Source organism: Anguilla rostrata, chromosome 1, assembly GCF_018555375.3.
Source record: "Anguilla rostrata isolate EN2019 chromosome 1, ASM1855537v3, whole genome shotgun sequence".
Taxonomy (NCBI): domain Eukaryota; kingdom Metazoa; phylum Chordata; class Actinopteri; order Anguilliformes; family Anguillidae; genus Anguilla; species Anguilla rostrata.
Window position 1 is genome coordinate 31,937,229 of NC_057933.1, and position 57,455 is coordinate 31,994,683.

The 57,455-nt window shown below is 38.3% G+C and overlaps 3 protein-coding genes across 5 annotated transcripts; all 3 read left to right on the forward strand.

Annotated features, from left to right (window-relative positions):
• The first annotated feature begins 2,226 nt into the window (after positions 1–2,226).
• Positions 2,227–21,615, forward strand: LOC135254645 (actin-binding protein WASF1-like). Its single transcript, XM_064334983.1, has 9 exons — positions 2,227–2,567; positions 12,931–13,132; positions 14,014–14,148; positions 15,030–15,183; positions 15,743–15,860; positions 16,576–16,754; positions 19,352–19,552; positions 20,100–20,680; positions 21,006–21,615. The coding sequence occupies exons 2-9, from the start codon at positions 13,000–13,002 to the stop codon at positions 21,158–21,160; spliced, it is 1,656 nt and encodes a 551-aa protein (XP_064191053.1). The 5' UTR covers positions 2,227–2,567; positions 12,931–12,999; the 3' UTR covers positions 21,161–21,615.
• A 936-nt stretch (positions 21,616–22,551) lies between these two features.
• Positions 22,552–43,893, forward strand: zbtb24 (zinc finger and BTB domain containing 24). Of its 2 annotated transcripts, none has more exons than XM_064335004.1 (7): positions 22,552–22,655; positions 33,658–34,505; positions 35,804–35,971; positions 36,715–36,798; positions 36,890–36,973; positions 38,936–39,017; positions 39,663–43,893. In XM_064335004.1, the coding sequence occupies exons 2-7, from the start codon at positions 33,659–33,661 to the stop codon at positions 40,486–40,488; spliced, it is 2,091 nt and encodes a 696-aa protein (XP_064191074.1). In that variant the 5' UTR covers positions 22,552–22,655; position 33,658; the 3' UTR covers positions 40,489–43,893. The 2 variants fall into 2 exon arrangements, with proteins under 2 accessions (XP_064191074.1, XP_064191065.1); XM_064334995.1 differs by having other exon boundaries at positions 22,583–22,655; positions 33,621–34,505.
• A 1,806-nt stretch (positions 43,894–45,699) lies between these two features.
• On the forward strand, positions 45,700–55,615 carry LOC135254681 (sialomucin core protein 24-like). 2 transcript variants are annotated; one of them, XM_064335092.1, is made up of 6 exons: positions 45,700–45,807; positions 46,991–47,104; positions 49,052–49,123; positions 51,177–51,260; positions 52,027–52,095; positions 54,287–55,615. In XM_064335092.1, the coding sequence occupies exons 2-6, from the start codon at positions 47,008–47,010 to the stop codon at positions 54,448–54,450; spliced, it is 486 nt and encodes a 161-aa protein (XP_064191162.1). In that variant the 5' UTR covers positions 45,700–45,807; positions 46,991–47,007; the 3' UTR covers positions 54,451–55,615. The 2 variants fall into 2 exon arrangements, with proteins under 2 accessions (XP_064191162.1, XP_064191152.1); XM_064335082.1 differs by lacking the exon at positions 45,700–45,807 and having other exon boundaries at positions 46,900–47,104.
• The last annotated feature ends 1,840 nt before the right edge of the window (positions 55,616–57,455 follow it).

Sequence of the window (57,455 nt, forward strand, 5' to 3'; positions counted from 1 at the left end):
CTGAGGTAATGCTGCATTACCTTACCTACTTGAACTTCTTCTACTCACTGTAGAGCTGTTAAAAGTGCCATCATCTCAACTGAGTACACTAGTAGATGATCTGATGTTCTTCTTTTAATGGAAACCTTCAACTCTGAAACTATGAAAGCAAGTCCTTCAAGCCCTTAGGGTCTTTAGATCCAGCTGTAAATATAGTAACAAATTCAGGATACAATGTTTCCATTCTATTTTTCACTAGCTGAATAATTCTTATCTCGCTTCCATACTTTGCAATTCTCCCATTTCAGATATCTACAATCCAATTGTTACTAGTCATAACTGAAGTGAGCCATTTTAGCATTTATTATTATCTTTTTGGATATCCAGAATTGCATTCTTACAATTAATTTGTGAATATCTGCAATTGCATTGTTTCTGGTCATAATTCTAATTGTAGATATCTGAAATTGCATTTTTACTAGTCATAATGGATTTTGGATATTCAAAATTACATTATGGATATCTGGAATGGTTTTTCATTTTGGATATCTGAAATTAAAATTATGACTAGTAACAATTGAATTGTAGATGTCTGAAACGAGAGTGTTTCCCAGTAAGAATTCTATTGCAGATATCCAGAATGTTCATTCTGGATATTAAGAATGACGTTGTGGATATCTGAAATTGAAAGCCCAATACATATGAATGGCAAAAGTGACGTCATTTGTCCTAGGAAGAATGAAGTTGTGGATATAAGAAATGACAATTGTAGATAGGAAGAATGTCATTGTGTATATCTGAAATGTTCTTTTTGACTAGGAAAAATTGAATTATGAATATCTGCAATATATATCCAGTCTAGCTATTAAATGTTAAATCGGCCACTTATACTTTTTAAGGATTTTTAGATATCTTAAATTTAGTTTTGACTAGTACAATCAAAGTTGTAGATATCTTGAAATACAATTTCTACTAGTAAGAATGTTATTGTGGATATCTTTAATTACCATTCTGACTAGTGAGAATACAATTCTGACTAGGAGAATTGCTATTATGGATATCTTAATGTAATTACAGATAGGAGTGTGTTTCCATTAAATGTTAAAATGGCTTGCCATAGAACACAAAAGTTCAATCTCATTGCTGATTTGTTCATGACGTGAACTGCCCTATCGCTCTGATTGGTTCACGTAAACCACTTTGTTTTGTTTAAAAAAAAGAGACAGCGAGACAGATTATTAGTTTATTAATATTACTTTATTTTCTTTTATAATACTCTTACGAGCACATACCTGTTTTAAGTAAATAATTTACCACAGGATATCTAAATGAAAGGTGTTTTTTTCATACACATAAATAGAATGTTTTGTTTTTTCAAAATAAGAAGAAATCAAGCCTGCCTAAAATTATGATTTGGTTCCCTTTAACAGTTAGTTGAAGACACTTGTCATAAACTAATGCTACAGAGACATCTAGTGGTCATAAGAGAAAAATCTCAAACTCTGTATAGAACCCCGTGCGGATGAAGCTTGACGTTAACTTAAAGGTTCCCCCCTAAAAGACTTGGCTATTTATTTATATTCGCAATTTATCTTTCTCAGAAGTTTTTTCAATCGTCTGACTTACCTGAGAGAAAAAACGAATATACTTTTAAAATTATTATGCATTTTAGGCACTGAGAAGACCGTCTGACCCAAAACAACTACACAGCCAAAACCATTACACAAGGTTTTCAAACCATGCAATCCATTACAGCTGGAGATATAATAAAGTAATAATGTTAAGCACTTGGGTGCTCAATGGTGCAATACCAATGTAATACCACCAACGACTCAAACCTCCAACTTTTGAGTTAGCGTAGTCCCCAATAATACCACACTGCCACCCATACCAGTGCTTTCAGTGTTAAATTAAAATTAAACAGCCGCGTGAATTTGGTCTGTGTTCTTCAGAATCGCTTGGCGGCACATCAAAGTCTAGTCTCACTGTGTAGCTGTAGGACCATACAAATAAAAGGTCATGTCAACAAGGTATGGAGATGTGATTAAACTACATTCTATCCAGCTACCGAAGATGAAAAACAAATCACTTCGACATTAAACGTTATATTATTAAAACGACAAACGAATAAACTGATATCCTTGAACAAATTCATAAATAAATAAACACGTAAATAAATACACTGCTGCCGCCTTCTTGTCTGGGATTGGGCACCCCGGCATAAATGGGTGTGTTTTGAAGACACCGTCCTCTCAGAAAGAGATTGTACTTCTGTTCGTGACGTTCTTTTCCATTTGGTTTGAAACTGTACTAGCAGAAGATATCGTCTATCACAGTATACTACTGCGACAACAATCAGGAAAAGTGCCGAAGATTTCCTAAATCGAATTTTGGAGAACGAACAACTAGCTCACAGTCGTGTCAATATTTAGATCAGAACAGATCTACTGTAGGCCTACATGATATTAGCTTTTTTACTTTTTGGAGTATGAACCCACCCTGTGTATTTCACCTCATCATAAGCAAAGTAGGATCCGACTAAACTGTACACAGGCGAGTTTTGGGGATTGGAGATAAAATAAGAAGAGGTAAGATATTTCATTGTTTTTCATCGAAAAATGTTTCAGAATTATTTTTCCTGTATCAAAGTTACCCTCTTAGAATTTCTTTTTCTTTGCAATTTACTTTTTTCCATATTTTTTGTTAGCCTACAGCAACAAGAGCTTGGCACCTTTTCGGGTTTTCTATAGGCTAGAAGTTACAACAATGACCACAGACTCTTAGCCCCCACGAACATTGAATGTACCTTATGACGTCATGTAAACACATATTTTTGTTACAACCTCACACGTCGACCCAATGAAGCACCAAACTTCGTTATTTTGCGCCCCCCCCCCCCCATTCTTTTTGCCGTCGATTTCGTCATCGCAAATGCTTCTGTCCCACAATCAATAATTCTCCCCATTAGACACCTATTTAGCTGTATCTGCCAATAACAACATTTGAGCTTGTAGCTTGGTGGTATAGGCAATTGTAGGATACTCGGATGCGCAGGCGAAATGAACTATATAAAAGTGCGCATGCGATGCTATTTCAGCCAATGAAATATTTTTTAAAAAAACTTTATTGTCGCCATTTTTGCTTTGTGTGGAAGCTAGCTTGGTAATAATTGTACAAAATTTTTAACTGTTTTAAGCCTGTATAATATTTGTGGGAAACCAAATTATATTTCTGAAATGCATTCTCTATCATTTCACATGCAATATGTGCTATTATATATATATATATATATAACGTTGACATTGAAGCTCTGTTGATGTACTTTTTTATTTTATTTTTTTACTTTTACTTTATTTTTAAATTTTATAGCCAAAATACCAGTATTGGTGGTATAGCAATAACTACACCTGTGCATGCTTATGCACCATATGCCACCAGTCACTTCTTTTCTTTTTTGCAGCACTAAATAAACTAAAGTGACTTTGAAATCATGGACGTCCTGTTTTTGGAGATCCATTACATGATTCTGAGAATTTAAGTGCCTTTTCTCCAGCGGCTGATTTACACCTGGTACAACAGGTGATTCATGTTATTGTCAATCTGAGTTGGAATAACATATATTTAGTGGTTTTGGAACAGGAAGTCAGTGGTTGAACTGGAGCTCTCCAGTAAAGTCAACCAGCTTCATTCCTCCTGGGGTTTTGTTGAGTGGTTCTGCTGTGTGGTCCCATGGTGATATGACCATGATATTTAAAAAAATATTTATTAATTTTATACGAACGTGTGGCTGAGCATGTCCAATTCCCACCCCAATTTGGAATGGCTGATCTTCTGCAACTGTAGCTGTGCACCCCACTGCAGATTTGGAAGAGTGTGGACATTCATGGTTCTCCTGTATATTGGCTGTTAAACCAGCTTGATTAGATGGAAATCTATTTTTTTCCTGTCACAGATCTTTGATCAGTTTTTCTTTGGCAGGACCTCTGGTTTGAAATAATCATCTTTTCACTGCAATTACCACCATAACATAGTTCCAGGTGATGTTATGTCATGTTGATGTTTACATTTTGGGAAGGCACAACCAGCCCAAGCTGTTTTTATGTTGCTTATACAGTGATACATTTTTGGAACTGAAACATCTAAATCTTTCATTACTCTGTACCCCTTTGGTTTGTGTTTAGCATGTGGCAGCATTTCTAACATGAAGCAATGGAAAGAATGCCTCATGACAGCCTGTGGGCACATGTAATGCTTTTCACAGTGGTGGCTTTGTCTCTCAACTCAGAGAACAGCTGTGGATAATGTGGCCTCTCATCTGACGGGCATGGTGCTGCTCTGGCCTGGGTCCTGCCTTATGTCCCCTAGAGCTGCAAAGTCCCGGGGTGACAACCAATCAAATCCCAAAAGAACTCCCTACAGACTCCACAATTTTCTTGGTACTTTGTCTGTAAAGTCAAGTTGTGATTCAGGGTTAGCTCCCAAATGGTACCTCCCTTCAGATTTTGATCTTAAAGAAAAACAATATGCATATTCACAAAATTGTAGTTTGCTTCCTTTTCAAGGACAGGAAGCAGAAATAAATAGTAAATACTTGTTTATACAGTGAGCTCCATGTTTGGGACAAAGACATTTTTTCTTGATTTGGCTCTGTACTTCACAATTTTAGATTTGTAATCAGACAGTTCACGTGTGTCTAAAATGCACATTCTCAGCTTTTATTCAAGAGTGTTTATACACTTGGTTTCACCGTTTAGAAATTACGGCACTTTGTATGCATAGCCCCACATTTCAGGGCACCATAATGTTTGGGACATATTAATGTTATGTAAATGAAAGTAGTTATGTTTAGTACATGTTTTGTCACATGCAATGCAATGAGTGCCTGAAGTCTCAGACCCATAGACATCACTGAGGTGTGAGTGTGTTCCCTGGTGATGAAACATATGTTCAATTGAATTCAATTTTTTAGTTTTGGCTTTTAAATTGTTTCTTTAGCACTGTGTTTGGGATCATTGTCTTGCTGTAAGATTAAGTGCTGTTCAATGAGTTTGGACAGCACTTAATGTTTGCTTGAACTTAAGCATATAAAATGTTTCTGTACACTTCAGAATTCATTCTACTGCTGCTATCAGCTTTTACATCTTCACTGAAGACAAGTGAGCCAGTACCTGTGGCAGACATACCTGCCCAAACCATAACATCGCTACCACTATGTTTCTCAGATGTGGTGGGGTGTTTTGGAACTAGGGAAGTTCTTTTTGGCCTCCACACTTTGCTCTTGCCAACACTCTGGTGTTTAATCCGGTGTTAATCTGGTGTTTAAGTGCAATTATCACACACTGGCAACCCCTTCAAAGAGACGAGGCACCGCCAAACATACCAGTTGGGGTGTCTAACTTCATGTCCTGTCTGTGCAAGGCCAACTTGAAAACTTTAGCATGAGAAGAAGCGGTGACTGACACCTCACGCTTTGGAGGAGAGCGCCATGTTGTCTAAGCTCTCCGAAATCATCAGTGATGAAGTCATGATTGGCATTGCAGTGTGGACATGTTTGGGAATTTCTAATTTGGGAATAAAGGAGGGGAGACAACAACAGAAACTCATAAAACTGAGACATTATGTTATCTGGAACATTTTTTTATTCATTGTATTAATCATTCATATTTTATTCTCTATTCTAGTAAATGTTGCATTCAGAAATTCATAGCTCTTGTTGAAAGATCAGATTGGCTGAATTCAGTTCCGCATTTCACATCTCTGTTGGGGAAATGAGGATTAAGTAAAATATGTTACATTTTCTGAATCCAGCTGTTTTAACTGCTAACACCCTCGTTTTGACATCCAGTACTCTGAATACCAAACACAAGTGCATCAACAGTTAGAACCCCTCACTTATCCAACATAAATAAATTTAGTCAATTTCATTTGTTAATCATTACCAAAGATATTAATTATTAATTAAATCACCGAGTTTGTTGATAGGCAGAGCAACCTTTTTGATCAACCTTCAACAAAATGTAGAACTCATAAACAGATTAAAATTTAGAGATGTATTTGATTATAACAAGTATGCAATGTCTAATCTTATGACATAGGTTGACTACCTTAAAACCACAGCTGTTTCTCCCACAGTAATCCCGAGAATGTGCCAAGACCGAAATTCAAAAACCGAAAGACTTGAAAAAAGACCAGAGATGAAATTAGGATGTCAGACCTAAATTCTTTAACTAACTGTTATAGACAGACTCCCTTATAAGAAACACACACTTTTTATCTACTGAAAGATGCATGCTTAATTAGTGATGCCGGGGGAATCCAAGGAATGCTGATTTTTTCCCTTTTACAGGGCTGAAAATACAGTGTGAGATTACATGAATTGTGCATATATTTTATGAATCTCATGTATATGTCTCCAATAAAGCAGGAAAATCCCATTGATACATTTAGGATGAAAATTAGTTTTCATTAATAGCCTAAATGTGCAATTTAAAATATAATTGTCAATGCTGTTCTTTAGGCTGCATAGGCCATTTCCAAGTAAATGAGTTTGTATGCAAATGTACCAGCTGTTGTTGTGAAATGCAAGAACAATATATTATTTAAACAAACACTGAAACCAGGCACCTACAACGACCGTAGGCTATATACTTCAAGTAGGGAGAGCAAAATGGAGCTTTAGAACATTGACAGTCGCGTGTGCATGTGAGTGACATTACATTTCTCACAGAAGAAGTTTGTTGACTTTTTTTACTTCATTGCCCTGCTGATCAAACTTCAATGAAGCCAGTGCTAGTGGGTTGTTAGCCTTTGATTGCAATTCAATAAGACGGTATCATGTAGTACAAGCCAATAGCACTAACCTATAAAATTGATTTTTAACATGTTCAATCGAATGTTCAAAGTAAAACTGTTTTATATTTGCATTTATGTTTTTTCTTTTCTAAAAACTAAATGTGTTCAGTTATTCTGGACAGTTTTCCTGAGCAGTTTTAAGTTATTTTGATAGTCTTAAAGCAGCTCATGGAAAAAGTGAAAGAGTTAGGCTATTTTTGATATTCAGACTTCTACATAAGTAAATGGCAATAAAAGGCAGTAAAGTTAAGAAAAACATACTTCATAATTTTGTCTGTCATGTCTTTTATACCACCACTTCTGCCACCACCCATCCCTCACTCAAATTCTCCCCAAAACCTTTGGAATTCCCCCAAAATGTTACTCATAAGGGGGGGGAATACAAATGGTGAATTGGAAGATCCTGACAGCACAATACAGTGGAAGTGATTAGTCCCTGATATTGTGTCATTTTTTAACACAATGTTAGCTTAATGGAGGCTGCACAATGGTGTTGTTAAAAGGAAGTCGTATCTGGTGGTGCCTGTCTCTCTGTGGCTGAGCTGTGATTTGCATTGTGCTTTAAATGGGAGTTGCAAATTTAAACCGGTTCCTATGGTGTTAAAAAAGTGCAGTGATAGGCCTGTGTACAAAAAGGGAAAGACAGACATGAACATATTTATTCTTTTCCATGTTTTATTGGGAAGAATATTGAGATGACATACAGTATCTACATTTATACAACACAATATCAGGTTCTAAACCAGGCTCAGTACAATACCATAGCAATTAAGCAGATAAACTCTGTTAATTTTATCTTGTAATAGCCTATAAATTCAATCTTCTCAACATATGCAAGTGTCAGGTAATTCAGTAGTCAATTTTCCTTACGGAGACTCGCTGCAAAAAAAAAATGTATGTATTGTATGGTAAAAGTCTGTTCAATTTCAATAAATTCTATGATTGTTTTATGGTGAAACATAATAAATTTAACATTTGTCAGATATACAGCCTGCTACCATATGCTAGATGTATTGTTACCATTAGTTATATGGTAAACTTCTGGCAACCCATTAGCCAGTATTTTACCGTAAAAAAAAAATTTCCATAAAGAGAAATTTTTCACTGTGTTTTTTCTGAATGTTGACTATTTTCTTTGAAGTAATGAGGCAATAGATGCTAAAACTTTTCAGTTTCCTTTTTGGTGCTGTCTGCATAAGCCCAGTTTGTGAGGAAACTCACAGGAATCAATCGATCCTTGTTTATTTTGAAAATTGTATATAGTTGTACTTATGTTTTCAATCTAGTTGTCACCCGCGAAACAATTCTTTTTTTCTCCCTGGAAAAATATCTGTCTCACACTTTTCACAGACAGGCAAACAGACAGAGCTAGATGGACACTCCATCTTCCAGGGGCTGTCCTGATATGAGATTAATACATGGCTTAGGAATGGGGCAGCAAGAAGGAGTAAAAGGGAATTTCCTTCACAGAACCTCATGCGACCTTGCATTAAAACTGCTGGGTTCTGTATGCAGCCCCTCCTCCCTCTCTTTCTCCCCATTAATCACTTTTTCCTGTGGCAAGTGGATTCTTAGTTTAATTGCCTGGCTATAAAATAACAATCATGGTTCCTTTGTTGAAGTGTACGTCTGAAAATGCAGGGAATCACTGTTTGGGATCAGAAGTGGTGATTTAATGAGAATTCCTGGCCATAAGATGTTTCAATCTCTGACCCTGTCAGTACTGGCAAACCCAACTGTGGACTCACAGCAGTCAGATGTGTTCTTGGAACACTTTGGAAGGCTATATGTACTGTAATTGTCTGATAGAGGTTACTGGATGGTGACTGAAACAGAGGTTATTACTATTGGGTTTTGTCACCAGGAATTTAAATACATTAATTGGCTGTATTGTATTTATTTTATTAATCATTCATTATAATAGATTGCTGCTATTGTTTTTTAACACAGTCCCTTAATAAAACCCAGGGGACGTTTTAGCTGTACTTGACAGACCTTTATAAATGAGCCTCCCACTGTGTGGGCCATTGACTTTGTCACTGCTTAGTACAGCAAACTTTAAAAATTGTGCCAATTTGTGTATTGGCAAACACATTTTTAGCATGCTGAAATAGAACCCTTTTTCTTGGTTTTAATACATTGCAGGTTTTGTCAGCAGATGTTTTGTTTCTCTTCCTATGTGAGGTGAGGCCTTACTACAGGTGACAGTGCCTGAAATTACCAATGCGGCACATTCAGCCTCCATGCCAGCCCTTTTGAAGATTCCCATACAAAAAAAGAGATATGGACAAAGAGAGTTATTGGAATTTCCAAATCAGCTTGGTTCTGTGTTGCTAGAGCCCGTCTCCTGCTTTTGATGGCTTAATCATTGTTTTTTGTAATTCGATTGTTGACATAGGAACAGAACAGCAGGTCTTGGCTTGCACCTTGTCAATAACATGCTTGCAGATTCAGGCTCTCCCCACTCTTAAGAAGCAGGATAGCTTTCTCTCTCTCACGGAGTCTATTTACAGAGCTATTGTTATTGTACATGCAATTATGGGTCACCAGGATTATGAGCCTAGAATTTGGATGTTAAACAAGTTTTTATCTAAACTGCCTTGAATGTTTCCATTGACATTGAAGCACTGTTTGATGTACATATTTTTTGTTCACTTGCCGGACTGCTTTTATGATGAAAGGGAAAGCAATTTAGATTTTAATGGTGAGTCAAATTTAAGGCCAGATTTTGTTTGCATCTAGACCTATCTCATTTTCAATGCAGGGATTTGTCATTGCATGTTTAGTTGAGTCCTTGAATTTGGCTTTGTGGCAATTCAGCCCCAAGTGTTTTAAAGTAGAATATGTTTATTTTTTCTAATTTCTAGAAATTTCTTCAACTTGTGACCAGTTGGTTGACCTTGTGGTCAAGTTGTGGGCACACCCCTGTTAAACTGCCTCTAACGAGAACCTGGATTCAATAAGAGCATTTATGTTTAGCACCACCAAAGTCAACAGACCACCTCTTTTTGACATATTCCATATTATAACTGGCTGAGGCATACATCTTAGCCCTAAATGACCATGGAGCAGAGCTTGTATGCACATATCTGTAGAAATGAATGGAATGTGATCATGTGATGTGGCTGATCATGGGAGTACCACAGTAGGGTTTTCACAAACACAGCCGCATTGGCAAGGGGGGCTGGGACAATGAGGGAAACATGTGTGCCTGTCTTTGTCTCCATATCTCCCTCCCCTGCTGACTTTCACTCCTTTTCTCCTACCCTCACTCTCTTTCTGTCCATACATCAACAGAGAATACACCTTAAGAAAATAGGATTTTTATCAGGCTAGAAGAGGGTAGGCTGAAGTTTTTTGCTAATTCATTTTTGTAAAAAGGTAGACAACACATTGTATGTATATGCTGTATATAAAGTATGCATCACATGTTTGTTTTGGGTATGTTGTACATGTCTTTTTAATGTTTTTTTTGACTCACAGAACCAATCAGTTTCCTCCGGGGAACAATAATGTGAAATTGAACTAAACTGACAAAGGCAGAGGGGGGATAAGCTGAGAAAAGTGCTTACAATGCTTCTATCTGCATTGTCTGACATTTCTTTTTTAACATATCTCATTTTGTGTGGGTTTAGAAGTAGGGCTCTTTAAAAGCTTCTCTGTCCTCATTCACAAGGGTAATTTTTGCAACTTATTCTGGGCACATTCTTCACATCAAGGCCTCAGTGAGTGAGCACTGTGAGAAAAAGCATTAACATAGATGAAGAATAAATTCTGTAGCCACACTTACACATTCAGACACAATGGGCCGTACAGTTTTTTTTTTTTCATATTTTATCCCAGTGAGGAGGTGAACAGAATAGCCAAACAAAACCCATTGTTGATTTACTGAAAGAAAGTGACTCTATGAACTGACAATACCTTGCACAATTTGCCATGCCCTGAGGATGACATGCCATTTTGAATCTTCCTGTACAAGCTACATAACAGAGGATCTAATTCTGTGCAGCTGGGCACATAAATCTGCATGCTTGGCCAAGCCTGCACCAAACAGTTTAATTCCATTATGCTGTGGTTTTCAAACTACTTATTAACTTTATCTGGCTCTCATTCTTTCTACAACTAAAACTGCTGAATATTCACAGCAACAGTCAAGGGGGGGTACTATACATCGGTCTCCATCACTTTGTTTGTTCATCACACTGTAGTATTGTGTTATATCCTAGAACCCATTTATTAATTTTTACCATTTTTCATTTTTATTTAGCCTTCATGAAATTGCAGGGCTACAATGCGCCAGTCCAGAACAGGCATTGCTACATCGTTCTTGTTGGCTACCTCACTAACTTACAAAACTTACTGTTTGAACAGTAGTAAACTAACAATTGTTCCTCTTGCAGTGATTACATACCTAGCAACTTAGTCATATCATAAACACCCTGGCTTATAGAAACAAGATGTAGGTTACTGTTTGCTGCCAGATTTAACCCATTATACCTTAACATGTCAGTTACAAAACCTTTATAGTTTATTCGCTTGTTAGTTAGCTAGGTAGCTAACGTTAGCAGAATGTCCTTGGGTATTGTATGTGTAGCTTAACTTGGAATATAGCCCAAGACAACAAAATATTTCATGTTTAAATAGAAAAGTTTTTTGTGGTATTTCCATGAACATAACAGTTATGGAGTTTTGTCTGTTTTATGTGTAGAACATATGCCTACCATACATCAATATCCAGATGTTGCCGGGTAGGGTGTTCATCCTATTACCATATTTCAGTGTTAGACAGTAAAAATGGAACAAACACATTTAGACTTTTATTGAATATTTATTTCAGAATCATCTGAGAACTGTTCAAGTTATTTTAACCCCTTAAGTTGCATGGGCCGGAGTTGGTTTATTTGCATTCATTCAGTTTTTTTACGGTGAAATCATAATAAATTTGATATGCTTGTCACTGCAAGAATCCAGAAAAATCCAGTAATTTTTAGCGCCAAAAAACTAACTAACTCTACTAACTCTGAGAAACCTAGATAGAATGTCCAGTGTTTACTTTGAGGAATTCTCTGGAGGAATTATCATTATCAATTATCATAACCGGGTACTCTAATTTCCCATAAATTGGCCATAAATATGAGTGTAAGTGAATGGTGTGTGCGCCCTGCGATGGATTGGCGGCCTGTCCTGCCTCTCGCTCAATGCATGCTGGGATAGGCTCCAGCACTCCCTAAGACCCTGCCCAGGATAAGCTGATATAGATAATGGATGGATGGACAACCAGTCGGAGCTTGAGTCTGTGGTGTGTGTCCACTGTGTGAGGTTCACTGGCACACCCAAATGCCTGGCTGTTGTATTCAATTACATTACAGTACATTCCAAATGCAGTATGTATGCATGTATGGCTTCTGTTCTCCTGGTTGTGTAATCTTAGCTTTTGCGTCATCATACCCCTAAAAGGTGTGACATAAAGTTGTTGGGAGAGAGAGAGAGAGAGAGAGAGAATTTAACATATATAATCAGCTCCTTTCCATAGTTGTAAGGCATATGGGCGCAATTCTTCCACAAAAAAAGTCAACTCATGCTTTGCTGCTACATGTCTTAAGGATCATTCCAGACTCTTCCATTAATGCTTGATTGAGTTCAGGTTTGATGACTATGGCGGCCATGACATACATGTATGAATGCATGCATGGATAATGTCAGTGCTCTTCAAAATTTGGCACCATCTCAGGCTCTATGAACTGGGTTGGTGACATGTCTAGATGACTGTGTCTATCTAAATAACCTAGCTGGCTAGCTGAATTATTACATTGCTTTATAGTGTTACCAAAAACTTACCATCTTGTGGATATGAGCATTTTGTGCTGATTTGTGCAAAAGTTTCATAAATTTGAAACAAAGAAAGGTACCTGAAAAGGAAAATTTGAAAGTAAAACTCACCTTGAAACTGCAAAAAAAGAAAATTATTTGAGTTCAGACATAATTCATAATTCAAAAAAATTATTTGCTTTGAATTTTGCTTGAACAAATATATGCTTTTCAGTTTACAAAGGAGCTTCTTTCACTTATATCAGCTCCTTTTCACTTTTCCTTTCACAGCTGCATTCTTGCATTCCCCCTTTTCTACCTTCCTCTTTCCAGGTGATGTGGATTTAACCATGGCCCGTGATGCCTTTGATGAAAAGGAGCATTGGCCCACAGCATTTGTGCTGCACAGCACTCCCCCACGGCATCAGGAGTGAGCTGGAATGTGTCAGCAATGTCTCCTTGGCCAATGCCATCCGCCAGCTTGGCAGCCTCAGTGAGTCGGCCCCCAAGCTCTCACCCAGTCTATTCTTTTTTGTATAGATCTGTTTGCAAACATGCTGCCATATAAAGCTTCACAAGTGACGATTTCCAGGAATCAAAAAGAAAAGAAATGTGGGAAAACTGGCATTGTATTCCCCAATCCTTTAAAAAAAAGATGTTCACTTGTGGAAAATGGTGGGATGCAGCAAATAAGTCAGTAAAAGCAAACACTGGAGACAGTCATGTTGCGCATTACAATTAAGAGACACATGCCAGCAGAGCATGTGAATCTCAAAGGCTGGGGCTATTCTCTTTAATGAGGCCTAACTGAACAATTTGAGTCACAAGTTAGTCTTTCTTTCAACAAACAACAGTCTTTGTTCTTTTTGATATGCTGTATTTCAGTCCTGCTATCATCCCTGTCTGTACTGTATGTAGCATTTTGTGTAGGGTAAATATGTCATATCTTCTTTTAGCTGAATATGTGGTTTCTGCTCGTGTCTCTTATTGATTGATATTTTTTCATTCAATTTTGTTAATGGAAGAAATGAATAAATATCCAGTGATTCTCTGTCAAATGAATGTTAGTTTTTAGACCCAAAATAAACAGTGAGCTCCATAATGTTTGGCTCTGTTCTCTGCAATTTCAGATTTGTAATCAAACAATTCACATGTGGTAAAAGTGCTGATTTTCAGCTGTTTTTCTTAATGGGTATTTTTATACATTTTGGTTTCACCACATCTGAAATAGCAATAATTATATTCTACCACCATCTAAAGAGCTAAAGTATTTGTATATGACCCCGATCTTTAATTCACTGCCCTGCCACTTGATTGTAGAGTTCACTTAGTATATTATTTCTGCCAGTGAATGTAAACTCTGGATCTCTGCAGGTAAGTATGCAGAGGAGCTGTTTGGGGAGCTGTTTGAAGAAGCGCACTCTCTGTCATACCGAGTATACTCGCTGCAGGAGCGCATTGATCACCTCTCCATCGACGTCACGCAGCTGGACCCCAAGGAGGAAGAGTGTAAGTGTTCTACATCATCACTCTCAGGTGAAGTGCAAAAATTAACCTGACCCATATACAAACATGTCATCCAATGGGATTGCAGCTGTGGGGATGCACTGCACTGGATGGTGTGCCTCTGTATTGGGCACATTAATGCACCTTACCTGATGATGACCTACCTGCTTGAAATCTTTTTCTTTGTGGTGCATCTAATACACTTTTTCTTTGGAGGATTAAACTGTGTGCCTGTATTTTACCTTTTAAATACTCACCTATTGCTTGCCTAATACACACATATCCTTTAAACAGAATAACAGCACCTCATCTCACTCCAACAACCCCCGCTGCTGGATTGGGCACCTGCAAGGTTGCCTGTTGAGCTCTGCGCATGAAGTGTCTTACTCTGACTCATGTCTTTATGTGAGCTTGACTTGCACACTGCAGTGTGATTAGAAGAGAATAGCTGCCATCATGTGCTTTGGAGGAGGACACATGGAACCTCATTCTTCAAAGCTTTCATGGCTGTTTTGGACATGAAAGTAAATTATCACTCAGAATACATTGCAGTTTTTTACAATTTAGTGGTTGTAATAATGGTTGGAATGAAACATTACATTATTACGTGTGTGAGTTTCCTTCATCTGGTCTCTTCTCCTGCAAATTAAAAAACAGCATCCCAACCAGTTCCCATGACAGTGAGCATATTGGCATCCAAGACCCACTGCCCCACTGTCTTATGTCTCTGACTGGTCCTCTCCCCCTTTCACTTTTTCCTTATTCCACCCTCTCTTATCTTTTTCTTCCCTCTCTTTATCTTTCTTCCCATCTCACTCTTGCCTCTCCCATGCCCATTCTCTCTGTAACCCCTTTTTTATTGTCTGTCACACTCTTTGTTTTAGTGTCTCTGCAGGATATTACTATGAGAAAGGCCTTCCACAGCTCCACCAAACAGCACCAGCAGCTATTCAACCGCTGGACATTGCCTCTCGCTCTGCAAGAGACCTTTGACCTGTGTGAGGAGCCTCCGCCCCTCAACATACTCTCTCCTTATAGGTCAGCTGAGACTCCATCACACAGCATCCCCACCCCTATTGGTCAGATCAGCCTCTGACACTCAGGATCCCCCTTCCTTCCTCACCATGAAGAATCTTCACTCTCTGCTGCCAGTTGTTCAACTTGAAATCCAAAATCTTTTGCAGTTTTGAACCTTAAAAAACAATATTCTCTTTACTTATATTTACATATTTTCACATTAATATATAGTATTCTGTAAGTTTGGTTGACTGTCTGACCATTATCCATTGCAGACTGGAGACCCTCTTCTTCAAATGCCCTTTTTTGCATTGTCTTTTAACTCTCAATTTAATTATATTTTGTTGTGTTAATTGAACATATTCATCTGGAAGGTGTATATGCATATGAAAATACGAATGTGTAAATTTAAATCATCCAAATAGTATAAAAGAAGTTGATGAATTATCTATACTATCTTTATTCAGTGTAGGCGTTATTTCAAAAGGACATCAACAGCCCTTTCTGCTTCCTAACCAAAACATTCTTGCAGAGGACATTTACTTAGCATGCATTAACAAGGTTTCCCCTCCCCCTCCAGGGATGATGGAAAGGAAGGGCTGAAGTTCTACACAAACCCTTCCTACTTCTTTGATCTGTGGAGAGAGAAGATGCTGCAGGATACAGAAGACAAGCGGAAGGAGAAGAGAAAACAGAGGGTAAAGGGAAGCAATTAAGGGGGGCAGGAAGAAGAGATGGGCAGATGTGAGGACAGGGATACAGAAAGGGTGAGTTAGGGAGGAGGAGAAGATGGAGGGGGCACTATGGACACTGGGCATTAGTACTTATCACTTTGAAGAGGATGCTTATCACCACTGTTTTTATTCATAGGGCCCCTCCCTGTCATCTGTACTCTTCCAAATCACAAAGTAGAAAAGAATGCCACTAATACCACTGTTTTGACAATCCAAGACACTGCACATACAAGATTTATTTTATATGATTAAACTGGCCTGTCATACTATGTCATTAACTTACATGTGAATGCACAGACATACACAAAAGGAATTGATGGAATAGGCAGTGCTTAAAGCCTTGGATTAGAATAAATGCAAATTCATTGTCATGAAAAGGCATGGCCCTGCACTGGTTGCTGGTCTGAGTGTGTTGTGCTTGTGCATGCTGTGCTGGGTATCTTTATTTCCATAGTGAAACATGAAATCAACTTTCAGATCCCTCTAGAGCCCTGTTAACCAACTGGCCAGACTACATATGGAAAAATGACTTATGTGTTTAGAATGTATTTACAACAATAGAATATGGAACATGGAAATAGGGGGATATTTGATTGACTGCAAATGCGTCAGACTCTTGTGAGGTTTCTGAACCATGGTTCAGGCTTATATCAGGTTTGCCCCCTTTCTTGTGTTTCAGCATAAGAACATTGACAGATCTATTGAATTGGGGAGGATCCCTCGAGCTCCCAACGACCGGCGCAAGGAGTGGCAGAGGCTGGCCCTGGGCCCAGAGTTAGCCAGAGAGGGGGTTGATGGTGAGGAAGCTCACCAATACCCCAGCATGGCCAATGGCCCTTCCAGCCACCCTGATTCCAGGTACATCCACTCCTCAGTGAAGTGGCTCCAGTAGAAAAAAGCATTATACACTCTGTGGCCATTTCATTTATTTAACACCTATTTAGTTCCGGATAGGATAACTTTTGCCTCCACAACAGCCTGAATTATTTGCTGTATCAATTCAGCAAAGTGCTGGAAACATTCCTTAGGGATGTCCATGCTGACTCAATAGTATCACATATACAGTTCCTGCAATTTTTTCAGCCACATATCCATGCTGCGAACCTCCTATTCCTCCTCATCCCAAAGGTGCTCTGTTGGATTGAGATCTGGCGTGAAGGTCATAGGAGTAAACTGAAATCATTGTCACATTTGGAGTCCAGTGTAGTCCTCTGCTGCCATAGCACATCTGCATCTGCACAAGGTTTGACTTGTGCATTCAGAGATGCCCTTCTGCACACCACCATTGTAAACAGTTCTTATTTGAGGGACTTTTGGTGGGCACTGTACCTTCCACATAATATGGAAAGTATACATGACATGAATAGTCATTATTTAATAAACTTGTAATCTAATATGCTGCAGTATATACAGTTGAGGCCAAAAGTTTACATACACCTAGGCTAAAGATATTAAAACTCAGTTTTTCACAACTCTGTACTTCTTTTGGCAAGTAAATTAGGGCACTTTTTTCACATCAGCGGTAATTTTAAAACAATCGATTAGAGACAGATTAATTCAACTTTAATTTACTATATCAGAATTCCAGTGGGTCAAAAGTTTACATATACCAAGTTGACTGTCTCTTTAAACAGTCTGGAAGTTTCCAGACATTGATGTGTTAGAAGCTTCTGATTGGCCAATTGTCATAAATAGGAGTTAATTGGGAGTTAACTGGCAACTGTGGTTGTATTTAAGGGCCTACCTTTAGAGCCACTGCCTTTTTGCCCTTGATACCATGGGAAAATCCAAGCAACTCAGCCAAGACCTCAGAAAAACAATTGTGGCCCTTCACAAGTTTGATTCCTCCTTAGGAGCAATTTCCAAACAACTGAAGGTACCATGAGTATCTGTACAAACAATTGTATGCAAATATAAAACTCTTGGGACGACACAGACACTGCATCGTTCACGAAGGAGGCACAAATTAACTCCTAGGGCTGAACGAACTTTGGTCCGAGAGGTTCAACTGAACCCCATGACAACAACAAAGGAACTGGTGAAGGAGTTGGTGGTATCAGGTGCCAAAGTATCTACATCCACCATTAAGAGAATCCTACTTCACCATGGCCTGAAAGGCTGTCGCACAAGGAAGAAGCCCCTACTCCAAGACTGGCATAAAAAAGCCAGAACGAAGTTTGCAGGTGATCACCAGGACGAATACCTAGCCTTTTGGAGGAGTGTTCTCTGGTCAGATGAAACAAAAATTGAACTGTTTGGCCATAATGATCAGCGCTATGTAAGGAGGAAAAAGGGTGAGGCTTTTAATCTGAAGAACACCATCCCAACTGTGAAGCATGGGGGTGGCAGCATCATGTTCTGGGGGTGTTTTACTGGAAAAGGGACTGGTGTACTTCAGAAAATAAATGGCATCACGAGGAAGGAGGATTATCTAGAAATACTGAAGCAACACCTCAAGACATCAGCTAGAAAGTTAAAACTTGATCGCAACTGGGTCTTCCAACAGAACAATGATCCTAAGAATACCTCCAAAGTTGTAACAAAATGGCTTAAAGACAACAAAGTGAAAGTATTTAAGTGACCATCACAAAGCCCTGACCTGAATCCCATAGAAGATTTGTGGACTGAACTAAAAAAGCGTGTCCGAGCAAGGAGGCCCACCAACCTGACTGATCTACACCAGTTCTGGCAGAAGGAATGTGCAAAAATTCCAGCAGAGTATTGTGAGAAGCGTGTGGAAGGCTAAGTTAAGCAATTAAAAGGCAATGCCACCAAATACTAACAAAGTGTATGTAAATTTTTGACCCACTGAAAATCTGATGTAGTTCATAAAATATCAAATAAATCTGTCTCTTAGCTATTATTTGCAATGATCTCTTATGGAAATAAAGTAGATACCCTAATTGACTTAATGTATGGTAACATGAAATGTGAAATGTGTGGACTTGTGAAAAAAATGAGTTTGAATGTCTTTAGTCTAGGTGTATGTGAACTTTTGGCCTCCACTGTACTTCACAATTACCACACATTTTGCATGCATTCACTATGTATTTTCCCAGCCCTTCTTGCGTCATGAAAAGGTCAAAATTTATGTGCACTTTTCATACATTTTTAAAAATCTCTAAACAATAAACTATTTTTTTTTAACTAGTTTATTTTCTCATATATTTCTAGCTTGTGCCCCTACTATATATTTTATGAATATTACATTTTTCATTGCATTTTTAATTATATTTCTTTATGGTATGAAGTTGTGCAGTACTGATGGATTAGAGAAGTTTCATTAACCCCATAATGAGTGGCACTACCTTGCTTGTCACTGGCTCTCATGAACCAACCACAATATTTTGCTTTCTGTAACAGAAAACTACAGCATATGACAGCTTTCACAAAAATGTTCTGGTTCATGGAGTTTCATTTGTGAAGCAAAGAACTGCTGTCGCTTGCATTTGCAGGACATTTCTATGTATGGACCTCATAGACAGTGGATCTTGCTCTCCGGATGCCCTCCCTTATGGGCCAATGGATGAGCTACACTTTCACGGAGGTGGGGACAGAATGTGTGTTCCACCCCTTATGTCTCCGCCTCCACCAGCACCCTTATTGCCAGCCCCCACTTCATACACCATGAGAAACAGTACTCCCTCTGTTGCTAGGTGAGTCAAGTCCTTGCAGACTGAATACCCCCTTAAATTATGTGTGATGTTAACGGTCATGTGCCTAACTCAAAGGAAGGAAAATACATGAGCACTCAGAGTATTATTACAGTTCTGGGCACAGTTTATTAGTGACACCCAGTCTTCAGGTATCTGGCAGTCTTACTCAGCAGATAAACACAAATGTTACATAACAGAAAATACAAATACATTATCTACCAGATGATCACATTAAACAGAGTATAGTTAGAATGGTTTGACCATTGAAGGGCTTATTCAGGCAAATTGACCCACCCTGAAGGTTGGGAATTATGCCAGCAACACAGGAAGTATGGTAGGTGGTATGGATAGGAGGGTACCTGGAGGAGGAGTATATGATGTTTATGATGGAAGACTTATCACATGACACAGGTGCATATGCAAATTATTGATATATTGATATGAAATATCATGATTTAAAAATGTATTAAATGGGTAACAGGCGCTTGACAGATTGTATTTCTCACTGGGGTTATTTAGTTTGAGTCTTCTGTGTCTGTCTCCCCAGCTCCAGCTCCAGGTTCACAGATAGCCAAAGTCAGTGTACTGCTGGGACGTCAGTGTTCCTCAATCCCATTACCCCACCCCCACAGGCCCCCCCATTACCTTCCAGTCTTTCCAGCTCCACAGTGAGAATCCATCACTCTCTCCACATGCCTTCTGCATCAGATCACCCACCTCATAACCCCAGCCCACAAAATCTCCATCAGACTGACTCAGGATTCCTGCACCCCTCCTCTGTCCCAGTGACCCTGCCCCTGCAGCCCATATCACCAGTTAATCTACAGCAAACCTCAGATGGGGCCCCACACACTTCCCAGATAGACAGCGCAACCCTGAGCCCACCACCGCACCCACCCCCTCTGCCCCTTCCAGGGAGTGCCTCTCATCCTGGAGCGATGGCCCCATCCCCAGGCCTGCCTTTGGACCCGCCCATGGACTCACCATCAGTCCCACCCCCCTTTGCTGACTTGTCTTTTGGTGTTTGCCCAAAACACACCCACTGTGCTCATGAAACCAAGCATCATCCTTCCAGCCTGCCTGTCATCAGTGAAGCCAGGAGTGCTCTTCTGAAGGCAATACTCGCAGGTGGGCAGGACCCCAGAATTCAGCAGGGTTATAGCAATGTAACTTGTTATAGTTCTGTTATAGCCTGTGTCTCTACTGTGGATTCAGTACTAGTTTCTGTAGCTCTCTGCGATATAGTCACTGCCATTTTCAGTAGCTCTCTGCAATGTAATCATTTCCATTTTATGTAGCTCTCTGCAGTGTAGTCATTGCCACTTCTTGCAGCTCTCAGCTGCGTATTCATTGCCATTTCCCGTAGCTCTCTGCAGTGTACTCATTGTCATTTCCTGTAGCTCTCTGTAGTTTAGTCAATGCCATTCCCTGTTTCCTTCCCTGCCCCACAAAGGTATTCAGCTCCGTAAAGTGGAGGAGCGGCTGGATCAGGAGGCCAAGCACAAGCGTATGGGCAATGACGTGGCCACCATCCTGTCGCGCCGCATTGCTGTGGAGTACAGTGACTCAGAAGAAGGCTCAGAGTTTGAAGAAGGGGACTGGATTTAGTAGGGACCATATCTGCCATGACATCTACAAATAAAACAATTATACTCCTCCCAGTTACCTTCAAGGGGAGACGCACAAGAAGCCATCCATTATTTTACCTTGCTTTTTGTGCTAAATCGAAGATTTCACTTAATGTTTTTGGTTTAATCACCACCACCTGGTTAAAATGGAATTGAAATGGCACCATAATTAATTTACTTTTCCTATACTTCCACTTCTAAAAGCCCAATTACATTACAGCCTAATTAACAGTACTGGGATGACCTGATTTTCATTTATTTGTGTAATTCTTAAACAATAGTATGAAATATTTACGTTCATAATATTTACTGCGTGTGCTAGAAAAACCTTATGCTTGCACTCCTACTTCATTATTGCCTGTGCTCGGAAGTAAATAGTGTGAAATCTCTTTCCTAATAAACACTTATTTCTGTAGAGTTTCAACTTTTGAAGAATATCCTGTGTGTTTTTTAGCATTACTTTTGCCCATTTTGATGTCTGTACATGAAGTTACATCTTCTGCAGCACCTCCAACAATGGAAAAACCATTTATCGAGACACAAACTATATATATATATATATATATATATATATATAGTCTCTTATGAGCTCCTATGATTAGAGTCTACTAACCTAGAGCATTTGGAGGGTGGGAGTGAATGGTAAATTTCACTTTCCCATGACCTTGAGAAAAATGTTGCTAGTATATTTGTTGCATTATCTCAAGCTAGCATGTTCACTTCAAGGCACTATGAGCCTTATCAGTTCACACTCTGTTCACACCAGTTTGCTCCCCTCGTTTTCTCACATTTTACACCAGCTGGAGGTTGTAATAGCCTCTTTGTCAAGCCCCTTCTCAAACTAAAAAAATGAATTCATGAACCAACTAATTCATTAATCATGGTCTTCAACCAAGACTTTAATTAGAATCAGGTCTTAGTGCTGGGATAAAATAAAAACCTGTAGCCACACCAGCCCTTTTTGGATACGATTAGATACCCCTGCATTATATTTTCTTTTTACTGCAGTGATCACAGAATCTGGTAGGATCAGTGACCGATTCAGACCCAACAAGCCAAGTGTCCCAAGTTAACAACGTACAAAAATGCTAAGTTAATCTCACACATACGAAGCACTGTCTATAACTCATTCAATCAAACTGGCAAAATCTAGGCCTGCCATTAAAAGTGTTGATATCAAAATGACGCCAAGTTACTGTACTACAAACAATATAGGCTATCTTGCCTCACCGAAATTAAAGAAGCTGTATTCCTAAGCAATGCTAACCAATATTTCCTAAATTATTTGAAGTCACGTTGTATGTGTGAGTAACTTGGCATTTTTGTATGTTGAAAACGTGTTTTTTAATGAGATATTAGTAAAGAGTGAAGGTAAAATCAAGCTGTCAAGTAAAGGAGGGGTGGAGCATACATTGAGGAGCCGCATACGCTATTATCTCGCGATGCTTTAATACATTACGGCCATCTTCGCTAAGGTAAGGTCCTTGAAGCTTTGTATTTTTTATTTGATAATATCTACAACTATTTATTTAGGATTCATGGATTGCGTTTAGCTGCTGTACGACTCTTTTTAAAGTGATTATGCTGAAAATTTTCCAGTGGCGTCAAATGTGCTCATAGCAACAATGGATAAAATCGGTGACTGATATGTTTTGAAGACTAAAGATGGCGCTCGGTTTGAATACAGTACACTTAGCTGGGTGGCTAGCTGTGTGGTTTGCTACCCATCTAGCTTCGCGATTAAATGGTCGTATTGCTAGCATTTCTGGGATACTGTAACTTAGTTGCATATTACAGCTGATTGCCTACCTAGCTAATTTCACAGAAATGGTCCATATGGGTAAATGAAATATTACAATTCTCTGAACAAAAATCAGAATTTAGCTAATGCTAGATGAACGTTAGTGTAGTGTAATTTGTATTCCCTGCGAAAATCATAGCTAGTTAATAAGTGGACGGTGAAGTCGGTCGTCTGGTGAGAAAACAAAAACAAATGTGTTTACTTTCTCTCTGGTTAAGAAATAACCGATGTGATTTGGTATATTCAATTAAATAAATAAAAAATGGACAATATGTACGGAACCTGAATGTGGCTGCACCGTTGACCTCGTTTAACAGTTTTGCTTTGAAGATGCACAGTATTGATAGGAACTTCTATGAAAACGGCTGATATTAGGGCTGTACATTCACTTTTTTTGCCAGTAGCACTGGTGATAGTGAGGTCAAAAACACTTTGTAGCACAGATTTTTAAAACCTGGAGCACAAACCTACAATGATAACTTGTATTATACGTGGGTCATCCGTATCCCAGCATAAATAAACTAGTCTTTTTTTTCTTATATCCTTCAATCACCCTGTTTGTTTCTGTCTTTTTTATGTACAGCACATTGAGTTGCACCCGCTGTCGGAAATGTGCTTTAGTTTATAATTAAAGTTTGATTGATTGATTGATTGATTGATTGATTGATTGGTAGTCCAGGTTAAATATGAAGCTGTCTTTGATATAATTCATGCAAACTGCTACTCAGTCCCTGGAAGTGTACCTCCTAAGATCTAAGATACTCCTCTGTAGGCTACTTCTTCACTTCTACCAGGTTTTTTAAGAGAGGTAGACTCATCATTTTACTAATATCAATAATACCGAAGGACTTTTGACCTGGGGCATTGTTATATTACCATAGTCTTATGGTTATTTTCAATAACGAAACTACGATCCTAATTTTAAAAGGCAGCTCTGCTTTTACAAATGACAAAGGGGCGGCTATATTTTCTATATAGTACGATAAAAAAAATAGTGTGGTCACATCTGCACGTTGGAAAAGCTCGAACTCAAAACATCTGCGTTTAAAAGTTTTTTAGTGCACGTCTGCATTGGTCTTTACGGTAAGCCGTCCGTGAGGCAACTGTAGATCATGGGAAGTTACTACTCCTACTTTCAATACTCCAAAACGGCATTCATGCCGGTTTTTTAAATCCTTCGCGCAGATGCCAAATCCGTGCGATCCTCACCTATTTAGGCGTGTTCTATTTAAGGCATTATAACCCAAGATGTCAGACACTTGTACCATTTTCAGTACTAACTTGGAGTATATTCATAATATAGGTTGAAATAAAGTGCCACAAATGCAAACATGAAATTGTTCTCTGAGAGATCACGTTCATATAACGGGTAAAACTATGCATGTCCTGGATTACAAACTCCTTGACGAAAAGTGTTCAAAATCTAATGATGATATGCAGAACTACTGAATATTTATGAAGGACTAAGTAAGCGGTGTATCCTGGTGACCCTTAGTGTCTCCAAATCTATCCTAAATGTCTAAATTGAGCATTGCTGTAAATCATAATAATCATATATTTCACTCCAAGTCAACTGTTTTGAATCATGAAACAGATTTTTTCATCATTGTTAAGTGGGAATTACAAGCTTTCATCAATAGAGGGGTCTAAGATATCTAGGGGTCCAGAAACCAATCCAAAATGTTATGAAAAATGAATAAAATCATTTTTGTCCATTATAAAACATATAAATATGCCCCTTATCATGGTTTAAGATGTAACAATAATATCACATTAAAAATAATGTGACACACTGTGGTAAACTTACCTAAATATGGAATCATTCGCTCTTGTTTGTTTTTCTGTACTCTACAGTATGTAATGTTTTGTTGAATGGGGATGGGATGAAATTTTTACAAATGTTACTATTTTCTGGTCACTCCAAGGGAAATTTTATGTTATTCTAGCACATATCAGCACACACTAAATTTAAATGAGTATTTCCAGAGCCCTATGTGACAAGTATAGCCATTGGAGATACTTCAGTGTAGCACAGTGCATAAGGAACTGGGCTTGTAACCAAAAGGTCATAGGTTCGATTCCCAGGTAGGACTGTTGTACCCTTGAGCAAGGTACTTAACCTGCATTGCTTCAGTGTGCATCCAGCTGTATAAATGGATACAATGTAAAAATGCTATATAAAAGTTGTGTAAGTCGCTCTGGATAAGAGCATCTGCTAAATGCCTGTAATGTAATGTAATACCCCACATTATGCACAATAAGATTACAATAAAATAATATTCCCGCATTAGAGAACAGTGCAAACCTCTTGAAAGACTCTCAATTTCATTGTGAGTGGTATGAATTCTAACTACCTCTACTATACTACACTGACACTGCCCTGGGTATGCTAACAGTGCCTCTATACAAACAGATAGGCCTGTTAGTTAGCCCCCAGTACACAGGTTTGAGCATTATTAGCAAAGGGAAACAGTTGTCTCTTATGACCAATGTGCATATAACAATATCAAGAAAAAAGGGGAAAAAAACAATTGTGCCACGAGTAGCCTACATATTACTACGTAATGTTACGGTTTACTGCACAATGTTGTGATGAAGCAACAGTTCAAGTTGTTGTGCGCAGTTTTAAATCTTTGTAATAAATGTAAAATGAGACATGCGATACCTGTTGGAAAACTTGTGCTGTCCTCTACTGGATAAAAGAGTTGTCAATCAAACCAGAACGAACCGAACAGTTACGATGGTCTAAATGTTGAGTGCGGGTTTACACTTGGTCGTTGTAAATACCTACCCTTTTTCAGGTTTGTCTTGTTGCTATGATGGAATATGAATTTTTAATGATGAAAGAATATTTTTATGAACTCCCAGATAGACACTATTGTCTGTCATGCTTGGGGGGTGTAGTTGCAGATGAGCTAGCAGGGAGGGTGTTTAAGTGGATGGCCTGAGCAACAATGGTAGCACTTAGAAATTCTGTATTTGGCATAGTTGTCATGTATTGTCTACTAATAATGCTAGTACACATTTGTTGTTTCCACTCATAATTTGGTTGCAGAGTCTGAGTTGAGCACTTTCAGGATGCTGGTGTCCTGGCCACTCGGGGGCTTGTGCGAAGGGGTCACATTCTGTCATTACATCAAAATTCCACTAGATTTTGAAGACCTGGTTACCAGGGATTTATGCAATGTGCTGTTTTACTGTAGGAATTTGGAATTATTGGATGGCAAAATCCTCCAAAATAGCCATTTAAGGGGAGGTACCACAGGTAAATAGGGAAAAATTCCTTTCGTCCAATCAAAATGACATTTCATATTTTTAATGTTGACACAAATGCAATCATTTTTTTTAAATTATGATTTTTGTTTCCTTAAGGAACATATATAGATTGGCTCATGAATAATTAAAAAGTGCAAATTTGCTTATTAGCTAGTTAAAACAGTTCTCAGTGGATTAAGTCAGAGTTCATTTTTCTGTTTCAATGTAATGAATAACTCAATAGCTAGTCATTTAAAGAAGGGTTTTTTTAAATGTAGTTTTATTGAATAATTACTTTAAAAACCTACTGAAAACACTGTATAGACTATATGGAAAAAATCAGATTTTTTTGCTATTTTTCCACATTAAATATCCCATGAAATGTAAATGACAAAATATATCAAAAATAGCTTCTGTAAATGATCAGCTGTTTTGTTTAAGAAGCACCATGTTAAATTTGGTATTTATATCTATAAGTTAAGGAAAAAATGGAAATGTAGATAAAATGGCCATTGATGGCTAATTTTGTGTTTCTGATCATTGTTTCAGATATTTTTTTGAAACTACAGTAGATGTAGAAGCAAAATATCGTAATATATCAAAATTGCCGTCCAACCAAAATCACCTATTCATATGTGGTGCCTCCCCTTAAGTAAAATGGCCACTATTTAAAATTTCCATAAAATAATTAAAGTCTAACAGTTTTCAGCAAATTCCACTAGATTTTTAAAAATCAGCTTCCCAGGTAGTTATGCCATGGCTTTTTACTGTAGGAATTTGGAATTATGTCATGGCAAAATACTCTAAAATGGGAGTGAGCCAAAATATATTGGATATGGTGTATAAAAGCCTTATTGAAAGCATTTTGTCTTTTAACATAATCATGTGGTTTGGAAATTAGCACATTGTGAGGAGGAATAAGCTGCAGAGAATAGTTGTGTATAATAATATGGCTTCAAAAATAATTGGAAGGTTGCAACTCAGCAGCAAGTATGAGGATCTGTTGAGGAGAAAAAGTAATAAAATTAGCCTATAAACAACTCCTCTCATCCACTACATCGGGAATTTGATCTCTTGCCATAAGGAAGATGTTATAGGCTTCCTAGGACATGTAAAATTATTTATAAGATGACTTTTGTCCCAAGTGCTATTTAGGTCCTACATTAAATGGGAACTAGGGAACAGTAGGGGTACCTCTGTATTTTTGCTGTCGTTCTGGAAGTTTCTAGGTCAGTGTTTAACGGTAAATTTAGATTGTCTTTTAAAATGTTTACTGTATTTTGTACTTTGTATGTTTCTTTTATGGTGAAGCCAAAGGCATATTTCTATTGTGTGGACAATAAAGTTTCATATTCAAATTCATATTCCCTATTAAATCAAAATGTTTTCAGCATGCTCCATTAGATTTTTGAAGCTTCCAAGGTAGTTAGGCCATGACTGACATATGTTTACTGTTGGAATTTGACATTTTGGGATGGCAAAATCCACAATAAGGCCAATTCTATTCACATTATCATTAACCACCTTATAATTACATAAACATGTATATCACCAGATGAAAAACTAAGAGCAACACCCTTTCTCTGGATCGTCACCCCACAACGCATTAATTGCATAGATTTGTCTGTTATGTTATGTAAACAGGCATACCGAAGACAATCAATGCACAGTTTATATTTCTACTTCCAGATTATCACAGGATCTACAATGTAATCATCATCATCATTAACTTTTCATCATCCATACAGATTCTGCCTGTGAATTGTGAATTTTCAGGGATTTTATTTGGGATTTGAGCCTGTGGCATTTTCTAACCCTCTATTTTAGGTGGCCTGCAGGGTAGTAAAAAGTGATATAATTGTAAGTCCCTTAAACAAAGAAATGAACTCAGCTGACTGCAGAGTTGCAATGATAGTTTTATGCAAACTACACAAAATAAATTAATTCATTTTTGTATTTATGTAAAATCATGGACAGTGGTTGCGGGCAATATATGAAGTATAAGCCTATATGTGACATCAACATATTAAGATTAACTAAATGGATCTTAATTCACTTTTATTAAGTGCATTCAGACAACTTATTTTAAGTATGACAAAACTCATTTCTATAAGTTAATTCAATGCAATTATTTACATGTAAAAGCATTGATTTATGCATGTTACAAATACATGATACTGCGTGCTACCGCTGTCAATAAATTAAGTACATTCAAAGACTAAATTTATTAAGTTAATTCGACTCAACTCCAAGTAAAACTTTGCTTGTGCAGGCTGCTTTCATATAAAATAAGGTAATTTTCCATTTAAATACATTTGTTTTCTTTTTTAATGAGGTGGCGTGCAATTTCATGTGTTACACTTAAAATAATTTACTAAGAGTTGAGTTGAATTCAATTATTTTGTGATCTGTCATAGGTCCACATTGGAAGCACATCACAGATTTTGAATTAGGTTTAGAAGTGCGAAGAGGTATTATTTATTAATTGACATCCAAGTCATCCACAACTTTTGTGTAATACAATGTATACTGTATATCCCTTTCCATTTAAAGGCATTTGTGGAGTTTTTTGACATGTACCATCGAACAGCGATGTCTCATTGGCGTAGGGTCAGTGAGCTGGCCCTCTAAATGCTTAATTTTATCGAATTTGATTTGACTGTGCTGATGTCATGGCAACACGGGTGTACTTACTGGGTAGATGAAAACTGACATTTTAGAAATCAATATGGATACAGCAAAAGTGGCACTGGGTATTTCTCAACTAACAATTTTTAAAATTCAACCTCAGCACAGATGGGCTATATTTTAATGATCTAAGCGCACGGTCTAAAACGCATGGCGCAAGTGCATTTAGGGCGTGTCCAAATCCACTTTTGCTAGTTTAACGGCGGATAATCTGAGAGCAAAGTAAGGCGCAAGGTTCAAAGGGGTTGTACTTAGTCTCTTAATTAATCATAGGTGTGTTTTGGGCGTAACATGAAATAAACCAATCAGAGTGTCATCTCCCATTTCCTTTAAAGCCTGGTGCGCTTGCACCTCGGCGGATTGCTATTATAATGGCGGATATTATGGATAAATGGAAATAAATGGATATAAATATTATGACTAACCATTATGACATGTATTTTTTTTAAATATTACGCGTTGTGCGCCCGCTTATGTAGGCGCATATTACTATTGTAATAATGCGTCCTTAAAATAACAGTAAAATACTGCGCCATTGACTTAAGACCAGGTTTTTGTACATTTGCTATTTAAACAATGTGGTCCCTGGACGGGAAAATGACAACTGCGTCGGTCTGAAACTAGCAAAGACACTTAACATAACATAACATAACATAACGTAAGACGAGAACAGGCCATTCAGCCCAACACTGCTCGTCTATTCCTACCACTAAACTGTACTTAATGCTTAGTTTACCTAAAAGCTAAATAGTATCTAACACTGTATCAAGCCGGGCCTTGAATACCCCCCGTTGTTTCTGCCTCCACTACATGTCCATGACTCATGTTGACCCCGAACACGTCTCCTGTCTGTTCTGGCCCCACGATGGTGGAATGACCTCCCCGTGGAGGTCAGAACAGCTGAGACACTGACCCACTTCAAGCGACGACTGAACACTCGCCTCTTCAGACTGCACCTCTCCCCGTCCCTCCCTACCTCCCTGTAATCTCTAAATTGACTGTAAGTTTAGGCTTGTAACTAGGTAGCTGTTTCGTAGGTGACTTAGTTAATGCACTTGTCTTAACTACTGCTTGTATTTTTGCATAGACTGCGTTGTTGCTGTTCTCGTTTGTGTTAGTGTTAATCAGTTTAACCTTCAGGCTCCAAGTTGAACTATGCAGTTGTTCCCTGAACTTGGAACAGTACTTCTCTCTAGGGGTTTCGACATACTTGTTCCTGGTTATGGTTATACACTTTGTTGTACGTCGCTCTGGATAAGAGCGTCTGCCAAATGCCTGTAATGCAATGTAATGTAATGTTGCACTTGGCGCTGCTTTGCGCCGGGTGTAAGAGCCCGATATCTTGCGTCATAATATTTTAACCCACAGTTTTACTCTCAGAGATTCCCTGTGACAGGAGAGTTGGCAATGATGAGGCAAAAGGAAGGGGAATTGAGGGGAAATGGGAAAGGTGCTCAGAAATGTTTAGGGGAGGGAGATGACAGGACAGATTTTGTATCAAGTCTAAGTGAAGAAAATATGGCTGAAAATTTTGCTGAGCTTGTCACATAGCATTAATCAAAATTGATTCTGGAAATGTATTTTTTTTTTAAATCACATTCTTTCATTATCATTAATGGAAGGATAAATGGTACATTGTATTGGGAAATGATATAGCCCATCACATGTGCATTATTGTGAAAATATGAATATGAAGGGGAGCAAGATGACAGATTTGCATCTAGGCTATATTGATTTATGGATAACATGTTTTCAATGTACAAAAATACCAAATTAATTACTCACACATACTATTTATAAGATGTCAATTCAAACAGGTAAGTGTTAATATCAAAATTACGCCAAGTTACAAGAAACAATATTGGCTATCTTACCTCAAACAAATTACACAAATTGACTGCAAAGGCCATAGCATATGATTCATATTTTTATACTCAAACCATTCAGTGACCTCTCGTGCTCTGTGGATGGGGGCATTGTCATCCTGGAGGAGACCACTTCCATCAGGATAGAAATGGTTCATCATGGGATAAATGTGATCAAAATAACTTGTTGATTCGTAGTGACCCTTCCCTCTAAGGGGACAAGTGGACCCATATCGCTTTTTTCCACATCTCTGTAGACCAGTGCCTATGGTTTTTGCACCACTGAACTCTCAAATGTGCATTTGTCTTTGTAATGAGGGGTTTATAGGCTGCAACTCTACTATAATATCCCTTACTATATAGTTGTCGACATACTGTTCTTGCTGACATTGTCATGTCCTGCATTGTCATTCTCAGTCAGGAAGGGTTGCTTTTCTCTTTTTCCTTACATATTGCAGTAATGCACGAATATCACAGTCATCGAATGTGAACTTTTGACCACAATTTCCAACCCTGTTTACTGATGTCTTTCCCACAGATGCAGATGTAACTTTAGTTACTCTTCCTAATGAAAGACTAGCCAGTTGAGCAGACTTTGACTGAAGCTCCTGCCATCCATGTCCCAATAATGAACCCAAAGTCACTTAGATTTTTTCCTCTCACCGTCTTGATCCAAAATCAAGGTCGACTGGGCCTGCTCAGAATTTTTATACATGCCACAGAGAATGATAGGATGTTAATTCCTTAATTGTATCATGCAGTGAACCTGTATGGACGCATCTTCATTCGTTATGTTTCTCCAATCATTTATTCAGGTTTTTCTTTTAATTTGTCACCAGTCTCTGTATATTCACACAGAACAGTCGCGCTAAAACACCCAGCCTTATTTATTTATATTATTAGGCATATCATAAGCTATACAGTTTATACCGCATTGGGGGGGCGGTGTTAATGTGTTATGTTTTTATTGTACTGTATATGGGCTATTATAGTCTGGAATAAAAATGGAAAACTGGAGGGCAACCGAAAATTTCTCAAATCAATTCATCACATTTTGATATAATTTTCAGCACAACTGAACACTAAAGGTTGCTTAGAATTGCAACGGTCAAAGAACATCGGTGTTGATCGGTTTTGTATCATTCATGAGGCTGACAATGCTAAAAACACCTGCTGAAATGGCTGCAGACTGCAGAGTAAGGATTTCTGAAATTAACATTGTTGCCCATAAAACAGCAACTGTCAAGTAAAAATAAAGAGCAAAACTAAACACATTAATTCACATGAATTTATTTTCAAGCTGTTTGTCCCTGGTTACTGTATAGTTTGAGCTGACTCTTACTCTTTCAAGCACCTGTTAGCAATGGGTGTGCCTGAAGTAGCCAACCAACTAATAAGAGTGTCCAAATACTTATCCATATACATACTTTTCTTGGCTCTGTACTCCAAAATTTTAGATTTGTAATCAAACAGTTCAATGTGGTTAAAGTGCACATTCTCAGCTGTTATTAAGGGGTATTTATATACATTTTGGTTTGACCATGTAGAAATAACAACACTTTTTTTACCTAGACTCCCCATTTCAGGGCACCATAATGTTTGGGACAAATGTTTGCTTCACAGGTGTTTCTGATTAGTCAGGTATGTCCAGTTGCTTCCTTAGTGCAGGTATAAAAAAGATTACAGTATTTAGTCTTGATTCTATGCTTTTGATTCTCTTTGGATTCTGCTATTGGCGTTTGTCAACATGAGAACCGGAGTTGAGCCAAATAAAAGTCAAGGAAGTCATTTTGAGGCAGTGAAATACAAAAAGAAATAGGCCTAGTCAGAGACATGGCTCAAACTTTAGGATTACCAAAATCAACTGTTTGGAACATTAATAAGACAGAGCAAAGAAAACAGAGAACTTCTACACTTGATGACCAAAGAATTTCCACCTTGATGAATAGAAACCCCCCAAGCACTTGTGTGATAGATCAGAAACACTCTTCAGAAAGCGGACGTGGATGTGTCAGTGACTAGTGTCCATGAAAGACTTCTAAAACAGAACTACAGTGCAAGATACAAACCCACCAGTTTCTGCAAAAACAGAATGGCCAGGCAACAGAAGAAGTAGCTCAAATAACCTACAGAGTTCTGCAAAAAGATCATGTGGACAGATCAGACCAATCACATCACTTGTGTCAGTGTGATGGCAAGGATAGTGTGGAGGCCAAAAGGAACTGCCCAAGATCCAAAGGACACCCCTCCCCCCCCCCCCATCTGTGAAGCATGTATGACTGGCTCACTTGTCTTCATTAATGATGTAATTCTGATGGCACCAGAAGAATTAATTCTGAAGTGTACAGAAGCATTTTTTGTGCTCAAGTTCAAACAAATGCCTCAAAACTCATTAGTCAGTGCTTCATACTAGGCTACACCAAGACAGTTATCCCAAACAAGCTGCAAAACATCAGAGGAATTTTTTGAAGCCAAAAACTGGACAATTATTGACTGGCCTAGTTTTTCATCTGATCTGAATTCAGTTGAACATGCGTTTCATTTTCTGAAGAGAAAACAAATGGAAATTAGCCCCCGAAACAAGCATAAGCTGAAAGCTGCAGTACAGGCCTGGCAGAGTATCACAACCGAAGACACTCAGCACCTGGTTATTTCTATGGGTCACAGATTTAAAGCAGTGATTGCAACAACAGGACTACTTTAATTTGCATAAAATTAATATGTCCCAAACATTATGGTGTCTTGAAATGGGGGTTGGGGGTATCTCATATCTTATTGCTTAATTGTTTCTTTTTAACTGCATGTGGTTAATTGCTAATTCACACTTTCAGGTGATTGAAGAATCACCCCTTCATTTCTGCTCTTTAGGATGGCTGATGCTCCTCCAATCCAAAACACTTCCCATCTAGCCATTCACTCGAAAGAGCACAGAGACTCCATCTTGAACAAATTTGACAAGCTCAGGAAAAAGGACCTTCTGTGTGACATCACACTGATTGTGGAAGATGTCCAGTTCAAGGCCCATAAGGCCCTTCTTGCGGCCAGCAGTGAGTACTTCTCATTGATGTTCACTGCAGAGGGGCCCGTGGGACAGTCAGTGTACAGGCTGGATGGCATGGCGGCCCGCACCTTTGGAGCTGTGCTGGAGTTCATCTACAGTGCGAGTGTATTGGTGGAGGAAGGAGATGGGGGGCCTCTCCTGGACATGGCACGATTCCTGGAGGTCAGTGAGCTGCTGAAGGCTTACTCAGACTGCCAGGGAGGGGATGGGGGTGTCTCCACCAAACCCAAGCGCAAAAGGGGACGGCCCAGGAAGAATGTGACGGCCTGTGGGGCGGTGGGAACTTCAGAACCTGTCCCGGGAGAAGAGCTGGAGGCCAATGCAGCATCGGAACTGGTACAGGGTGAGGGTTCTTGGGAGCCCCTGGTGGAGACGATGGAGGACCCTGTGGATTCGGACACCCATGCTGCCCCCTCTGGTGACACGGACTATGACCCCTGGGCCAGGCGCAGCCGCCACAGCAAACGCAAAATCAAACCACCGATGAAGCTGAAGGGCTACCGGGTTGGAGATGATGTATCAGAGCCAGGCGAGCCAGAGCGGAGGAAAAGGGGCAGGAAGAGGAAGTACCCTAACACTGAGGCGCGATGCGAGGATTGCGGGAAGATCTTCAAGAACCACCTCTTCCTAAAAATACACCAAAGGACTCACACAGGTGAGCCTTGTTTCTTTCAGACCTCTTTCTATAAGCATATTACTCACCTGGCCTTGGTTCAACATGAAAACCCTAATGCACTCCTAGTTTTTCTTACTTTTTTCCCATACTGTAAATGCTTCTCTCTGAATGGAGTTGGCATGTTCTCCTGTTCTCCTGCTGTTCATGTGGGTTTCCTCCAAGTATGTCAGTTTCCTCCCACATCGAAAGACATGCTTGTCAGGTTGGGTATACTTCTGCCATTGCCCTTGAACTGGACTTGGTCCATGGGCACTGCACTGTGGCTGCCCACTGCTCCTAAGTAACTAGGTTCAATAAAGTGTGTCTTATCTTAAGTTGGGATATACATAATTTGTCCCAGTAGGGACATTTTCTTGTCACCTTTTCATGGCATAATACACACATAGTCCTTTAAGTATAGCATTGGCTGCTACATTGGTTACTACACAAGATGTTGATTAAAAACATGTATATTGTACAGTACAGCTGAAAATCGCATTGTACTGAACTCAGTAAAAATCCATCAAACACCATTCTTATAAATAAACTTTACATTACATTTAGCAATCTTTACCAGAACAACTTGCACATGGCTGCAGGTTTTAGATCTTCCTCCTTCCTCGCAGCACTAAAAGGCATACAATATGATTAGCCCACTGACCTGATGACAGAGATCCTTAAACCAGGGAAATAAATCATACTCTTTGGGCTCTAAGTTGTGAAATCATCAGCATATTAACTTTGCTACATCCAAAGCATAAAAGAAAACAAATTTCTCTGCTGAGGTTCTGATGGGAAATTAAGTCAACAGTAAGTTTAAAATAATCTAATCTTGACTGCTGACTGTAGCCAGGAGTTCCATGGGGAGGCACATAATTGACCAGAGTGGTGTCTAGGGATAGAGGTTTATTTCCTGCCTCATCGTTAAATAGAGGCTGCTCGAGCGGCCGGGCTGCTGGTCATGTTTTCTGCCTGGGCAGGATGTGTTGTTCTCTGGAGTGGTAGGCTACAGACTGAAATAAAGTGTGGGCTGGCTGCATACATTTGTATACAGATGCATATGATAGTCTGCGCCCTCCAGAATTAACTAGGGACATTTCATGGAAGGGGTGGCTTACGGCAAGATTGGGCTTTCCATGTGAAAGGTTGAAAGGTTCTGACCTGTTGAGCACTCTGCAGATGCATGATCAGGATTGTCTTTTTATTATAATTAACTTATGGAGTTAGAAAATAGTTTAGCCCATATACTGGTTGCATCGCTGTGTTGTGTTTTAATATTTATGAGACTGTCTGAACAGGTGAAAAGCCCTTCAGGTGTTTTGTTTGTGGGAAGGGCTTCACTCAGAAGCATACCCTGCTGGTCCACCAGCGCATGCACACTGGTGAGAAGCCTTTCACCTGCACAGTGTGCTCCAAGGCCCTGTCCACCAAACACTCCCTGCTGGAACACATGAACCTGCACACAGGTAACTTGCTGCACACCTACAGCTGCACACATGTACCTTTCATCGCAGACATGCAGAACCTGCTCACAGATATCTCTGAATGCACAACACCTGCATACTTCTACGTCCCACTACATATAGCTTACACATTTCATAGATTAAAAATCTATTCATACAGATAGATACTGACTGAAGGTTAAGTCCCTCACACACAGGCTCTTCCACAACATAAGAATGGGCATAGCTCAGCAGCTTTACCAGGCTGCTGTGTAATATAAAAGTACAGGCCTCAGCAGGGTCCCAAGTCTGTTCCTTGATTGGACAAAATAAAATGTTTAGAAGTGTTTTGATAATAATTTAAAATAGTTTATTTCCCCTTGCAATAATTGCTAAACACCAGCAAGACATTTGCTATGGTATTTCTAACCTTTACAATGCCATGTGTTCTGAAATGTTTTGATCAAAACTGATTTTTAATTAATGTTGTACCACTGAAACATCTTCGACTTGCTGTTTGAGTACAACATCTCTCTGACCAATAGCCAAAATTTCCGAGTGCCATGAACATTGTAGAGTTCTGCTGCCATGACTACTATTGATCATTTTGAGATATTCATGATAAATATAAAACTTGTGCTTCAGTCAGCAGTCAGCATACCTCTGAAATGTGGCAAGGAAACTGTTACTGTACTCGATGTAACACTTTATAAATGCATTAAACCTAATGAAGTTAAATGGTTACCTGACAATTTTAATCTTTTCAGACCAGAAATCTTTCAGCTGTGATCAATGTGGAAAGACATACAGCCAGAAGAGACAGCTGAAGAGCCATTATAGAGTGCACACAGGTAAAGTGGAGTGCTCAGATTTCAGAAAGGGTCCAAACCAAGCAGCTGCAGTTCCATTTTTTCATGTCTCACACACTTCCTTTTTCTACAGGCAAACCTTTTCCAGAGTGTGCACAATGTCACCGTAAGTTTATGGATGCGGCACAGCTGAAGAAACATCTTAGAACGCACACAGGTACACTTGCATGTTACAACAAGTTGGCCGCTGTGGTTATTGGTGTTATGTGAAATCCTTGTATTTCCAAAAAATATAATCTGTTACTCGCATTAGATTTTTAAACTTGTTTGGTTGGTGAGTTACTGTAACTCCATATTTTGGATACGTACAGTGTATCGTACATGTAGATGTTTGTCCCATATGTATGTGTGTATGTATTTATGTGGACATGTGGTGTGTGTGTACATGTATTGGTCAGTGGTTCAAATCCCATGTAGAGAATTGGTGTTGTGTCATGGTAATCGATTCTGAATGCTATTTAGAATGTACACAGGTATACTAGGGATGCAAATTTCGTGCAATTTTTTTAAATCAATTGTCGGCGCTCATTAATCGATTAATAATAATTAACAAATAAGCTCAATGGTAACAAAATATATAGTTTATTAACGCCTTCATTCCGTTTTTTAATGGGGAGATATTCAATCAGTCTGGTTACACGATACACCATTTGAAAGTGTTAAAACTCATGGTTCCATCTCCATAAACAATTTTACCATGCCAATGTTTTTGTGACAATGGTTCCTTATTTTGTAACGTGAGGTTGTAGAACAAGCTTGGAGGGTCCTCACCTTCTTTGCATTTTGGTACTCCACAGACGACACAAATGAAAATAATGTCGATATGCTTGTTACTGCAAGAATCCAACGAACAAAATCCATAGTCATTTTTAGTCCCAAAAAATCTGAGAACCTTCATAGAATGTCCACTGTTTACTTATAAATTCTTCTGAGGAATTGTTGTCCATTTCGCTTTTTCATTTTTAAGATAAGACAATCCATGTTAATTTCTCATCTTTTCTTTCTACATTAGCCTTGAGAGATATATGGCTGTAAGTAGTATAATTATTAAGTTGATTGTTAAATTTAACAAAATAATTATCCGTTTTTTAATGCGAGGATGTATCGTTCTTACAAATTCTCGACCACTGTTTATGAATTAGCCTTTATGAATGCTAGTAATAATATGCTACATTCGATGCATTGTTATAAGCGTAGATATACAAGTAAAAAAGAGAAACAAACAATGCAAGTTTGTGACAAATTTTATGTCTGTTATTTCTGTGCAGTTTCACAAGAAATGATCATGCCAGTAAAGTACCTGAATTTTGTTTTACTAGCCTGTAACTTTATTGGGGTTATTCACTATCTGCTAATGCATACAAATGAACCTGTGAGTGGAATATTATATCTAAATTTATAATGCAGACAACAATTCTCTATGGCAAAGGAGTGTTTCAGGAGTTTCTTTCTGGCAACATGTGTAGCAAATGGTGTATATTTTATTCTATAGTGCAAGTGGTAGGCTATTCATTTAACAAAACAATAGCAAGTTCCCAGCTTTGTAAAGTAGGCCTCTTTGATATGCATCAAACAAAAAAGGTAAGTAAAGGCATAAAATAGAATGAACACTCTACAAAAGACCACTTGCAGGCTGTAATATAGCCATTATATGAACAGCATCACCTATATGCCATTACATAAGTTAATACATTTTGTTGAGGAATATGAGCATATGTGTCTTAGGGTCAGTCTGGTGTGCAGTCTGCTGAAGGCAAGACCAGTAGTTGAGTGGATGTGCTCTGATTGCACTGATGTTCAGGGAATGGGCAAATAACATTTTGGTAATGCTGCCAGCCGAGGGAACTATGACTCATCAACTTTCCACCAGTTGAGGTGATTTGTGTTTAACAATAGAGAAACGTTTCTCTTATGTAAAATGCAGTGTTTGGTTATTCATTGAAATTGTTTTTTGAAATTTTACTGTTTAATTAATAAAATTAATTGATCAATTTATTAACGATTAACAGTTAATCAATTAACTATTAACATTCATAAGCTATACAAATGCATAGTCTGTAAAATATTCTGCAAATGGAGACTGATGCATTAAATCTGTAGGTCTGTCATTCCCCATCAGGCGAGAAACCTTTTACCTGTGAGATCTGTGGGAAGTGCTTCACCGCCAAGAGTACCCTGCAGACACACATCAGGATTCACAGGTAACTGAACTGCAGCACTGTGAACCAAAACAGGACAGCCACTGAAATGTTAGTGTCTTTCACACGCCATTCCTGTCTATGTGTAGCTCATACAGTATCAGCAGTTTGCCACTAGAGGTCTGTTGAGGGTTTATTCAGTTCATGTGTATAAAGTGAGCCATTGAAGATATTGATGGAGAAGCACGTGTACGTATGAAGCTCTGAATATAGCTAATTTTATTGATAGGGCAATGGCTTAACCCAGTCATGCCTGATTTTATGTCTAAACATTGCCCTGCTGGTAAAGTTTACAATAATTGTGCAGAATTTATATAATACATTTTATTAATTAATGTGATTTTTCATCAGCCAAATAAATATACAATTAGGCTGTTCATGTACTACCTTGACAGAAAAGGTGAGCCAGTTGACAAAGGTTGCTCAGTTCCCAGATAAAAATAGATAGGATTTGTGTCAGGGCTGGGGCCAATTCCAGTTAAGTTCAGTCAACTCAGGAATGCAAACGAAATTCAAATTATTAGCATTATAACAATCCTCACAGGATAATTTTGGGAATTAGCCAGTTGAATTTAAATTTCTTCATCTGAGCTAACTGAATTGAATCAACTGCAACACTGATATCTTGCTTGCGTGCACTTCCTGCAGGGGGGAGAAGCCATACGTGTGCAGTGTATGCAGTAAGTCCTTCTCCGACCCCAGTGCCCGAAGGCGCCACGTGGCCTCTCATACGGGCAAGAAGCCCTTTACCTGCTCACTCTGCAACCTGTCCTTTGCTCGCCTGGACAACCTTAAAGCCCACGCCAAGACCCACAACAAGGAGAGGTCCGCTGGGGCCATGGGTGAGGTTGCCATGGCGGCCACCGGGCCTAGGGAGGAAGTGCGAAGTGTCCTGCAGTTGCAACAGTATCACCTCCCCACCACCATGGGACAGGAGATCCAGCTGGTGGTCACAGGCGAGGTGGAGAACATCAATTTCCCAGGGCAGGAGCAGGGCATCAGCATCCTCAGCGGGCCAGAGGAGGCAGTGGGTGGCGGTGGCAGTGGTGGTGAGGGGGCGGGTCAAAGCCTTACCCTCCTCACTCAGCCCTCACAGCATGTGCAAAACCTGGCCCTGGTCTCCCAGGGCGATCAGACCCTGGGTGTGCTGGAGGGTGGGGCCGAGCAGATGCACGTCATCACCCTGACTAAGGAGTCTATGGAGCACCTGCAGGTCCACCACGCACAGCCCTCAGCTCCTGCCCAGCACCTCCATTTGTTGCAGCACCCACCCCTCCCTCATCTGCCCGTCACACCGGCAATGCCCTCCCAGCAGCAGGGCCAGGCCATTCACATCAGCGGCCAGACGGCACAGCCAATCTCCATCAGCCAGACCACCCAGCAGATCCCCAGCCACCACATCCAGGGTCAGACGTACCAGATTCAGGCTGGAACCGTTTCCTACCTCTACACCAGCCTGGCCCCACAGACCTGATGAGGCTACAGCTTCAGCGTGGTTATGTTGCGAGCAGACCTGGGTCAAATATGCATTGGAACTACTTTCTTTCTCTTTCTGTGCCATTAAAATTGAAAACCTTTATGAAGATCCCTAAGAATTTTCAAATAAATATGTTACTTTTTCAAATAAATATGTTACTAACCAAAACGTGCAATTGTGAAATACCAGTTTTGTTCTGAATACTGGTGAAAACAGATGTTGCTTTTCAAATTCTCGGTAATCGGTAGGAATCATCATACGACACCATGTTATTGATGAAGGAAGCATGCTGAAATGTATAAATCTTTGAGCCTGGTCATAATGTAAAATATTGAGTGCAGATCTTTGTTATGTAGTTCCTTAATTTTTTAGATCTTTGCACCCGATTTTAACTAAAAGGGCTGATATATATGTGTATGATGCATACCTGTGTAAAATTTAAAACTTTGTTATTTTACCGAAGGTGGGGGCTATGGTGTCAATTGTCTATTTTGTTGAACAGTGCTTCTTTCTGGCTTTTCTTTTACATTTTTCTTTTCTGGTTTTGTATGAAATTCGTTGTAAAGTTAAGATTGTGGTATGTTTTGTGGAACGGTATAAATAATTTAAGCAAACATAAATAAATAAGATTTTGGGGGTTTTGAGGAAACATACAGTTTAAAACTTACAGTATAGAATACACACACACACAAAATGGCTAGCAAATGTAAGGGCAAGTTGTTTTTGTTGTTTTTTTCTTTGGCTAAAGGTGCAATTGCTTGGTGTAAATTTGTCTCATAAGAGATTTCTTCCCAATCTGAAAGGAGTACATAATGTGATGTCACTTCTTTTATGCCAGCCAAAAGCAAGACCTTACTGTGGTGTGTCATTACACAGACTGTAGAATGAAACAACAGTAAAAGCAGGAGTGAATGCAAGGGAGCTCATTTACCCCTAACAGTTTGAAAGAATTAGCAACATGTCCTTACCCAGTCCCTGGGAATTTATGGTAGCTCAAGAGTAAGGGTTTGGTTTTTAAATAAACATAACGTAGGCATGACAATACTTAATTGTCAACTAAACAAAGGTATGAAATACAGAGAAAAGCTCATTTCAGTTGGAAAAAATACATACTGGCGGATAATGACTGCTGCTGTTAATTCTATCAAACTATTTGGACAGTGACACATTGTCTGCTGTTTTCATTTGTACTCTAGCACATTGGATGTGAAATGATGTGCTGACTGTAAGCTTTAATTTGAGGGTATTTGCATCCATATTTGGTGATCCATTTAGAATCATAGCCATTTTTATACATGGGCCCCCATTTCAGCAGGCAAAAGTAATTGGACAAATTAACAATCTAAAATAAAGTGATCATATTTAGTATTTGTTACAATTCCTTTGCATTTGATGACTGCCTGAATTCTGTGACTCATTTTTATACATGGTCCCCCATTTCAGCTGGCAAATATAATTGGACAAATGTACAATCTAAAATAAAGTGATCATATTTAGTACTTTGCTACAATTCCTTTGCATTTGATGACTGCCTGCATTCTGTGACCATAAGCATCATCAGATGCTGGGCATCATCCCTGGTGATGCTCTGCCAGGCCTGTACTACAGCTGTCTTCAGTTCCTGTTTTTTTCTGGGGCGTTTTGCCTTCAGTTTTGTCTTCAGCAAGTGAAACACATGCTCATTTGGATTTACGATTTTATGTTATTGACTTGGCCAGTGAAGAACATCCCCCTTTTTGGCCCTGAAAAACTCCTTAGTTGCTTTAGCATTGTGTTTGGGGTCATTGTCCTGCTGCATGGTGAAACACCATCCAATGACATTTGTTTGAGGCATTTGTTTGGATCTGAGCAGATATTTCTGTATGCTTATCATCAGTGAAGACAAGTGAGCCAGTTCCAGTGGCAGCCATATGTGCCCAAGCCATAACACTACCTCCAACATGTTTCACAGATGAGGAGGGGGAGGGTGCTGTGGATCACGAGTAGTTCTCAGTTCTTTCTTTTCCTTTTTTATTATGTTGGTACTGGTTAATGCTCATCTGTCCATAAGACTTTGTTCCAGAACTCTACAGTATGAAATGTTCTATTCAGCACTGTAACCTGGCCATTATGTTCTTGAGGCTTACCTGTGGTTTGCATCTTGCAGTGAACCCTCAGGTTATGCTGGTGTAGTCTTCTCTTTATTGTAGTCTTTGACACATCTATGCCTACATCACCGAGTGTGTTCTTGATCTGTTCCGACAGTTGAAAAAAGGTTTGTGGTGTGGGGATGGCTGGTTTAAGCAGCCACACCTGCCCTGGGTCAAGCTAATTAGACCTGGCTGTGGACTGTTTGAACATCATCTCCCTGTGCCGGAGCAGCCCCACGTTGGGCACCACTGTGGCAAACAAGCCTGCCACGGGCCACCGAAGTGGCTTTCCAAGGGTCCGTCCAGCACAGAAACACAGGGGGATGATGTTCAAACAGTCCACGAGGGTGGCAAGATGTTACAGCCAACTGAGCAGATGTAAAAAAAAAAAAACTGTCAGAGGCTCCCCTTTGTGTGGGTGGGGATGGCAGATTTAACCTGTGCGCACTGATTGCCTCACTACGCACAGGTGAAGCCACCCCTGTTCCCGGGTCCAATTAGCCTGGCCAATTATCTAATTTCTAACCAATTATCTAATTAGCCAGGTCTAATTAGCTTGACCCAGGGCAGGTGTGGCTGCTTAAACCAGCCATCCCCACACCACAAGGTTTTTCTTCAAAATTGGAAGTATTCTTCAGTTATCCACTACAGTATTCTGTGGTCTATGTGGTTGTTTGCTATTGTTGAGGTCACCAGTGCATTGTTTCTTGCTAATAATGTATCGGTTTATTTTGACACACCCAGTGTTTTGGCTAGGTCTTTGATTGATGAGGGCCTGCTTTACTGGTATTGACATTGAACAGACTCCACACCTGGAATCAACTCAAGACTTTTTGTTTGTTTTGTTATGCATGCTCTAATGATGCAAAGACACATAGCTGGTCAAGAAACAGCTCAGCAGCCAATTTTCCAATTACTTTTGCTCTCCTAAAATGGGGAAACTACATAAAAAGAGCTGTAATTCCTACAAGGATCACCTGATAAGGATGGTAATACCTTCAAATTAAAACTGACAGTTTCCACCTTTCAAATTCACTGTGCTGGAGCACAGAGTTGAAACAACAAAAATTGGGTCATTGTCCCAATACTTTTGCATTTGATTGTATAGTGCCCTCCACAGTGAAATTCGTTATTTTTTTATATATACTTAAGGCATTTGGATTATATATATATATATATATATATATATATATAGCATGAATGAAGCAAACAGTAAAATTACGTTGATCTACAATTAATGTATAGCCACAAAATAAAGTTATTTGGCTCAATACATTTGATTTCATTGTATTATACTTTATACAGATGTGTATGCCTTGTTACCTTAATTACTGGTGTCATTTGTTTTTGTATATTGTATTGTAATGGAGGCGTATATACACCACACATGTTTAGCCCAGGTGTGTAGCCACAGCATGGCACGTTGCGGTTTCTGTATACACCATCTCCATTTGTTGTGTGTCTTCCACATATCCAGTGGGTTTTTAGGCTACATTTGTTATAGTATTGTATAACAAAATTAGTTTTACAAGATGAATTATTTTGTGGAGCACCTCGTTTCCTTTCTGCCTATCTCACAGTAGTAACATCACAAGCTTTGAATAGCAACAAAGTACAACAATGCCAAATGAAAAATTAATCATAAATTTGGTGTATTTTCATCAGCAAACAGAATCTGATGTTTCAATGCTGTGTACATTATCTGACATTGCCACAAACGTTTTGTTGCAAACACTGAGGAGTATGTGTAAGAAATCAAACCACCTGGAAACAACAGTTTAGAGTTGAGTTTTGATTCAACTTCCTGTATTTCCAGCTCAGAAGCTGCAGTAACTCTTCTCTTCATGTCTAGGCTACATCTTTTGTTTGCCATTTCTGATGTGTATCTTCAAAATCACCGGATGAATAGAAATTAAATGGCTTGTTCTTCAGTTTTTAGTACTTAAGATATCTGTTTTCCATTGGCTCAGCAGGGAACAAGGGAGCCAACTGCAGTGATTTAATGATGCAGTTCACATTTAGAGCAAACATATGTGTATAAACCCTTCTCTGTGTGGTGTAGCAAGCAGTAAATATAGAACAGATGTGGACCGAAAAGCTGTGCACCAGTAGGCCACACTGGGTCTATGCCACATTTGCTTCTGGTATGAATTTTTTAAAATGTGTTTAAAAAAAATCTTTTTTAAACACATTTTTAAAAATAATCATTTTAAAATGTGTTTTGTTTGCAGTTTCCCTTTTTTCTGATATTGCATTTTGTCTAAATATTTGAAACCATTCAGTGTGACAAAAGTGCAATAATAGAGGAAATCAGGAAGGGGCAAATACTTTTTCAGAGCACTGTACTTAAAAGCAAAACAAAACTGCAGCAGTGGAGATAGGTGTCAAAATCTAAGAGAATCATTATGTCCCACTGTTTTCTCTTGTTTTTGTTCTGTTGCCTTTTTAAACGGAATAGGGTTTCTACTTTATTAGAATCGCCCACATTTTCCCTTCACTCTTTAGTTGAATTGTTTTAACTAAAGAGTGGGGGGGGGGGGGGGGGGGGTGGGGGGGAAGGCAAAACAATAATTCTAATAAGAGGAAATTATAATTATGTGACGGCTAAACATAGAGGTTGCAGTACTACAATTTAACGAAGGTTAATTTGTGTTATGGGCTAGTCACACGCTACTATGTTGCGTGGTTAATTCGTATAATCAGTTTTAACAACGTAAAACTACAAGTTCCCCGAACAACATACGCACAACAAACAAACAACAACAAACCGCAGTAAAATAACCTAATCAGGTATGTCAAGTTTCACGCTGTCATATAGCTTGGTGTCAGTGTTAAATAAAATGCGTTTCAATACTTAACTGTGATTTATTTATTTTTTTAAAGGGGATGCCAGTCCTTAATTCCGTTAGGGGATTCGTGATTCAGCTCGTCAGATGGTCCCACGGTCCGTGGCATGTGTGCAGAGACTTGGGAAACTTCTGTGAAACTTCTGTTCCAGCGTGGTTTATTTCGCGGGTGATGGCAGGCCAACTCAGGCAGGCTTCCAGCGAGGTGGAAGTTGGGAAGCGCAGTAAAGTCCTTAATCAAGCAAAGAGTTTACTGCAGGGTCACAGGTGGAAGGGGATAGGCACGTCGTTATGCCTTGGTTGACCAAAAAAAGTTAATGATGAACGTGACTCAGCAGAGGGTTAGTCCCGTTGTCGTTGTCATGTATAACTGTGTCTAGTTATACACTGTTGCACTGTTGATATAATAACCAAAACAAGTCTGATGACACAGTCTCCATGTGTGCAAATGCGGTGCCAATTTGCACCACCAGAGGGTTTTTTTTAAATTTCTTGATAGTATATGAAGCTCAACATAGCCAAACACATAGTCCATAGTGCGCATACTACGGTAATGTGACATAAACTTTCAATAACCACATTCTGATGGTAAGATGAAAAAACACAGGGCCAATTTAAAATAATTTAGGAAACATTGGGTAGCACTACTTTGGAATAAAGTTTGTTTAATTTGTGTGAGCTAACATAGCCAATATTGTTTATTGTAACTTGGCCTAATTTTGATACCAATACTTTTAATGGCAGGCCTACATTTTGCGAGTTATATATTGCTGATTTATAGACAGTGCTTCGTATGTGTGAGTAACTTGCCATTTTTGTGTGTTGAAAACGTATACATATACATGTGTATATTTTTCATATACACATTCTTGCGCATATGAATTTGCTTAAGTGAATACATAAAACGATGATTGGTAATTACAGACAAAATACCAAATACAATTATTAAAACAAAATGAACAATACAGCCAGATAGCTTTTAGCCAGAATAAGTGTCACAAAATTGTAATAGTAATACTTTTTCCAGCAACGATGGAAACAAAGTGGTAATAGTAATAGGCTACTTACTACGTGCTAAGTACACTTTAAATTCATTAATTGTAAATGTACTTTAGAAAATATACTTTAAATATGGTCTTGACACAAGTTTAGCCTACACATTAATGGATAGCAAAGATAGTAAGACTGAAATATTTATAATTTTTAATGAATACATTAGATTGGGCAGTTCCTTTGTAGGTACATCATTCCATTCGAGCTTACTGTAGGCTATGCGGTGACTCTGCTCTGTTAAAATGTATACTGTCCTTTAAAAAATCCAGATACAGTTGTAAAGCCCTATATCCGACCAAATGCGCTAATGCTGAATTGAAACTGGTTAATCAGCCCAATTGCAGCCTTTTTGTTCAAAGGTGTAGCTACACAATTCGCAACAAACACACCTGTGCCGGTGTAACAGGAAGTTCAGCCACACCACTGCATATGAAGTTCGTCCCTTGGCTTTCCTTTCATTCTCCATTCCAGGCTCATTTGCTATTTAGATGAAGACGGAACAAAATCGAGAAACGATGTTCTGGAGACTTATGTTAGTGACAGCAGTGGCTCTCGAGCTTGGAAGTATTGTTGTATCAGCTGCAGGTACGTGCTATCACAGCTTAATGACCAACTTTCCTTCATTATTACAACATTAAGTAGAACGCTAATAGATGGTACAGTTTGTGTTAAGTACGAGCCCGTGTAGCCTAGCTAACTAGACAGCGCAAGGTTAAGTTAAATAAATAGTAAAGTAGAGTAATATATCGAGGCAGCAGTGTAGACTAGATATTGCTGTTAAGAACAATGATCACTGAGATAACAATAGTTTTTCGTGGGGGATGAATTCTTATAGCCTATTTTTCATCATGTGCAATAGTGCTTAAGTAGCCAATAGACCTTGCTGAACATGATTACCACATATGACAATGCACAAAATAAACAGAAGCATAACAACGACTGTGGCCACGGACGATACAGATAGGTATACAACGGAGAATGTCGCGGAGAGCTCGATGACATTATGTCTGTGTAGTTTTTGAACTATCGTAAATCTGAGGATCAAATTTTAAATGTGTGTATATATATATATATATATATATATATATATATATATATATATATATATTTACAATCAACTCGTGCAAAACACGCGGTTTGGAGAAAAAGGTCGTGCAATTGTTTGTTTGATTTTTAAAGATCTCCTCTATGGGAAATCCCACTGTTTCAAACAACTTCCTAGGTCCAGTCACCTTTTTCGCGGTGGGCGGGACTTCTAAAACCAGTCTATTTTTGCGCTGTAGTGTATGCTACGTAGTTGTAATTCCCTGGCCAGGAAAGGGCACGTTATGCGGTGCGCAGTAGGTCAATCAAAACCACAAATACCAAAACCGCAAGCAACCAGTGATTAGTACTGCATTTTATATTATCAAGAAAATGCTTTGGCTGGCACGCAATATATCAGGCACTGCCAGGGATTTTAAAAATAATCTATCTTTTTACATTGCCTGTCACAAAATAAAGCTACTTGTATTTATAGCCTACAGCATTAGGGCAAATCATTCCCATTAAGATGAGAAATAGCCTGAACATAACTACGTACATGATAGACAGATAGATAGATAGATAGATAGATAGATAGATAGATAGATAGATAGATAGATAGATAGATAGATAGATAGATAGATAGATAGATAGATAGATAGATAGATAGATAGATAGATAGATAGATAGATAGATAGATAGATAGATAGATAGATAGATAGATAGATAGATAGTAATTCTATGGATAGTTTATTTTGTGTCCTTTGGCGTGCTATATAAAGTTCGAAGTGACGTGTATGGCATTTTCTAGTTGAAAGCTAATACAACCAGTGCGTGGCAGGCATCATTTTAAAAAGAATTTGAACTTTTGAGGTCTTGTCAGTGATTCACACAGAATCAACCAATGTATGTCTGATTCATGACCTGAAGTGATCCAATGGGTGTAGCCTACTAGCAAAACATTTCCAGCTGAACTTGTTTGTAAGCTTAACAGCCCCAGAAAGTTCTGGAAAGTGGTTAAATCTTTATTCACCAGTGACAATTCTAAAAGGTTACCTCCCATTATATCACTAGACTCTGTGATTGTTATGGACAAAATGGAGATCTTGAATTGTTTCAATGAGCATTGTATTTCCTCTGGTTTTTTGTTTGACTCTGTCAACACTACTACTGTGGAGAATATAAAATGTGAGTGTCAAGAGTAAAGATCGATCATACATACAGTGAAAACAACCTAAAAACTAAAGTCACACAGGCTCAGATCCCTGTTCATATGATCAAAGGTCCTTTAGTTTTTTTGCTAGCCATTTATATGAAAGGAAATAATAAGAATAATAAGAATAATAATAAATAAATAAATAAAAAGAATTATTATTATTATTATTATTATTATAGATTGTATTTTTTTCTCTGGGCATAAAACTTATTAGCATATTAAAGCTAAAATGAGAGACTAGTGTGTCTGATACATTATATGGCACTAAATATTCATTGTCTTTTTTCCTACAGTACAGTGTCCTGCACATGCCAAGTGCATGGACTGTATAAATGACAGAAACTGCATGTGGGTGAAATGTGCAAGTAAGTAACACAAATTCTCCCTTCTGTTGTAGCCTTTACTGATACTGTAATTAAGATGGAATCACGTGACACAGAGAGTGTATCTTCGAGAGAAAGCTACAAATTGAATGGCCTAATGTTTGTCCAGAAGCAAGACTGACCTTGTGATTCTGGATGAACAGATCCACTAAGTTTCATTTTAAGGTCAATTAAAGTTTGTATTATCAGTGACAGAACTGACAAATTAACTGTGAATGAAAGTAATGTCCTTAAAAATACCCTTATTTTAACACCATTTTAAATCAGATAGACTCTCAGGTAACATTTAGGATTTGGTCCCCAGACAGGATTGAAAGAAGTTTTAGCTAGTTATCAACGCATTGGTTATGCCTTATATTCACTTTATGATTTTCTTTATTCATTGCTACAGCTCTTTTTGGTATAACAAATTATATTAATGAATATAAGTGGAGTCCCGCACACTGCCTCACTTAAGAAAGTAATTTAGTAGTGATACAAAGTTTTGTTCATCTTCACCTTCATCGGGTATCACTAATACATTCTTTTTTGAGTGAGACAGTGCATAGCACATTTATATTTAATAAACCTTTTCCTGTCTGATGCACCTGTCACAGTAGGTGAGCCAAAGTCTCTTTTTTACACATGTATAGACATCCATTATGATAATCAGTTTGTGCAACAAAGATTTTGTTAAATTTTACATGTTTCTGAAAAAAGGAAGGAAAAGCTTAGATTTGGAAAAGCTCAAGACCTGGGCATTGGCAGGGATACCCCTCACACTGCCCAGATGGGACTGTAGTTGTGAGTGAGATTGAAGCTTAGTATTGGGAAGAGTCTAGAAGGTCATGGATGTTGTGGGAGCAATGAGAATCCCAGGTTTCAGCTGTCAAACAGTATCCTGTGAATTGATATATGACTTCAGTGCTTGCTGAACCTCCCACGTGTGGGTAACTGCTGGGAAGAAATTGTGCCGTCCTCATTGAGCAGCCATCTTGTTTTGTATGAGTTGGACTGTTTGGTGCTTTTTTGCTATTGTAATCTGATCCCATTGTAGAAATGTATGTGCTTTTAATGGATTCATTTTAATGGAGTCGAAACTCTGAAATCTGAAGCCTTTTTTGTGAGGCTTATTTATCCAAATAATGACTAACTGCAATAGACACATTCATGTGGAATGTGTATTTGGGAAAGCAGGAAAATTATTCCACAACTTATTAAGAGATGATCAAACTGAATTTCCGGAAAATGGTAAGATACTGAGAAAAGTATGGTATTTTTGAAGGCAATGAATACTGGAGTCGAATCAAGTATCTTATAGGATTTCTGAATACAGCATGCAGTCTTTGGGACTATTCTAGACGTAACCCTTGTGTTCTGTTTACTTATTAGCACCTGTGAAACTGTTAGCATAGGTCAAATATACCAAGGACATTATTTGGACTTTAAAACAATAGAAAAATAACATTTATGCGAAAATACTCAATATATATTTATCTCAATTCCGAACCATATACACAATATATATGGTTAATGGTTGCCATTTACCTCTGTTGGATCACATTTAACAATGAGAGTTTCATTTGTTTGTGATAAAGTTGTGATTTATATCATAAATTCACTGTAACAACTGTGAATATTTTATCTGTGGTTTAAAATGAAACATGAAAAGGTTTTTCCTTTTACAAATAGTTTTAAATGGGTCAATTTGATGACACATGGGTTAAGAAGTCACCAAAAGGTTGTACCTCAGCAGCCTAAGGGCAGAACGCATCTTGCTAAGACCTAGAATGTTGGTACTGGACAGTCCAGGAGCATGGGAGAAATTATGAAGTTCAGACTTAATAGTGCTAAGTGAACAGCTTCTTCAAAAGGAGTGAGATCTACTTTTAAAAATGATTACACCCATGCACCAGACTCTCCCCAAAATGGCTGACATAACATTAACATGTTGGGTGGGACAGACTAGTTAGACCAGCTTGGAGACAAGTTGCATAGATGAAATGTTTCTCTGAGATTATCTAACAACTATCTAACAACATTCCTCATTTTATAGATGCTTCTGGAACTTCTGTGGAGTTTTGTGTGAACACCACAGACAGCCGTGCTGTTGGATGTATAGATGTTTACACCTGTGCAGGTGAGGAAGAGATGGGGATTAAAACTGATTGATAATTGTCATTGTACTCTGCTGCTGTGAGCAGTTTCCATAAAATAACAAAAATGACAGACTATAGACTATATGGAATTATATTTATTTTGGTTGGGAGACTACTTTACCTATGGTGAATTTATATTGCACATAATCAATTTATACAGATGGTTATTTACCAGCATAATTCAGGTTAAGGGTGTTGCAGTGTTAGCCCACTGAGAATGTGTTGCACCTCATTGCCCCATATTGCACCACATCAGCCTTAGGGGGTTGCACAAACTGTTTTTTCATTCAATTAAATTTGTTCTTGAACATAAAGAACATTTGATTTATAGCATTTAATTGCTTGCATGACACAGAGAGACTTGTTAACATTAGTAATTTTATTTAATAAAAGGGAGGGATGAAAAGTCCCCCCTGCTCAGCAATAGTGATTACAGCCAACCACAGCCAAGCAGTGGCAATCCACACCTTCTCTCAATATGATATTGGCCGAGATTCCATTAACTTAAATATTTTAACGTTTTATTTGTTTAAACAGTTTTTTTTTCACATCCACAGTTTGGTGGGTAATTTTGTTGTTGACTGCTGAACTCACCAAACTGTGTGAAAGAAAAAACTACTACTTGAATATATTTGCTAGTCAAATTGAAGGTTTATGTGGTCCTGGAAATTGTGATTCTTTAAAAATACCATTATAACTATGAAGTAATTATCCCTTCAATAAATCTTGTTTTCTTTACTGGTTTAGCTCCTGCAAACATATCTACAACTACAGAAAATCCTGTGACCACTACTAATACCACAGAGACTTCTGCAAGTATGTATATTTCAGTAATGACTTCTCATTTTTGATTTATTGAGCATGATTAAGAACTGTGCAATTTTCATTAGCACGGAATTTATGTATTTGTATTAGAAAATGTAGTTAAATACATATTTGAAGTATTTTAAAATATGTATACATTAAATACTTTGTACTACTTTATACTAATTTCAATTTCTATTATTATTATTATTATTATTATTATTATTATTATTATTTTTTTTTTCATGGAAAACCAAATACTTTCCCAAATAGTATTTAAAAATACATTCCTTTAAATAAATACTTTCCTGGGAAACCAAATACTTTTTCAAATAGTATTTAGAGCCTTTTAAAAATACATTAAAATACAAATATAATTTTAAAATATTTTAAAATATTTCTGTGATAGTCAACAGAAATGACTGAGCCAGCAACAATGTAGGCTTCATACTAATGGGGGTATCCCAAAGTACAAGTGGCCCTCAATGTGATGTCAGCGAGTTATAATACTGAGGGCACTCCAGGGGAACTACTAGGGGCTAGGGGTTGAATTTGGATTATAGGCAAGGGTAGCCTATGCTGGCAATTTTAGACAACCCATGTGCTGCCTCTAACAGTAGCCTAAATACCTGCACATGTCTTTGCATGGGGGGATGGCAAACTCAGACTTCTTGCCAGTTTATTTGTACCCATGTAATCTTTTTAAAGTTAGTGGCCTTTTACTGTATTTCCTCTTTTTTCTCTTGTCAGAGTGTTCAACAGCCAAATGTACAGTTCCATATTTTACATTTTGTAAGGTTAGAAACTGATAAAATAGAATTCAGCTGTGCATATTCACTACCAATTAACAATGGGAATCGGTACAATTGGACTGGGGCCATCAGCAGTCACTTGACGCGTTCTTATCAAAATACTGTCGTCTAATAAGACAAAATGCTCAACTTTCATAGCTGATAGGTTCCTGCATATCCAGTGCTTTACGAGTCTTTCAACAGTTTGGTACAATTGCGCATGTTGCACCACTGGCCTTATGTTGTGAAAGTATTAATTCCATTAAATCAAATACTTTGTATTTGAAAATTCAGTATTTTAAATGTTTTTTAAGACATGTTTGAAGGTAATTGCAAATACATGCAAATTCTCCTTAAATGTATATTCAAATACATTTTGTAGTTTAAATACTCAGTATTTTTACATTTCAAATCATTTCTAAATACGTATTTAAAAGTAATATGCAAGTATGCATTTGACCCAGGTCTGGTTACACGGAGCAACTACTTTAGGTCTTGACTTTCATGATCTGTGTCTTGGTGTAAAATTCCGTGTAAAATATAATTTTGAAGCTTTTAAACATAAGATGACAAGGTAGTCCTGAAGTTTTGTGTCGCTTGGAGGTCCAGCTTTAGCACAACCTATCTCAGCAGTAAAGTTACCTCTGCTCTGCTCTGGCAGGGCTAGGAATGTGCAACAGGTTTGACAGACAAACAGACAAGGCAGAGAGCTGTCCTGATTGGTTAAGAATCAGGCGCATTGTAATTTGGAGTGACTGATTTCAGAGACTGGGGCAGAGACCAGATTTGTTTTAGACCTTATAATTTACTGATATCTTTCGGGAAATTTGACCAAATATTCATGCTGAAAATGCCAGGCGGGCAGCTGTGATGCTGGAACCATCAGGTCTGGCACCAACAGTTATACCACAGTCAAAGTTGCTTAGATCATACATCATTTCATTACGTCCTTTCTAATATTAGGTCAAACAACAACTAAACCTTTTCACTGTGATATTTGCACTAAGAAGCAGGTGTACCTAATAAAAGACGCATCTCTTCGGACTGTAGCTGGACAAACTACCACTATCTGCAGGGCATTCACAATCTAGGATTGCTCTTATCACTTGTATACTTCTGTGTTCCTCCAGAACTTTCATGTTACACTTTTATCTCTATCCAGCACTTATATTGCACTTGTATCATTATCTTGATGCTCATTTTCATGCCTCCTAGTTTGACATACCATAACTTTCTGACCTAGCCTATAGAAGCAGAGTTTCATTTTATATTTCACTTTAATTTAGGAGTCACAGCATGTAACAACTGCAGAAGACACATCTCTAAACTGTGGCAAGATTTTGTGCAGTAGCGTGAAGCAAAAAACTTTATGCACAGCCAAACCAATCAGCGTTCACCTGTTTTCCCTGCAGATGTCACTGTGACCACGCTTACCCCCACCCCAACCAAAAGGACATACACCTTTGACGCGGCCAGTTTCATTGGTGGAATTGTACTGGTGCTAGTACTGCAAATCCTGATCTTCTTCATCTACAAGTTCTTCAAGTTCAGAGATATCAACTACGGCACCCTCTGAGCAGACTAGAGCAAATAGACCCAGTAATTGTCCATTGTCCCAACATCTGCTCACAATTTTTGAATTGCAGCATAAGCTGATGCCTGCTGCTAGATTTTTGGACATTTATGGATGAATTGCAATACTTTATCCTCCCATTAAAAGGCATCAGTGAATTGCTCCAGGTTTAGGTTTCTGTAGAGAGCCTGTTAGGTGTGCTGCAGAGGTCTGTCAGCTATCATTTCATTTTATGGCAGTAAGCAAACACTATTTGACAATTTCATTGCTCACATTCTAGTCTATTTGCTCTTGAAGGGTCAGATTTGTGATGAAGCACCATCTGAGCTTCAGATGGTAATGAGAACTGTGTGAGGGGCAGTGGAGAGGTAGACAATGATAAACGAGCCATGCCTCACGAGACTCAACTGGACAGGCACTAAACAGAGGAGTCCCCAAAGCTCATGAGGAATTTTCATTGTTCTAGAACAGTACAGACCCATTGGGAAGCTGAATTGCTGCACTTGTGTTGTTTAATGCAGCTGAAATGCCAGGTAGAATTACACTGCACTGTGTCCTTACCTTTTTTACTAGATTGGCTACTCTTAACAAGTTACTTTTGAACATAATTGTTAATCAATTTTCTCCCTTAAGTCATGTCTTTGCATTGTAGGTATAGTGAATCGGTTTGTCTTTTATGAGAAGCTGTAATTATTGAATATTAAATTGAGTAAATATTTAAGCTTTGTCTTCCTGTATCTGGAGTCAATGGTCAATTCTTAAACTCTATAGTTTGTTTAGCTTTTTGAGGTAATGCTTTAGAATGTTTTACAGGCATGTTCCCTTTGTAATACTAAATAAAGACCCACTCCAGCAGTGGTGGTGTTTCCAATCAATGTAATACCAATGCCATCAAAGCAACAGAGCTGTTACAGTATGTAAGATTCCAGTGTCATTGCTGCTTGTGTAAAATGATTTTAATTCCTAGCCCAGGTAAATGAGTGACAAATTACTATTAACCCAAAGTGTTTAAAATCAATATTGACTCATGTTTATGATTGTCTCATGTTCTGATATTCAAAAATTGAGTGTTCCTATTCTGTTTACTTTTGAGGGTCAGATACGTTTTACAATCTGTATTGGTGAGTGAAATGAGCCAAGTTATTTCATTAAAAAGGTGAAGAAAATACTTTTCTGTGAACTGCAGGCTTGTTTCATGTTGCTCAACTCAATGAACTTGTACAAATGGACTACCTCTATAATATTAATCAGAGCTTCTGCTTAGGAGTAGAGTTATCCAATTTATTATATATCCTCCTGTAATCCAGCATAAGTATAACAACATAAAAGCTTAAGTATTTACATTTTAACATAATACAATGTCTTGGATGACAAAATGTCTTGGATGTTGCAGTAAAAATATTTTCAAAAATACTATTTTTAAAATATTATTTGCACAGAACAGGTTTCAGCATAGTAAAATGCATGGTTCCTAAAATTGGTTCTTGACTCATGTCACTTCTGTTGTCTATTTTTACAGGTATGTATTTTATTTGATGAATGTTTACTTCAGGCACAATCATAGATTAGTACTGTTGCAGATGCAAAGGGAAAGAATTCCATAGTCTTTTTAAAATTCTAATTCTGCAGTTATAGCCTTAAAGTGCTCAAATTAGCAATATGTCATTTTAGTGTTTACTCATTCTCTCCATTCCTGAGATACTACCCCTCACCGCAATGGTTTCCATGGGTACTCATCCCACTTCCTAATCGCAGCACAGATGGAGCTAAGCAAGTTCAGGCAGTTGGGTAAGGTGGTTCCAGCTCTCCCAGTTTGGTTGGAAGTGGTAAGTCATAACTTGTCAGCGGATAGTCTGCACTTCCAATCATCTAAAGCCAGGCTTCATACTGAATGATACGCACAGCAGTTTATTGCATAAATAATACTGCAACACAATGATGAAAGGTGGAGTCTTAGGAGTGGTGTCAAATGCACAATAAAAAGAATGCCCTGTCTCTTCACCACAAGGATTTTTACCTGAATAGAGGCAGCGTTACAAATATTAAAACTTTGTTCTGTTCTGTTGTACCATTAAAACTTGTCAGTTATGCTTTTAACAATCTAAAAGGAATGTTACATAGTAAGGCCTGTTGACTCAGAGATACCGAAACAAATAAAACACATCCTTAACAAATACTGGATAGATTTTCTTTATTTTAAAAAGATTATTCACTATTAATGTTATACTTAAATTGTTCATCTAATATCCCCTTTACATCATCTGGCAGTAATTAAAAATCATTTTGATAGGAATAAATGGACAAAAATTAACACATTTCAAGCAATCCCTAAATTTAATTTGAAAATGTCTTGATGTTCAAATTTTAGAAAGATTTTATTCAGATGAAGATTAACAGATAATGATTGTGTGAAGTAGTGTAGTTGTACAGGGACTCCTCACTACACGCTGCAGTTACATTCCAAAAAAAAAACTGTTGTATGAAACAACAGAGGAGAATTTTCTCCCATAAAATTCTTGTAAATTATAGAGGCTGCATTCCAAGGTGTAGTTTTACATCCTATTTGGGTGGATAACAACTAATTTAATACCATAAGAATAAATGGGAAAAATATTCATCCTTAAGCCAACCAGTGAACAACAGCCTAGCCTAAGCTCATGATACAGTACACTATTTCCAACACATGCCTGGACATCCAGCTGCAAGTCAAATTTCTGCCCTGCTAGAGCTGCCCCAGTCAACTGAAAGTGCTGTTATTGTGAAGTGGAAATGTATTAGAGCAACAACAGCCCAGCCAGTTGCAAGTCAGTTGCAAGACTCACTACAGAGTTCCAAACTACCTCAAAACAACATCAGCACAACTGTTTGTCAAGAGCTTCATGAAATGGGTTTCCATGATCAAGCAGCCATATACAAGCCTAAGATCACCATGCGCAATGCTAAGCATTGGCTGGAGTGGAGTAAAGTACACCGCCATTGGAAGCAGTGGAAATGCGTTCTCTGGAGTG

What these genes read in the sequence shown, in the direction of transcription:
- zbtb24 (XM_064335004.1), top strand. Translation starts at nt 33,659, where the DNA reads ATGGCTGATGCTCCTCCAATCCAAAACACTTCCCATCTAGCCATTCAC. An exon ending in ACACCAAAGGACTCACACAG is followed by an intron (nt 34,506 to 35,803) that starts GTGAGCCTTGTT and finishes CTGTCTGAACAG; the next exon opens with GTGAAAAGCCCTTCAGGTGT. An exon ending in ACATCTTAGAACGCACACAG is followed by an intron (nt 36,974 to 38,935) that starts GTACACTTGCAT and finishes ATTCCCCATCAG; the next exon opens with GCGAGAAACCTTTTACCTGT.
- LOC135254645 (XM_064334983.1), top strand. Translation starts at nt 13,000, where the DNA reads ATGCCTTTGATGAAAAGGAGCATTGGCCCACAGCATTTGTGCTGCACA. An exon ending in AACATACTCTCTCCTTATAG is followed by an intron (nt 15,184 to 15,742) that starts GTCAGCTGAGAC and finishes CTCCCCCTCCAG; the next exon opens with GGATGATGGAAAGGAAGGGC. An exon ending in TCTGAAGGCAATACTCGCAG is followed by an intron (nt 20,681 to 21,005) that starts GTGGGCAGGACC and finishes TGCCCCACAAAG; the next exon opens with GTATTCAGCTCCGTAAAGTG.
- LOC135254681 (XM_064335092.1), top strand. Translation starts at nt 47,008, where the DNA reads ATGAAGACGGAACAAAATCGAGAAACGATGTTCTGGAGACTTATGTTA. An exon ending in TATTGTTGTATCAGCTGCAG is followed by an intron (nt 47,105 to 49,051) that starts GTACGTGCTATC and finishes TTTTTCCTACAG; the next exon opens with TACAGTGTCCTGCACATGCC. An exon ending in TACCACAGAGACTTCTGCAA is followed by an intron (nt 52,096 to 54,286) that starts GTATGTATATTT and finishes TTTTCCCTGCAG; the next exon opens with ATGTCACTGTGACCACGCTT.